The 71148-nt window shown below is 50.7% G+C and overlaps 1 protein-coding gene across 1 annotated transcript; it reads left to right on the forward strand.

The window, feature by feature from the left end:
• Positions 1–3485: 3485 nt before the first annotated feature.
• On the forward strand, positions 3486–57621 carry LY86 (lymphocyte antigen 86). The gene is made up of 5 exons (XM_058672654.1): positions 3486–3662; positions 33957–34043; positions 35325–35453; positions 52040–52092; positions 57453–57621. The coding sequence occupies exons 1-5, from the start codon at positions 3533–3535 to the stop codon at positions 57534–57536; spliced, it is 483 nt and encodes a 160-aa protein (XP_058528637.1). The 5' UTR covers positions 3486–3532; the 3' UTR covers positions 57537–57621.
• Positions 57622–71148: the final 13527 nt, after the last annotated feature.

The following is a 71148-nucleotide window of genomic DNA, read 5'->3' on the forward strand; positions in this document are numbered from 1 at the left end:
TGCAAACTGAACTTGAGCCCCATCAGAGCGATTCTTTCCCAACACCAATCCCTGAGCTGTGATGCTTCCCCCCCAATGCTTTCCTTCACAAAGCCTGTGACCCCATCCTCAATAGAATCGGTATCTGAAATGTGTTTAATGTTCCTGTTTCTTCCAAATTCATCCGTTAGCATCCTGGCCTCCAACGCAGTGGCCTTAGGGAGGTAGGCCAAGCGGGTGGAGAGGCCCTGCCTTGTCACAGCATGAGACACACACGGCACCGCCTGTGGGCCAGTGAGTGAACTCGAATCAGGCCTGGACCTGCACCCTGATCTCAGACTTCCTGACCCCCGGAACAGCGGGAACCGCCAACCCTGCCCAGACGATGGTATTTCTGCTGTGGCCACTGTGACAAGACAAACCCTGCTCTCAACCCGGACACCACTCCCTACTCTCTGCTTCAGCTGCTCCCGCTGCCACGGTGGGCACTCGTGACTTGCTCTTTTCATTTCCATTCTCTCACCAACTCCCGAAGCACCCAACTGACCCAAAGAGGAGCTCCAACTTCCACCCCTGGACTTCCCCATGGCTACAAAATCACCACTAGGGCTCTTCCCATGATGCCAGCCTCACCTCCCACCTCTAGGAGCAGCTGGCTCTCTGCTCACGCCGGGTGGGGTGTGTCGGTGCATACTCTGTGGTGACAGCAACACGTTTGAGGCTGGCTGGCCTTTCAAGAGGTGCCCTCTTGCAACAGCCCAACTGGCACATGGCATCGCAGCAGAAGTGCATGCCGGGAGTGCGGGGCACAAGGCCACACAGGAGTCCTGGGAGAAAGACCAAGGAGGGGTTGTGCGTGTTCATTGAGAACACTGCTGATTCCTGGTTCAGGCAGAGATCTCAAAAACCAAATTACCCACTAGGCTCCACCTTGTAAAAGTCCCAACATCACCCACCCAGTCCCCAGTGCATGAGTCAGTGGGGGCCAACCACAGCCAAGCCATGGCCTGGGACCACCTGGCCTTCCCTGAGAGTGAGCTGCCCACTGCTTCCTGGGGGCCTGGATGTCCGGCTGGTGCTCTTTCTGTTGCTGGTGTTCTTTTTGTTGCTGTTGTTGTTTGTTGTTTTCTTGTTTTTAAATTTAACTGATGTTTACATTGTTGGTCATGGTGGGAAGGATCAAGGGTTAGGGGAAAATAGGTGAGACTATTGTTTCCAAATTTTCCTTTTCTTCTTCCTGTATCTGGGGGAAGGAGGCAGAAAAGGGAGGAGGAGCCTCACCCAGCCCTCCAACCGCCCCAGTACCTGGGGATGGGGAATGGCCACCCGGTATCAACCCAGGGTCCCAATGTGGCACGTGCTCCAAGGGTTCCCTTAAGCAGTTTTGATAGTTCTGAAATGCTGTCAATTACACTGATCCAAGGATGCAGAAATCCTTTCAATGTCCATTGGCTGGCATAGTCCACCTTGGAGTCTCTGTTTGCCCAGATATTTTCTGTCATGGCTTGGTTGGGGTAGTTGTCCAATTTGTTCTGCCCTCCTTCCTCTGCTGTGGTACCAGATGTTCTTTGTAGGCCCCAGTGGGTTGCCATACCCTGCATGTGCATCTGGGCTTGCCATCCTCTGCTCCGTCTTTTCCGCTCAAGAGGCCCAGCTGTGATACAGGCACTCAGCAGTCAGACCATCAATCCTGGACATGAACCCTCGTGTCCCCACACACCCCTACCTGTGCCATCGCCAGACCCTCTGCAACCCCACACACCAAGCCCCCACAAGTGCATCACCGGGTGGCCAATGGACTTCCCCCTATTGATACCCAGACCACCTGACCAAGGCACCACCAGAACCCCTGTCCCCAAGGCTCACAGACCCGGCACATCCCACCCCTACCCCCACATATCTTTGGGGAAAAAGAACAGAAGAGACAAAATGACTCTGCTGGCACACTGGTATGGTTAACACAGATTTGGCATTACCCAGGCCCAGGATGCCCACCAGCCATTAGTTGCTTTTCTCCCAGCAGTGGAACACTGGCCTGGGTACAATGCAACCTAGGCCATTGCCCACGGCTGGGGTCCAGCTTGTCTCCCTACACTTGGGTTTGTATCAGAGTCCCCTGGAGGACTCACTACCACACAGAAAGCAGGGCCCCACTCCCGGAGCTTCTGACTCAACAGCCTTGGGCGTTAGCCCCTAATTTGCATTTCTAACCAAAGGCTGAAAACCTACATCACTGGACTTACTTGCACATGAATATGTGAAAAAAAAATCAGACTCATCCCTTTCCCAAACAAATATTCCCTGATATCTCCCAAGAAATCCGAATCATCCAGCGAATTCGGTGCCTGAGCTGGCTTCACCATCATTTAGCTCCTCCCACTGAAGGAAAGCTGTATTATTATTTTAAAGTTTTATTTATTTTTATTGGGAAGGAAGATCTATAGGGAGAAGGAGAGACAAAGAGAAAGATCATCCATTCGCTAGTTCATCCCCCAAGTAACCATAATGGCCAGAGGTAAGCTGATCCGAAGCCAGGAGACAAGAGCCTCTTCCGGGTCCCCCACGTGGATGCAGGATCCCAAGGCTTTGGGCCGTCCTCCACTGCTTTCCCAGGCCACAAGCAGGGAGCTGGATGGGAAGTGGAGCAGCTGGGATTTAAACTGGCGTCCACAAGGGATGATAGTGCTTAAAGATGAGGGATTAGCCTGTAGAGCCATGGGGCTGGCCCCAGAAAAAAGGCATTCTGAGGAACTTCAATTCTTGTTAGACATTCAAGCGAACATGAGCAGTGAGAGCAGGAGGGGTGCTTCTCTCCCAGGGGAGATACCTCCCAGGGACAATCTGCTGGCCTTGGCTGCCCTTGACTTTGCTTCTGGTAATCCAAGGTGGAGCCTGGAAAGGGACAGGGAGTCAAGGCTGAATAGTCCCTGAAGAGGGATGTTGAGGCCACACAGCAGGCTTTGGCCAAAAGGGGGGATGACACGTTGTCACCCAAGACCCAGGCGACTCCATCAGCCTTACTTGGAGGCCCTGCCTGCTGCCCTTCCCTTCCTCCCACCACGGCTGATGGACAGGTGGGAGAGGATCATGCCTGCAGGGCAGCGTCCAAGTGTCCATGCATGCTGCTTCCTGGCCCCGTGGGTCCCTGACGGCCCTCCTTGGAGCCTGTGCTGACGGGAATCCCAGAAAACCCGGAGTCGTAGTTTTTCTTGCGTGAGTTTTCTGCACCCTCTCGGAGGGCAGCTGTTCCAAGGGACCCTGGGTGTCAGTTGCTACGTCTCTGGCCGGCTTGCTGGCTGTCAGCCCGCAGCCACCCTCGGCTCAGAAAAACACCAGCCTGGCGCAGATGATTCAAATGCCAACAGCCCTCGGGGGACCACATCCCGACACCCCCACACTGTCTCCTTCTGCTTCTCACTGTGGCTCCCCCGAGCCTAGAATTTGAGAAGTGAAACTGAATGTTCTGCCCCTTTTCTTGAAGGCAGAGGAGGAAGCTTTCAGGCCATAGTTTCGAGCCTGTTAGTTTGCTCCGGGTCACACGCGGGCCCTCACCATGAAGGGCGTTCTCCTCTTATGCACCTTGCTGCTGGCTCCCTGCGGCGGAGGCAGTGACCCTGGGGCAGCCTGGCCCACGCACATGGCCTGCAGAAACGGAGACTTGCAAGTGTTCTACCAGAGCTGTGGTAAGGTCTTTTGCAAATTTCCTTCGGTGTGGATGGAGACCTGGGCTGCCAAAGCATTTGGTTGGGTGGGTGGAGGTGGAGGTGGTGGGGAGCGCGAGATGGGACCAGCAGCCAAACACTTTCTCCACCTGCTGTGGGAGGGGAGCAGCGAGGGCTGCTGAGTGTGCTTGGGAGGGGAGGATTTCGGAGAACAACACAGAGGACAGCATGAGACATGAAGAAGCTACAAGACAGTAACTGGCAATCGTGGAGACCCCAAAATGCAGCATGTGCAGATGCCAGTGTGTCTAAGGACAGAGAGAAGGAACCCAAGTGAGCTGTGATGTTACACGATGGACTGCTCCGAGGAGCCAATGGGAACTGCTCACCTGCAACTGGAACATAGTGAACGGCCTTAATCAGTCAACATTTGAACCCACCCCTTAGGGTGTGGCTTAACAGGCCAGTGCTGCTGTGCCCAGTTTACCCACTATGGGGCAAAATCACAGAAATTCTCCCAGGGCTGGAGGCTGGCAGCTGAGATGGACTCTTTTTTTGTAAAATAATAATAATTTATTTGAAAGGTAGAGGCAAGAGACAAAGGGGTTGTTTCTTGCTGGTTTACTCTCCAGATGCTGGCAACAGCCAGGGCTGGACCAAGCTAAAACCAAAACTAAATCCACCTGTGTGAATGGCAGAGGCCCCAGTCCCTGGGGACACAAGATCATGCCATCTGATCTCTGTGACGCTGCTTGTCCCCAGGGCGCCCAGCCACAGAAAGCTAGACTTAGAAGCAGAGCCAACATGTGATGTTGGAGCCCTAGGTGGCATCAGGACCAGTGTGGGGCTGCCTGGAGAAGCCCAGTCGGGCAGCCCAGTGTGTCATGCGGGCACCGCAAGGGGCATCAGGACCAGTGTGGGCTGCCTGGAGAGTCCAGTCAGTCAGCCCAGTGTGTGATGTGGGTACCGCAAGGGGCATCAGGGCCAGTGTGGGGCTGCCTGGAGAGTCCAGTCAGTCAGCCCAGTGTGTGATGTGGGCACCGCAAGGGGCATCAGGGCCAGTGTGGGGCTGCCTGGAGAAGTCTGGACAGCCACCCAGGCTCAGGGTTCTCCTCTGACCCGACCTCACTCTTTCAGAAAAGGAACACTGCAGTGCACAGAACACGGAAGGGCGACAGCATTGCTGCCCTTGGTGCTCTTGTGTGGCCTTGGTGATAGCTCACTGGACTCCAGGAACCCCATTCATTCCGGCTGTGGGCTGAGAAGCAGGAGTGGAGGCTCTGGGAACTGGCCATGGCTTGTCTTCCAATCCGCCTTCCCGTTGGAGGCTGCCATGGCTGGGTTGTCTCCTAGAATCCCCCTGGGCCTGCACGGAGGTCTGTTGTCTTTTCAAGTCCCTGCCACCAAGGCAGAGGACTGAGAACTTTAGGAAAAGAACAGCTCACCACCCCCCTCTTGGGGTCAAGAGCTGCTGCAGGCCCTGGGGGAGGGAGCAGAGCAGGGGCAGGAGGCCAGGCCAGTCAGACAACAGGGAGGACTGCCGCCCTCTCTGTGAGGAAGGCAGGTCTCGAGCACAGGGGGCAGACTCATCAGAAGAGGGGAGCTTGGTGTCTAAGGACAAGTCACCAAGCGTAAGGGGAGGATTTTTCCAAGTCATGTAAAACACGCATCTGTTTGAGCAGCAGAGAGATGTTCCGTTCTGATTCACTCCTCAAACACTCTCCATACTTAGGAATGGGCAAGGTCAAAGCTGAGAGCTCGGAATTGCAGGCAGGTCTCCCCACGTGGAGGGCAAGAGCCCGCTGCTGCCTCGCAGGCTGTGCGTGGGCAAGAGGGTGGAGTTAGGGTGTAGGACTCTGGCACCTGTGTATGGGACATGGATGTCTTACTGCTAGGGCATGTGTTCTCACGAAAGCTTGAAGAGTTCTGAGGACAGCGGTAGCAACGCCTCACGTTCACAGAGCCACCGTGTTCAGTACTTACCCTGCATGGCACTCATGCCACAGATGTACAAACTGCGGGACCCGGTGGCAGGTTCCTTCCAAGGTCACAGGGATGGAATTCCATCCATGACACCGAGATGAGGAGATATCTGTGGAATTCAAACGAACTGGTCCCCAGTCGGTCCTGCTGTGCAAGCCATGCCTGGACTATCCCAGCTGAGTGAACTCTGGGGGAGGGAGGCACAGAGGAAAAGAGGGGGAAGAACAGGAGAAGAGGGACTAGAATGTGCAAAGGCTCAGAGGCAGGGCCATGAGCAGGATTCCAGAAGGGTTGGGAACACAAGGGGGACGATGGGGACAGAGAGCCAGAGGGAGAGCAGCCCTTTGGCCAGGAGGAGACTGCATTTCGGAGACTGCTGGGACAGAGTGTAGGAATGTGGGTACCAGACTGTGGTCAGGAGGGACAACCCTTAAAGGAAAGAAACCACACGACCCTGGCCTGGCAGCACTCCAGCAGCTTCCTGTCGGGGCACCTCGGGGTCAGCAGGAAGGAGCCCTTGTCTTACTGTTTCTGCCGGTCAGGCGCTCTCTCGCGCTCCCAGAGGCCTGGCCCAGCGCCTCCCATGGACGGTCCAACTGCCTACTGGATGCTTGTCCAGTCTAGTGCTGACACTAAGGGTGTGTGGTCGCCAGGAGCCATGGGCTCAGGACCCCACGCTGCCACTGGCTGGGGAAGGGTCCTGGGATCACACAAGGAGCCGCTGCTTCGAGTTAGCGTTCATCTGTCTCCTGTGCTTGCGCCCCGGGACTGGAGCAGGGATGGGTGGAGATCTCACGCTGGCACCTGTTCTGAGTGACACGGATGCCCTGGGCGAGGAAGGAGGCATGAGCACATCCACTGAGCTCTGAGCAACATCTTCTAAAAAAATAAATAAGAACTATCAGCCCTATCAGGCTGCCAGGCTGCCCTACCCGCCTCACCTCCTATCCCCACCCCGCACCCCCTCACCCTGCAAGAGGAAAAATAAAAGCAGCTGGAGACCTTGCTTTTGTCAAGTCACAAGACCATGTCCAGAGCCACAAAAATTTCAGGGACACCCCCTCAACACACACCTGCTACAAATGCTCTCCCTCTAGTACACCAAGGTGGGAAGTTGGTCAGTCACACACACAGGTAGAAGAGGAAGCCAGGCAAGAGAAAGAGAGAGGCAGAGAGAGGGAACGTAGTGCGCGCACCTCCTCTGGGTCCCTCCCCATGGCTGCGCTGCAGGACACTGCAACGTGGTGCTACCGCAAGGCAAGGCTGGAGCCCTCGGAAACACACTCAGTGTCCTAACACTGCAAGGCTACTCTCTCTCTCTCACTCTCTCCCCCTCTCCCTCTCTCTGTCTGCCAAATTAATTACTCCATGTTATAAAGAAAGTAACAGAATGCCACAGGGTGTTCTCCTGCTTCTAAGAGCGGCATGTTTTGTTAGGAGCCTTCCTGCTCACAGGCCGAGGAAGGCAGTGTCGCACACCCGACGGTAGGTCGGTCCCTCTGTGGAGTAGTTGGTCATGGAGAAGGGCGAGTCCCATCTCACGCAGCCTGTCCCTTGGCCCATCGCTAGAGCATGTGGTCCAGGTTACCATGGCAGCTGGTCACCGTGCTTTTGGCTTTCCTTCAGCCACTGCCCCATCCTTGAAGGCGCTTGGCACTGTCCACCTCTGCCTAAGCAGCCTCCCTGTGCTGCTGGCATCTGCAACCTCTAAGACATCCCCTCATTACACAGTCTACACCAGGTCACCCACACTCGAATAATCCATCAAGGCAGTCAAATAGGACAATTAACCCGATTAAGAATGCAAAATCATGCTGGCCACATCGCCTCCAACACAGAGATGGACAGCAAAGGACTGGCAGCAGAGTTGAATGAACGCGGCATGTTGATAAAATGCGAAAGCTACCCCAGGGAAAAGGAAGGAAGGAGAAAAGCCAGTTTCCTGGGAGCCTCCTAAGCGTGCAGTAACCAAGCACAGGCTGAGCAGACAAAACATCAGAGATGGAAGGAGTTATTCGAATATCCCACCCTGGTCCTAGAGCCATTTCCTGCTCCTCATAGCTCACGAAATACGCACCGGCCCACCTGTCCACCATTCAGACGTAACCTGGCATTTCACCTGAGAATCCCATCCCCAATATCCCCCCCCCCCGCCCCTTGTCCAATCCCGCCCACGTACCAATCATCCTTAGGCAACCACCTGTGACAATCTCAGGCACCAATCCCCTGCGGCCTGCTGTCACTCCCTCCCAATCCCCGCCCCCCATACCTGGCAGGCTCGCCTGAATGGCATAAAAGAGCCCCCAGGTACAGCTCTGCCCTCTCCTTCCGGCCTCTGCCCCACCCCGCCCTTCCTCTCTCTCCCTTCCTCTCTCTCCCTTTCTCATCCCCCCACCACCTCCGCCCTGCTGCTGCCCCGCTGGAATAAACTTCCTAAAGCACCTCGTTGCGTCTGGTGTTTTCAGCTCACGGTAAAGAACCAGGCTGCGGGAATTAGCTGTGCGTGATAACGTAAGAACTCTAAGAACTTTAAGTGTTTGAAATAACTAACAAGAGGTCCTGTTCTCACATAGGTGAGGCTTGCAAGGATTGCACACAGAAAGCTGGCTGTTAGTTTATTGTCCAAGATTCATGAAAAAAAAATGTAGACAAACAGCCAGAAAGACACGATTCCCAAAGGAGAACTTGGGGTGTTTAGGATGGAATTGTAGCCTTTTAGCCTGAATTTTGGAGACAGGAAGTTGATACAGAAATACCAGAATGTTAGCATGCAAAATATAGATTCAGATTCGCTTGTGTGTTTGTAAGGCAGGATGCCATGGAGAGAGGTTTTCCATCAGCTGGCTCACTCCCGAAAAGGCTGTAACTGATGGAGGTGGAGCAGACCGCAGCCAGAAGCTGTGCGGATCTCCGATGCAGGTGGCCGGGGCCCAAGCCCGGGATCTTGTACTGCACTCCCGGGTGCATCAGCAGGCGGTTGGATTGGAAACAGAGGCTCTGGGACTTGAAATGGTATGCTAAATGGGATGCTGTGGTACAACTCTGGCAGAATGTAAGTCAAGAAGAAAAAGAAGAGACATGGAAGGCAGGTTGCAGGTGAACAGGCGCTGGAAAGGGAGGGACCTGTGGGTGCGGTCCCTGACACGAAGCACGGATGGTTCACGTTGCTGAGGGGGAACTGTTTTACCGCCAACCCTGCAAGGCAGTGTGGATTCTCCTACACATTTCTAAAAGCAGACACTAAGTAGCTTAGTGCTAGGGACCCAAGAAGCTGGACAATCTGAGCCTGGCTCTCAGGAGGTCTCTCCTCTGCAGGCCACCAGGCAGTGTCTTCCCAGTTGCTGGGCACCACACCCGTTGTGGTGCCCAGGGGCCATCCTGCCAGCAGCTCTGCTCCTGTTTTGGGCAGAAGCAGAAATGCAAAGGGGTTATTGGGTTTTGCAAAGGCTTCAACACAATCCACATGCCTGTCTCAAGCCCAGGCCTGCTGGACGCAGAGCACAGCTACATGCCAGAGCCTGAGGACAGCGAAGGTTGAAGAGTCTGTTCCCAGCTCCCAGTCATGCAGCAGGAGTATCTGGTGGAGGCTGGGAGCACCCAGCAGGCCAAGGTCAGTGGGATGAGAATGGTGAGACAGCACAGCAGAAACACAGGGTAGACTCAGGAAGGTGCACCCTGCTTAGCCCTGGGGCCCTCCAGGGAGCTAACCACACCAGGCTGGGTGCCCTGCTTAGCCCTGGGGCCCTCCAGGGAGCTAACCACACTAGGCTGGGTGCCCTCCTTTCCTGCCATGCCTGGAGAGCTCATATCCCTGGCCCTGAGAGGGCTGCTTTGTTCTGAGGTTCCAGAGGAAACAATAGGCCACAGAAGAAGTCACCTGTCCTCCACCCCCCCGCTACGCCCCACCAGACAAATACCACCATCCCCCACTACCTCCACCCCAATTTCACTTCCCTCAGTTTCTGTAACCTACAATGAACAGTGGTCTCGAAACATTCAATGGAAAGTTCCAGAAATAAATGATTCATGAGTTTGAAGCAACTCCCAATACAGTACGTTATTATGACTGTTGTTTGATTGGGAATGGTGGCTGCTGCTGTTACCAGACAAGGAATCCATTGCTCGGGGGGCACTACGAATAATCGGTCTCAAGTAGGAGGTATTTAGGAGAGAGCTCTGTTTATACGGGAGAAGTAGAAGGTAAAGTGGGAAGCTACAGTCCCCTGAAGACACTCCCTTCCAGGGGAGGAGCCACCTTTTGCAGCAAGGGTTAGAGCACTGTCCACAGGGCAGGAGCCTCAAGGTGGGGTGCCGTGAAGTCCCATTCTAACTGCCAGCTGAAGGCTGGTTCCTTACCTGGGCCCTGTGGAGTCCAAGGCTGCGACATGAACTCCCCCGGAACAGATTGTAAGAAACGAGCCTGATGAGAAAAGAGTGGACCTCCTGACTCGCTTTCTGTTTCCCAGTTGTGTACCCTGGGTTCCATTCTCTGCTCATGCATCTCACGTAGCAACTGTCTGTTAGCGTAGCAGGGTGTGTTTGCGTGTATTCAATCAACACTCCTATTGCCAAAGAATCTCAGAAATAAAAGGGTTCTGGAGTTGTGGCAGAGGGTAGCCGCAGGAAGCACTGAGTTCTAGGATACATTGCTAGCAGCAAGGTGGAAACAGACCCCCCAGAGCTGAAGCTGTGAGTAGTTTTATAACAAGTAGTTTGGGGGGAGCAGGCATACGTAGTCTACAATTAGCCTACACTGGTTACAGATCAAAGATGGAGGCAAATATGGAGTGAGGGGACAGGGAGAGATTTGGGACTGGTGGGTGGTCGCTGTGGGGGTGTTCTTGTTACTTCTTCATTGGCGGAATCAGTCAGCAGGAAGGATAGGGTGCTAACAGTACACATGACCCTGTACCCAGTCACTTGTGAAAAACGGAGGGACATAGGGAGAGCCAGAGGCAGAGAGAGGGAGGGAGAGAGGGAGAGAAAGCACAGCAGAGGCAGGAAGAAGGGGGCTGAGGGGGAGGGAGACAGAAGCAGGCAGAGAGAGAGTGGGGGTGCTCCTCCCTCCACCACTTGATTCCTCAAATGGCTCCAACAGCCAAGGGCTGGACCTAGTCAGGGCCAGGAGCCTGGAATTCCATCTGGGTATACTACATGGGTAATGAGGGCCGTCTTCCTCTACTGCTGCGGGTGCAAGAACACGGAGCGGGATTAGAAGTGGAGCAGCCGGGACTCAGATCAGCACCCTCAAGGGAGGGTGGCATTGCAGGCGTCAGCTTATCTCCTTGCATCACAGTGCCAGCCCTTCAACCACACTGTAAAAGTCAATATTCACCGTAATTCTAGAATGTGGAGTGGTCTTTTGCTGGTTTTGCCTGCAACTGTTAACTAAGTAAGGATCTCTTGCCGTTCCACCCTCCAGCCTTCATAACTGAATGCCAGGCATCTCAGACATTTTCGTGTATCATATGTAGAGAGAAAGAGCCCATCCCGCCCGAGGCTTAGCAGCATGCCCCAGCTGCAGGCGCTCAGGCAGGGTCTTGCAGCATACCCTCTGAGGATAGAGGAGGGGGCTGGCCGATGTGCACAGCCGTCGCTCATGCACTGTGGGCAGTGTGTAAGTCAGCATCCAAGAAGGCACCACTGCGGATCCTTCCAGGAATTCCAAACCAGAGCCCCCTCGGGTGCCTCTCTGCCCTCGAAACAGGGGTGTGTGGGAAGCAGCCCAATGGCTGGGCAGACAAAACAAAGGAGGCCCAGCCCCCAATTCCTGCCTGCCTCTGTAGTGCACTTGACTGCCTTACCGTGTGCATCAAACGCCCACTCAGAGCACTGGGAAAGAGCTGCCATGTTTGAAAGTGGCCATCTACCTTCTGGCCAGAGGGAAGCTGCACCAGGATCAGGGTGCCCATTGCCCAGTTGCCATCACAATCTGCCCCTCGAGCCAGGCTCTTTCTCAAGCAAAAGGCTTTTCAGGTGTTTTGGCACTCAAGTTAGCGTTCTTACACTGTACCTTCTTCGTACCTCTGAATAATAGACGTTGCACACACAGCTACTAGAGCAAAGCTTTGCAGTTTTGTTGATGTGCGCATGCTGGTTACGAGCACCTTTTTTTTTTTAATATTTTTTTATTTTTATGACAAAGTCAGATATACAGAGAGGAGGAGAGACAGAGAGCAAGATCTTCCGTCCAATGATTCACTCCCCAAGTGAGCGCAACGGCCGGTGCTGCGCCAATCCGAAGCTGGGAACCAGGAACCTCTTCTGGGTCTCCCACGCAGGTGCAGGGTCCCAAGGTTTTGGGCCGTCCTCGACTGCTTTCCCAGGCCACAAGCAGGGAGCTGGATGGGAAGTGGAGCAGCTGGGATTAGAACCGGCGCCCATATGGGATCCTGGCGTGTTCAAGGCGAGGACTTTAGCCACTAGGCCACACCGCTGGGCCCCAGTTACAAGCATCTTAATGGAATTATCATAGGCATTTAACCAAATCAACAAATTAGAATTACTTTAAGTTGTTCAAAAAAACAAATCGCAGTCAAAGGATCACACAATGAAAGGTAGGTTTATAGACAGAATGAGAAACAGAGGGAAAAATTTCCCATATACTGGTTCACTCCCCAAGAGGCCGCAAGGGCTGGAGCTGAGTTGATCTGAAGCCAGGAACCAGGAGATTCCTCTGGGTCCCACGTGGGTGCAGGATCTTAAGGCTTTGGGCCATCCTCCACTGCTTTCCCACACCACAGGTAGAGAGCTGGATGGGAAATGGAGCAGCCAGGGCACAAACTGACACCCGTATGGGATTCCGGCACTTGAAGGTGGAGGATTAGCAAAAACACATGGTAAAATTAAATACAGACAGTCCCACTTGACAGTAGTTCTACTTAGAATAATTCAACTTACAATGTCTTAACACTGCAGTGGTGGGAGAGTGATGCACACCCACCAGAAACCGCCTGGTACACCAGCTTGTTCTTTGCTGGTCGGATCTTCCTGGCAAAATGCTGGGCAGAATGCAGCAGGCATGGCTCAGGCAGCCCCATGGCCACCGGGACACTCCCCAGCACCTGCAGCACACTAGGAGGCCAGGCCGGGATGTGGACAGCTCAGGTGAATTCAGTGCTTTCCCCACAATTTCTTCTGGCATTGGGTTTGTCTGGGCGCACGTGTAGGGAGTGGAAATGGTTCTGATTCGCAGTAGAAAGCTGCAGGACTGTGGCGTACGCCTCCTCTCAGGAAGCAACCTGCTGCTTAGCTCTGGTCGCCGCGTGGGATTGTGGGCCCTCTACCAGCTGCCCTCCCCATTGTTTCTGAAGGAAGTCGGAGTTCCAACTTCAGAAGTGCAAACTCCTCTTGTCTAACTATGGCCACTGGTCTCACACTTTCAGTGTTGCTCAGGTCAACAAACCACAAGGAACAAACTGGGGGGTCCTGGGTCGGAAGCCTTGACTCCACAGAGCAGCTGCACCAAGCCCTCTCACCCACCTCCACCCCACCGCCCTCCCCGCCCCCTGAGAAACATGCCCAGTTCTGCTCTACCACCGTCCTCTCCTTCGCAGGCATCTCGCATGGATCCCTCACAACACCACATACACAGTAGCTTTGTTTGTGCTTGTTCAGCCTGGGCTATTCTCACCCACCTAATAGGCATTCAAACATGTCCGCCTCATGCTGGCTCCATCGCTACGTGGAATGTTCAGTGTTGGTGCTGAGGCCGACCCAAATCGGCCAAGATGCTTGAGTTCACCCCCAGGTATCACTGGACTATGTGTTTGCAAAGGGCAGGAACCCCAAGAAAACTAGCAGAGTTCATGCTGGAGATGAAGCCACAGCTGGCTGACGCTAATGCAGTGAGCACAGCCCACATTCAATGCTAATCAAAGGAATTGGTTTACACCTGGCTTAAGTTTTGGGATTCCTCCACACAGGCCGGGCCCTAGCACAAGGAATTGTCCATTTGTTTAAGACATGACCCTAGGAAACACCAGGGAGACAGTGAACAGGAAATCCATGCAGGAAGCAGTGGAGGAGCAGCCCAGCCAGTGAGGCAGTTGCGGGGTGTCCCTGTGAAGCACGGTACAAAGATGTCACAACCTACTGAAGGGAGGCACCGGGCTTGCTTGGGGCGCCCAACTGCCACGTGGTGAGTGCGGCTCCCAGAGGTCCTGACGCTCTGTGCTTCTGCCCTGTGCTGATAAGGTGTGAGTTGAGCAGAAGATGCCTTGATGGAGAATAAACGCCTTGGGTTTGGGTTGGGTACACATGTGCCACTAGAACAAAACATCTTTGGAAAACTCACAAACCACAGAAAGTGAGTGCTCATGTGCTCGGAGGCTGGAACTAGAACATACAGGGTCTGATGAGTGTCGGGTAAAATGTGGCACGAATCCGTTTAGAAAAGGTAGGACTTACAAGAAAAGAGGAAGGATTGCTGGGAACTTGAACATTTTTTCATATGCTTGTCATTTAATTCCCAGAGCCTATGAAACCGTCACATAATGCAAAATAATTAATTTAAAAAAAAAGAAAAGAGGAAGGAGTAGCAGCTAAAAACAAAGATAAAGCTTTTAAAAATAGAATGAGAAAGCAATGTGGAGCCAACAGCCTTTGGAAAGTGAATCGCTCTCTATAAATCAGAACTCAGCTTCAAAAAGCTGTGTGGAAGTTGGCAGGGATGTCCTGCAAACTCTGGATGGGAAGCCAGGTGCTCCCGGGAGCTAGGATCTTCTAAGAATTACAGCCAAAGTGGGGCGGGAGGGGGAGGATAAGAAACAAATGCACTGTTAAGCCAAACAGAAGAAAAGGGAAATTACTGACTTCTATCTGGTCTTCGGGGAAAATAAGTCTTCCATGAAAACTAATAGCTCTGCAGCCGGCCACGCAGAGCGCTGGAGTCCAGCTGCACACGTGCAGGGCTCTTGGCTCAGGAAATTTCAAGTCTAGACGTTACAGCAGTTCTGGTGTGGGAGGAAATAACCGAAGGAGAGGCAGGGACCTCCCTTTCAGGTTTTCCTCGGCTTCTGAGAAGATACCACAGTGAGCAAGCAAGGCAATGTTTACCAACAAAACCAAGGAACTCAACCACACTGAGAGATGACCAAAGAAACAAATAGAGTCATCGCCTCCAAAAGATGTTAGCATTTGCAAATGGAGGGTACAGGATATGAAAATAATAATGTATGGGAAAAATTGAAATGTGCAATTTGTTTTAAAAAAAATTGAAGCCAAAATATAAGCAAAGAAAGATAGAGGAGGGAAAGTCAGGGGAACCAGCACCTGGGCAGTGGTTAGGCAGATACGACTGCTTGGGCGGGACCCCCGCGACCTGTACCAAGATGCCTTGGGCGGGACCCCTGCAACCTGTACCAAGATGCCTTGGGTGGGACCCCTGCAGCCTATACCAAGATGCCTGGATTTTGAGTTCCGGCTCTGACGCCAAGGAGGCAGAGGCCCTGGCTGAGGCAGTCGGGTCGTTACCACCAGATGGGAGATCAGGACTGAGTCCCAGCTCCATGTCTTCAGCCTGATTCAGTCCTGATTGATCAGGGGACTTGGGGATTGAGCCAGTGAATGGGAGTGAGTCTCTCTCTCTCTCTCTCTCCCTCCCTTTCAAATAAACAGAAGCAAATACATTGGAAAGAAAATATCAGAGAGATCTCAAAAGAAGGCAAAGTCTATAAAATGTAATGTTTCTTGAAATAAGGGAATTTTCCCACTAGAACACAGATTTTAAAGTAGCTAAAGAGAGAACTAAAGAAAGGAATGGAAGGTCTGAAAATATTGCTCAAAATGTATCAGAGGAAGGAAAAAGAGAGAAGTCATGACCACCAAAGAAAATAAAGCAAAAAAACCATTTCAGACACCCCCACAAAAGAGTGAGGCATTCGCCTAGTGAGAGGACTCCGTGAGTATGCAAGTTCATTCAACATTCGCACGGAGACATACAAGGAATTCCACCATCAGACCCTTCACAGAGAAAACCACAAACTGCCAAGGAGGGAACTGCTATACCCAAGAAAGGCATTTTCTGACAAGTAATTCTGTTTGGGCTGACAACAGCTTTAGAAACAGAGAAAACAGACTCCAACCTAGAATTCCACACGTGGCTAAATGTTACTCAGGAATGACAGTGAGCTGTGGGCTCTGTAAATGATTCTCACTGGAGTGGGCTCTGAGATGCAAGCTGAAATGGTAGTGCAAACACCTGGCAGATATTACCAGGCCACGCAGGTGGTGACGGGAAGGTCTCATCTGGAGCCAGAGTGCCTGGTTTGCTACGTTGCTGCCTAACAAGTCGCTTTAAGAGGGTGTCTCTGTCACAGGTGTCCGCAGACTCTTCCTCGAGCTCTCTCCTGTGGCTCTCTTGGCAGGAACCAAGTCTCCAACTGCTGTTGGCTGAGATATTAGCTCCTTGACTCTTCAAAGGTTGCTCCCAACATAGTAGCATGCCTCCCCCAGACAGAGGGCTTGAGAAAGAGGACTCAGTGCTGGTGCAGTGGCTCAGCCGGCTAATCCTCCACTTCAAGTGCTGGCATCCCACATGGATGCTGGTTCATGTCCCAGCTGCTCCACTTCCAGCTCCCTGCTTATAGTCTGGGAAAACAGCATAGGATGACCCAAGTCCATGCGCCCCTGCACCCATGTAGGACACCCAGAAAAATCTTGTGGCTCTTGCCTGTGAATAGGTTCAGCTCCAGCTATTACAGCCATTTGGAGAATAAACCAGCTAAAGGAACGTTTGTCTGTCTGTAAACCTGCTTTACAAATACAAATGACAATTTTAGAGAGGAAGAAAGAAAAAAAGAAAGAAAGAAAAAGAAAGACAGGTGCCACAGTCCCTAGCTTCCAGGATTCATGAACCAAGAGGCGAAACACTAAGACTTTTAACAGGAAGAAGCTACAGTGAGGAGGAGGAAGATGTCACGACCAGCATAAGGCCCAGCTGGAGAAAGACACAACTTCAAACAGAGGGGTACTGCCTTACGTATCTTCCTAGCTAAGCTTTTGCATTTCTCGTCTGGGTCAGGCCTCTACCGCGATGGGGCCACTCAAAGGGAAGGGTCGCACACTAGTGTGGGTGCCAGGAGGGTGGTTTGCTGGAGGCTGCCTGAAGAGAGGGTAAAACACAGTGCCCAAGTAGATTGGAGACGCGTGCAGGTGGAGGTGGGGGCTGGGGAAGGGAAGGGAAGCCTCCCGATGTGTCATCCTTGTGTTTCTCAGGGAACAAAGAAACGATAACATGCCACAGTGCAAGACGAAAACTCTCTAGAGCTAGGTTAGCATAGCCTTTAAAACAAGATTTATTTACATATCTGTTTAATTAAAAGGCAAAGAGAGAGAGAACTGCTATATCTTCGTTCACTCCTCAGATGGTGGTAATATTCAGTGTTGAGCAAGACAAAAGCCAGGAGCCGGGAACTCCATCTGGGTGTCCCATATGGGGGAAGGGGCCCACGTGCTTGAGCTGTCCTCCACTGCCTCCCCGACTGCGTGCACGGGGATCTAGATGGGAAGTAGAGCAGACAGATTCAAACTGGTGCCCCCAGATGGAATGCCAGCATTACAGGAGGTGGCTTAACCTACGTGCCAAACCACTGGCCCAGTACTTAAACACTTCGTGGTATCCAATGGTGTGTGTGGACAGTCACAACGTTAGGCTTGAAGTCCTGCATTTGTTACCACAATAGAAACAAACACTTAGATCCACATGTACGCTTCTGTATTCGATTTTATTACCACAACGAAATCCAGGACACAAGCTGTTGATGAAAGCAAGGGTTTATTTAGCTCATAGTTTTGCAGGGCCAAGAGCCTGACGCCTACCTGACTCAGTTCTTGCGGGAAGTGGTAGGTGGTGAAGGTGGCAGCACATCTGGGCCAGCACAGCGTAGGGAGCACAGGAGGGAAAGAGTTGCTCCCTGTATTAAAACCCTCCTAGGAGGGCCTGACGCTGTGGTCTAGCAGCTAAGGTCCTAGCCTTGCATGCACCAGGATCCCATATAAGTGCTTGTTTGTGTCCTGGCTGCTCCACTTCCCATCCAGCTCCCTGCTTGTGGCCTGGGAAAGCAGTGGAGGATGTCCCAAAGCCTTGGGACCCTGCACCCACTTGGGAAATCTGGAAGAAGCTCCTGGCTTTGGATTGGCTCAGCACTGGCCACTTGCGGAATGAATCAGAGGATGGAAGATCTTTCTCTCTGTCTCTCCTCCTCTCTGTATATCTGATTTTCCAATAAAAATAAAATAAGTCTTAAAAAAAAAACCCTCTTAAGAGAACTCAAGGTGTCATGCAAGAGCTCTTGTTGAAGAACAGCCCCCACTGATCAAGGAGTCCCACTCCACTCTGAGCTCTACCTCCCAGTACCACGAGCCTGAGACCAAGCCTCCCATGACTGTTGACCCCGGGTGGCGGTGGGAGGTACACTCAGAGCTCACCCACACCACAGTAACCTCTATGGAAGTAGGCAGTTAAAAACATACCCACAAAGTTGAACTCTGAGGTTTACTGAGAAAAAATGACGTTAAAATTCAAAGATTGGGTGGGTATTTGGTCTAATGGTTAAGCTTCACTGGAACACCCGGATCCGACTTCCAGCTCTGGTTCCTAGCCGGCTTCCAGCTCTGCAGGCAGCAGGTGATGGCTCAGGGTGCTGGGTTTGTGTTTGCACAGGTGCCACCCCCTTTGGGTTGCCAGCTGCGGCTGTGGCAGGCGTTCTAGGAGTGAATCAGCAGACGGGTGCTCTCTCTGTTTCTTGGCCTTGCAGCTCAGTAAAAGTTTTAATTTTTTTAGGAAGAAATTTTAAGCCTAACTACTATCAGACAAGAAAGATAATATGTAATCTCCAGACAAGCCAAAGAAGAAAAAACATTAAAGCATTTGAATCAATCTAGAAGATTGCTGGAAAGGAGGGAGAAATGGGCATTAAAGAAAGAAAATTCAAACAAGAACTTACTACAAAGATGGCAGAGGTCCTGACAAACACAGACTAGCTTAACCTTACCAATGAACAGGATGGATGAAGATCACTGGGTTGCATTTTTAAAAACAGCTATCTGCTCTTAAAAGCAATGAGTTCCAGCACAGTCTGGGTGACCATCCTCATTTAACGGTGAGACAGAAGCACTCCCATTAAAGCCACGAGTGAGGCAGCCATACCATTATCCCCACATCCACTCAACCTGGCACTAAGAACTCCAGATAAGAAAAATGAAATGTTAAGAGTCCAAGTGAATAGGGAAACGACGTTACTATGTGCACACGATGCAACTATATAGAAACAATCTACAAAGTAGGTTTAATTTTAGAATCACTGAGAGTTGAATTAACAATGGATTTGAGGTCATTTACCGTATTATTATTATTGCAGAAGACAGGTAGAACGTAATGCTTTGTTTTCACTGTTGGAGAATATGAGTAGTCACAATTCATCCCTGCTCCTCTTGACAAACATTTACATTGTTCCAATTCCTATACAGATTTATTTATTTGAAAGGCGGAGCAACAGAGAGATGGGAAGACAGAGAGAGGCAGCTCTTCCATGCACTGGCCTGGGACAGGATGAAGCCAGGAGAGGCCAGGACCCCTCCCAGACCCCCACATGGAAAACAGCAACCTGAGTGCTAGGATCCTCCTTCCAGTGTCCCCAGGTATATTATCAGCAAGACGCCGGACTGGGAGCGGAGTGGTGTGGACTCAGCCAGCACTCCAACATGGAGTACCAGTGTCACACACAGCAGCTTAATCCACTGCACTCCAGTGCCCCCAACCCCGTCTCAATCTGTTATACTACAATGTATTATGTCAGGAAGCACTTCCCCACACAGGACTTTCCACATCCGACTTCTCCCGAGCACCAGCCACAGTGAGGGTGTCTAGAATCAGCACAGCAGTGCCATGCATTTTGTCTAGTAATATTGCCATACAGACTAGCAGTTCTGAGTTGTGTTCTGAAGAATCCACGAACAGATGGCCGAGAAAAGGCTGCACAGTCTCCGAACGGCTACAGCGGTGGTGTTCAAGAGAAGGGTGCCGGGTTGAGCCAGCCCTTCTTGCCATTGCCCTGGGAAACAAATGAATCCGCGTGTTGTATGTGAGGGGGCTGGGGGTGCAGAGCAGGGCAAGGGTGTGTGGTTGGCTGGCAGGTGCACCGTCCTCATAGCCCTCTGAAGCCCAGTGTCCTCTCCTACTGTTGGTGACAGCTTTCTATCCTTCAAGATAAAGCATTTTTCTCTGTTTTGCAAACATATAGGCTAGCCCTCTAGTCAAGAGGGGAACACTAGGGTGCATTGATTCAGGGCCAGATAATCAGTGTCTTCCTCGGTTCCAGCAGAGGCCAGGGCGGTGGCAGCTGCCTTTTCCTCCCAAAAGAGCCGCACGGAGGAGCTTGCCGTCTTGTATTATTCATGCGCACGAGTTCCTCTCCCCAGACGGCCTGTGTTACATGACTAGGAGGTGCAAATATGTGTTTCTTGAGAAGCCTCTCGTGCCTTCCAGCCAGCCAGAGTCCAAGCACCCAGCCTGGAGACTCTTCTCGTTGGGCTAAAGGGATCAAGTCTCTTCTCGTTGGGCTAAAGGGAGCTGGTTTGAGAAAGAGGAACAGAGCTTCCCTGAATTCAACCTGAGAAAGACACCCTGAGTGCTGGGCTGCACCCATCTCATCTTTCCTGCAGTGTCCCAAAGGGTCTCCAGGAACTCTGGAATCCCACACCCTGCAGGTACAGGGCGTCTTCCCTCGGAGACCTGGTGCCCCTTAAACGGGGGTCTCGTAAGTCAGGGTGGCCACAGATGAAGGCTGTCTCTCCATGCCACCGTGGCATGCCAACCTGAGGAACAGGCTCTAGCTGAGGCTGCTCTGGTAACTGCATTGCTCCCATGGAATAGTGGGCACACGCACACGTATACTTATACACTCGTGGGGCATGGCGGGGAAGACAGCATTGGGCAACTGATGATCATGTTAGAGAACAGGATAAAAAAATGAGACCTCAGATGAGAGGGCACTCAGGGAGCGGCCCTCGAGCCAGCGCTACGGCACAGGGGATTGGCAGCTTCTTGGCACTCTGGCATTCTGTAGAGGTGCCAGTTGCCCCCCCGCTGTTCCACCTCCGCTGTAACTCCTCATTGACGCACCTGAGAAGGCACCACAGGATGGAACAGGTCCCTGCCACCCACAGGGAGACCTGGTTGGTCTTCCTGGCTCCTTGGCTTCAGCCTGGCACAGATGTGGAGGTTGACTCTGTCGGGGCTGGGGAGAAGGGCCAGTCAGCGGATGGAAGATCTCACTGTTTGTGTCTCCTGGCTTCCCAGACGCCTTCTGTGGTGGCTCTGGGTCTTTGAATACATGTTTACTCATCTGCTTGCTTACCTGAAAGCGGAGGGTGATCTTCCATCCACTGGTCCACATCCCAAATGCCTATAATAACCAGGACTGGGCCGCACCGAAGCCAGGAGCCAGGAACTCCATGCATGCGGATCTCTCACAGGGAGGCAGGAATCCACACCTTGACCCATCACATGCTGTCCCCCAGGTGTGTTAGCCGGGAGTTGGATCAGAAACCGAGCAGCTGTGACCCAGCCCAGCACTTGGCACCAACACCGCCCACCAGGAGCCTTGAGTCTTTCAGTGGCAGAACCTGAGCTGTTAGTGTTCGCATAAATCAACGTGAAGACAGCAAAGGTAGAACTAACTTGATTTACAGAGAGCTTTGGTGGGAGGGCGTGACCTTCCCAGGGCCCCACGGACCATAATTAGGACTTCGGAGCTACGGTTTATGCTTTTCTGTCTGCCTGCACGGTTTAGCCCAGGTTCACTCCGCAGTCCTTCTCAACTTACTTGCCCTGACTTCTCCAACTCTAAGATGCAGAGACCAGCACCTCTGTCTCCCCACGGCTTTTGCAGGGATTTGAGCCAGCGCATGCTCAGGCACAGCGCTCACAGCAACGTGCCTGGGGTCAGAGCTGACCAGTGACGGTAGTGGTCGCACACACCTGGGGCGTCTGCGGCTTCCACGTTGGAGCGCTCCTCTGAGTGACAGCCTCTGACTCTCATGCTAGGGCTGAGTTAGACGCACTTTCCCTGCTCCTGCGAGGCACCTGCTGGCTGTGCTGTCCCCTGTGTGCCTCTTCTTCCTAAGTCAGAGGCTCTGCTTCTTGTCTCTGGGTCCACGGTCACATGAGCACACAGGAGGGGGCCCACAACCGTCTGCAGTGGGATAAATGACCACCACACGTCAGGGTCTCTGTGCAAGGCCTTCCTCCTACTCCATTTTCTCTGCAGATTCCAAAGTAGCGGCTGTGACTTCAAAAGCAATCGAATGGGAGGAAGATTCAGTCCCGTGGTCTGAGTACCACGCACTGTCAGAAGAGGAGACCAGATCAGGATGTACTCAAAGGGAACACATCTGCGGGACATAACAGACAAAAGAGCCAGCCAGCCATTTTCCACAACTCAGCTCCTTACAGGTGGCCCAAGCCTCGCTTTCCTGTGTTGGCCAGTCCCCCACGTTCACCCTCACTGCCACTACGGTCCCGTGGCCTGAACCCCACACGCTGGTGTCAGACGGGGGCATTCAGAAGCAGTAAAGGGAATTTGTTTCATTCTGGAAATCTAACGGTTATGTCATCAGAGTGTAACTCACAGCCCTTCTACTTCTCTCCCAAACAACTCGTTTCTGCCGTGTGGCCTGCCTTAGTGTCTGTCCAGGGACAGAGGCGGCCACTCTCAGGACCTTGTGTCCAGGAGGCAAGACAGATGGAAGAGTTTACCTCCATCCCCAGAAGTCACAGAGGCAGATGGGGAGGCAGGGAACCCACAAGGCGGACAGACTGCCCATGTTGGTGTACGCCAGACCCCGCAGAGAGCAACACTGGGTGTAGCATGGGAAGTGGGTCGGGCTGGTATCTTGAGAGTGTCGTCAGTGAAGGAAATACTGTTGTAGGAACACACATCCTGCTTGTTTTATTCCAGGTTCTTGCTGCCATGTGAAATAAGAACTCAGACTACATCTATGAAATGCAATAATGGGAGGATTTCTTTAAAGAGAGAATGATGCGAGCTCATCAGGTGTGACGCTGGGCAATCCTATGAGGAGAGGTGCTGAGAGCGAGAGAGAGAGGGAGAGAGAGAGGGGCCTGCGAAGAGAGAGTATGCCCCATCCAGAGGTCCCCTTCACCTGAGAGGTGATGCCCTTGCTGGATGAATGAACAGGGTGAAGCCGGGTGATGAACTTGGGGAAGGGGCACCTGGCACCTCCACGTGGGGCTCAGTGTACACATGTTGCCCACGGCAGCTTCTTCCTGGTGCTCCAGGAGGCTCTGGCGCGTGCACAGTTGGAGTGTGAGGGGCTGGAGTCAGCGTGCAAGCCTGAGACAGGAGCTGCAGGGATCTCTCAGTGACATTGGTGGGTGGTAGTGAGCAGCTGCCTTCCAACCTGCCGATGCTTCTCCAACTCCTTGGCATCACAAGCTTTCTTTTTGAGCTTTTTCCATAAATCAGTGTTCTCCCCTCGCACAGAGTTCCTGGTAGTAAGAACTTCTGAGTAGGCTCTCGCAGCCCCGTGCCGCCCTGCACTTCCCACACAAGTCGGTCCCAGCCATTCTGTTCTGCCACGTTCTTCTCTGTTTTTAAAGATTCATTTATGTTTGTTGAAAAGTCAGATATGCAGAGAGAAGGAGAGACAGAGAGAAAGATCTTCTGTCCGATGATTCACTCCCCAACTGACAGCGACGGCCGGTACTGCGCTGATCCAAAGCCAGGAGCCAGGAGTCCACGCAGGTGCAGGGTCCCAAGGCTTTGGGCCGTCCTCAACTGCTTTCCCAGGCCACAAGCAGGGAGCTGGATGGGAAGTGGAGCTGCCAGGGTTAGAACCGGCACCCATATGGGATCCCAGTGGGTTCAAGGCAAGGACTTTAGCTGCTAGGCCAATGCGGTGGGCCCGAGGCTTTTTGTTTTTAAGATGACTCTGAATCTGACCCTATACCGCCCTCCGGAAGCTCTTAGGGCTCATCTCTAACTCTGTCTGTAGGGCCTGGCTGACAGCTCAGCTTCATCTAAGAAGTATTTAGACGCACATCAGCTGATGACTGGATAAAGAAAATGTGGTATAAGAAATATGGATTGGGGCCAGGTGCCATAGCATAGTAGTTAAAGTCCTCTCCTTGAACGGTCGGCATCCCCTATGGGCACTGGTTCTAATCCCGGCCGCCTTGCTTCTCATCCCAGCGGTCCACTTCCCATCCAGCTCCCTGCCTGTGGCCTGGGAAAGCAGCAGAGGACAGCACAAAGCCTTGGGACCCTGCACCCACATGGGAGACCCGGAAGAAGCTCCTGGCTCCTGGCTTCGGATTGGCTCAGCTCCAGCCGTTGTGGTCACTTGGGGAGTGAGCCATCGGACGGAAGACTTTCCTTTCTGTCTCTCCTCCTCTGTGTATATCAGCCTTTCCAATAAAAATAAATAAATCTTTAAAAAAAGAAATATTGATTGACATGAATGAACCCATTTTAAACCTAGGGTGTTTTTTTCTTTCTTTTAATTATTACTTCATGATACAGTTCCATAGACCCTGAGATCTCCCCTATCCCACCAACACTGAGTTCTCCCATATCATTACAACAGACAGTTCCTCATCAGCAGTCACAAGTCCATCACTGCAGGCATGGACAATGGCCGAGTCTAGCAAACTATTGTCCAGACGCGGCCGACAGTTCCACTGGGAGTCCGTCCTCGATCCAGAAGCAGAGCTGCACACCACACCGTGTCCTCACATCTGGACATGTGAGTCTCCACTACACAGTCACTAGACATCCCCTCAAAGGAAAAGCCACAAAAAAATCAGTAACAGGAAGCAAAACAGAAATTTACATTGTCAGGAAGTTAAACAACATGCCAATGGATATGATAGCCTCCATTACACAGTTGCTACACATTCACAAAACAAAATCAACAAAGAAACTTATAATGCCGTGAAGTTAAATAATATGCTAATGAATGACTAATGTGTCACTGATGAAAAAGAAAATCAAGAATCTTCTTGAAGAAAATGATACTAGTGTATGATCTATGAGTCAGTGAAGAATTTAAAGAGGAAAAAAAAGGTGTTTTGAAGAAATAAAACTAAAAACAAAGACATCAAAATCCATGAAGCATAGTTTCCGCTGATCTTTGTTGGTGAGATCTGTCTCCTGTAGGCAACAAATAGATAGGTTTTGTGTTTTTAATCCAATCTAGTAATCTATGATGTTTGATTGATGAGTTTAATTCATTTACATTCAGGATTACTATAAATAGGTGGTAATTTGGTCCTGTCATTTTAGCAATGGGTTGTTCATTGATTTAGTCTTCTGTTGTTATTTTACTGGGATGTTCTTCACATTTGCCTTTTTTTTTTCCCTTTTTTTTTATTTTTAATTCATTAATTACATTGTATTCTGTGACACAGTTTCATAGGTACTTGGGTTCTCCCACCCCTCCCCAAACCCTCCCACCATGGTGGATTCCTCCACCTTGTTGCATAACCACAGTTCAAGTTCAGTTGAGATTCCCCCATGGCAAGCGTATACCAAACATAGAGTCCAGCATCTTATTGTCCAGTCAAGTTCAACGGCTTCTTAGGTATACCCTCTCTGGTCTGAAGACAGAGCCAGCAGATTCACACTTGCCTTTGGTTTTGGTGGGTACTATTCCTCTTCTGTCAAGAGAACATCTTGAAGTATTATTTGTAGGGCAGGTTTGGAAGAGGTATATTCTTTTAACTTTTCTTCACTGTGAAAGAACTTTATTTCATTTTCCAAAAGAAAGGAAAGCTTTGCTGGCTATGTTATCCTGGGCCAACAATTTTTTGCTTTTAGAGTGTGGAATATATCACTCCATTCTCTTCTGGCCTGCAGAGTTTCCTGTGAGGGATCTCCTGTGAGTTTAATTGGCATTCCTTTATATGTTAATTGATTTTTTTCATGTGCATATTTAAGGATCTTTTCCTTATGTTCGACTGAAGAGAGCTTGATTATCTAATGTGTCATGGTGAAGATTGCTTTGGGTCAACCCTGTTGAGAATTCTGTGCCCCTCCTGAATGTTGTTTCCAAATTCTTTTCTCCATATTAAGCAAGATTTTCTTTATTATTTTATTAAATACATTTTTAAACCCAACTTCTCTTTCTGTGCCTCCTGAAACTCCCATAACTCTTATATTTGGCCTTTTAATAGTGTCTCTTAGTTCTGGGCTGTGAAATCCACCCTGTCCACACACTGCCCGTCTGGGATCTGCTGCTCTGTCTCTGCTCTTGACTAATCAAACAAACCAGCAGGATGGGCAGTTCTTTGTCTGGGTTCACCTCCTGAGCTCCCAGTGAAAGTCCCTTCCCACCTGGTTGCTGGTGGAGCTGTGGCTGCTGGTGCAGTTCAGATCGCCCCTGGCTGAATGCTGCTGGGATCTGGTCCCTGCACTCCACCTCGTTTCCGCTGCTTTCCCGTGTCTGTCAGTCTCCAGGTGCCCCTCTGCCGTCGTTCTGTCCGCTCCTATTTCCTGGAATGTGTCCTCTCTGCTTCACCCCGGCTAATGTTTCTCTGTTTAAACGTGTCCTTACCCTATCCCACCATCTTGATTCAGCTGCCTGGAATGTTCTTGTATTGAAAAGGAAAAGTTGCAAAGGGGTCGGGGCTGTGGCAGCTCAGGTTTCCACCTGTGACATGGGCCTCCCATATGGGCTCCAGCTGGAGTTCCAGCTGCTCCCTGCTATTGCACTCGGAAAGGTAAATCATGATGGGTCCAGTGCTTGGGACCCTGCCACACACATGGGACATTCAGGTGGCACTTCGGCTTCCTGGCTTTGGATTGCCCCAGCTCTGGCTATTGTGGCTGTTTGGGAAGTGAACTAGCAGGTGCAAGATATCTCCCCCTTCTGATCTATCTTTCAAGTAAATTAAAAAAAAATGAATCTTAAAAAAAAATAGAAGTCAGCCTCATTTTCTGTCTTTATGCAAACAGATTATTATCTGCCATGTGCCTGTACTACCCAAGGAGACTTTGTCATACATGATTTTTCTTAATTTCTGCGAAAGTCTTCTAATGTCTGTTTGATATTTTTTCACTCTTTTTTCCTATCCCAGTATCCCTTAGATTGAGAAAAGCTGCCCCTTTGGAGAGCATGGCTTGTGAAGTTCTCACAGAAGAGGGATGCCTGATTGATCTTGTCCCTTCTTGGGAGCCACTTTGGTCCTCAAGTGAGCAGAAGCCTGGCACGTGAGTCTGGCTTTCCCAAGCCGCTGCTCCTCCTTGTACTTGCGTCACTTGCCCAGTCTCACAGGGACACCAAGTGAGAGCCGTGCAAGACGCAGGGCGCAGGCAGTGCTCAGAGCCCTGCAGGCAGAGCCAGACCTAGTGAGAATGTCACTCCGTGCCTTGGACCTCAGCTTCTTCCTCACCCAGCTGGAGAGCTAGCACATCCGGCTTGGCCATGTGCAAGACCAAGGAGAGAATCAATGGCCTCCAGTCATTTGAAAGCTTGAGGGACTATTGATTCAAATTCAGTTCTCTCTGTGAGCAAAGACGGGCCTGACACTAGCCGTTAGCTCCCAGTGGATGCCCCACTCCCTGCTGGCTCACCCCTGGTATTCCATAGCACAGAAGTCAGGCACAGCACACACCTCAGCTTCTGCTTCTGGTCCACCCCAGTCCCCAACTTCCAGAAGCAAGAGGGACTTTGTCCTCAGCCTTTTCCACCTGCACAGGGACGTCTCTGATTGCACCTGTGGAGCCACCCGTGTGCCCCCACCCTAGACGAAGTTTACCTGCTAGTAGAATTTAAATCAGCACCCTGACAGCACAGTGGAGGAGCAGGCCCTGAAGTCTACTTTTCCATGATGAAAACTACCCATCTTCGTATCTCACACACATTGATTCTGTATTAGTTATGGACAATGAAGTAATGATCAGGTCAAACCCTAGAGGGAGCTTCCCTCAACACACGGAGAGGGAGGGGCTCAGGGATTTGCTGATTATTTAACCAATAGCGGAGCTTGGAGAGGTGGGGCGTTCTTGATGATTCATTAATTACTTAATCAATAGTGGGGCTGGGGGTGACCATTCAAAAGCCTCCACACAAGTGACAGTGACAAATATGGAGGAGCCGGTGGCAGCAGCATTGTCAGTAAGCTTGTGTGCTTAACGCACAAGGGGACAAGCCGGGCAGTGAGGAAACCCAAAGGCGCGCACAAAGCGAGCTGCAGAACGCTGACTCGTGTGGGACTGTGGAGGAGCCGGCATTGGCACCTCGTGTGGGACTGTGGAGGAGCCGGCGTTGGCACAGTGGTATGTCACCATAATTAAATGATGGATGTAGACTTAGGAATCCCCTGGGGTCAGAAGTGTTTTTGGATTCTTCAGTTTTATTTTGGAATATCAGCATATGCCTGATGAGATTTCTTGAAGGAGGAATCCAAGACTAAATACAAAATTCATTCATTTTCACATATACCTTATACACATTCCCTGAGGGTCATTTCAGATCATATTCTTTAAGAAAAAAAAGATTTCTTCATTTTTATTGGAAAGGCAAATTTATAGAGACAAGGACATACAGAGAGAAAGATCATCCATGTACTTGTTCACTCCTCAGATGGCCACAAGGACTGGAGCTAAGCCGATCTGAAGCCAAGAGCCAGGAGCTTCTTCCGGGTCTCCCACGCAGGGTGCAGGGTCCCAAGGCCTTGGGCCAACCTCCACTGCTTTCCCAGGCCACAAGCAGGTTGCTGGAAGGGAAGTGGAGCAGCTGGGACACAAACTGCCACTCATATGAAATCCTGGTGCTCACAAGATGAGGATTTAGCCATTGAGCCATCACCCAGGCCAATTCCAGATCATATTCTTCGTAATTTTGTGCATGAATCCAAGTTTCATGACGTGAATTCGCCAGTAGCGGCATCCTACTAGTGCTTAAAGACTTTCAGGCTCCGGATTTTTAAATTAAGGATGCTGAGGCTATTTGAGAACAAGGATGGAACAGAGTTATTTGCGGAGTTTGCCTCCTTGTTGCCCCAAGGTCTGGGCCTCTTGCTACTGTGGTTGAGAGTCTGGGTTGCTCAGCCTCTCCCCAGCCGTTCACCTGCGGCCCTCCCCGCGGACAGGTAGGTAGCTTGCTGTAGCTTGCTGTGGTGGCCCACAGGCTAACATCCTGCGATCTGCTGTGCTGGGGAGCCGTCTCGGGAAGCGAACCATGTGCTTGGTGTCCATCGTTGACCTGCTCCTAAGGCACAGGGGATCAAGGGAACAGCCTTTAATAGACCATCCTTTGCCTGGAGGCATTCACAAGGCGCTTCAAGCAGAAGCTCATCTTCATTGTCACTTAGTCCACACAGTTCCTGATGTTTGTACAGCTGTGTCCCACGCCACTCCCTTGATGTACACAGCAATTTGAACTTGCTGGTTTTTGTCTGAAGATTTCCATTCACGTGCTTAGATTGTACTTGACGTCTCAGAACTGACAGCGTGCAAACGAAGTTCAGATGAGCAAGGATGACCACATTATGGAAGGAAGCCTGTCGACCCCGGCTGATGCAAGCCAGCTTCGGGTCATTTCAGGGCAGCGACACTCAGCCCAATGCAGCCTCCTTCCCCTTTGCTGTCAGCGCAGAGGTTAGCACATGCATATGGCAAAAAGCTCATGGGAAAATTAAATTAAAAGACAAGGTGAGGCCCGCATGGTGGCAGAGCGGGTGAAGTTGCCACCTGCAGTGCTGGCATCCCATACAGGCTCTAGTCACAGCCATGACTGCAGCTCTTCTGATCCAGCTCTGTGGATCACATGAAGCTGTTTGGACCCTGTCACAAACATGGGTGACCCAGATGAGTCTCCTGGGTCCCAGCTTCAGCCTAGCCCAGCACTGGGCAGCCCTGGCCATTGCAGTGACTGGGGAAGTGAATCAGTTTAGAGAGGATCTCCCTCTGTGTAACTTTCAGATAAGCGAATCTTTCTTTCGGTACACAACATTATCAAATATACACATCAAAGTATTATTTCCATGAACTTCTGAAGATCTTTCCTATGTGTGGATCTCAAAAGTTTTTGCTCCAAATTGAATTTATATTTTAATTTCATTTTTTGATGAATGCTTTTAATTACTCTTGTCCTTTGCATTTAAAAGCACACAATGAGCTCTAGAATCTTCAGCAGCCCAAAGAGGCTTCCACGCCATGCACATAAATAGGTAGACAGACAGATACATAGATGATAGGCAGATAAATGGATGCATTCGCCGAGGCACCAGGCAGCCTGCGCAGTGCTGGAGTTCTTACTCTTAAAATCACAGTTGATGGTCCATTGTGACATGTTAATTCCACCTTTGCTGCATTTGATAGCAAGCAGCATGTTTAACACACCCTTCACTTCCCCCAAAGAGCAAGCAGGAAGCCGTACCACACGCAGGAACTGAGTGTGCAAACCAGTTCCCAATGGCATGCTGACCAAAGAGATCTGAATGAGAGCAGAAGTACTATTATTTGCAATAAAGACCCATCAGGGGCCCTTGCTGTGCCACTCCATAGTAATTAGCTTTGACAGATGGAAAAAAGGAAAGACAGGGAAATAATAGCAAACGCAGTCAGAACACATTTACCACATGGCAAGTGATTTCTTTTTCGACCACGGCACAGTGGGAACGGGGTGGAAGCAGCACAGCACCAAGGGCAGAAAGGATGAAAGCTAATTTCGTGTTGGAGTGGCGGTGGAGTTCAGGCACTCGCCTCTCACTGAGGATTTATACACCGCGCTCTCTTAAGCGCTCTACAATGGCCTTGAATGTTTCCTGTGAGTCAGTGTGAGAAATCACAAGACCGCCTCAAGTTACAGCCGTCCTCTGGATCCACGCTCAACCAGATCTGTTTCATAAATGGAGTACGTGTTTACAAAATTGGTGAGCAGCTAAGCTAATGAAGGGAATGCAGTTCAAGCTCTGTTTGTTACTTCGGCTTATTTAGAAAAGAGCTCTGCAAGAGGCAGTGCAATACCCACTGCCACTTGGCTTTGGACTAGTTGCCAACTTCCCTCACAAACTCCCCCTGCAGTGCCAGACATGTACATTGTCATCCCGGCAAAGTTCATGTACCAGCACCTTCCCAGGGAGCACTTTCAAGTGTAGTTATGCCTCTGACACTACTGCCAGGCTTCCCAAGCATTTGCTGGCACCCTACAAAGCTGGAAATAAAATCTTAACTTCCTAACACCTTCTGTTATCATCAAATCCCCAGATTTCCTCTCCCATTCTTATATTTATTCAATCGACCTACATGATTGGGTACTGGATTAGCCTCCGGTTATCTGAATGTGACTCAATAGAGTGAAGCTCCTAATCTCTCACAGCTTACGCCCTGTGAGAAACTGTGTGCAAAGCAACAGTATAAAGCTGAGCCAATCCAAAGCCAGGAGGCAGGAACCTCCTGCAAGAATCCCATGAGAGCCCAGGGGCCCAAAGACGTGGGCCATCCTCAGCTGCTTTCCCAGACCACAAGCAGGGAGCTGTATTGGAAGCGGAGCAGCCGGGACACAAACTATAAATTAGTGGAAGAAGTTACAACACCTAGTCAAGATACAGCCATCTTTTGGATTCCATGCTCAACCAGATCTGGGTCATAAATAGAATACAAGTTTGTAAAATTGGTGAGCAGCTAAAGTAACAGAAGGGAGGGCGGGAGGGAGGGAGAAAGAGAGAGAGAGAGAGAGAGAGAGAGAGAGAGAGAGAGAGAGAGAGAGAGAAAGAGCAATGCATCCCTTTTGCACTACACCTAAGATAGCAACTTAAATTCGTATCTAGTTTGCCCTGCCCAACAGCTCAACACGGGCCTCCCATCTGAGTAGAAGGCCCAAGGGCTTGGACCGTCTTTCTCTGCTCTCCCAGGTGCATCCACAAGGAGCTTGCTCAGAAGTGGAGCAGCCAAGACTTGAATCAGTGCCCATATGGGATGCTGGCTGCACAGGCAGCAGCTGTACCCACGCTGCCACGGTGCCAGCGCCAACAGGGTTTTGATGATGTAACAATGCACCTGTGTTGGATGCCTAAGGCTGAAATGGCTTCATGACCAAGGAAGAGACGCAGATGTATCTCCCAGGCCGTCCGTGCGGATTGCAGACTGAGTCACTCTCGCTGGCAAATCGGAGCTCACAGATCAGCTGGGATGGGAACCAGTGGTCAACTGGTGCTCTCAGGAGCCTGCATGGGATATTCCAGGAGGCTTCAGAAATAAGAGTTAATACAAGTATGGGAGGCTCCACTCTGTGAATATCCCTGCACAGGACCAGGCAATCACTTGCTTGTTTTTTCCTCTGGTTCTGAACTCAGATTCTGACACTTTCTTCTGAGATCAGGGGGAAGTTTCCACAACCCCTCCGAGTCTGTGAGATGAAGAAAAGTGTGTCTGTCTCTCACAATCATTGTTAAGTCGGGGAAACAGAGAACATGCCAATTGTTTCAACTTGACGCTGGGGAACCGGCTGGAGCAGCAGTTATTGAAGAGCAAATGGCAAAGCTGGGGCAGTGAAGGTGCACCTGGCACCAGAGGCTGGCAGAGAAGAGCGCCACGGTTGTGGGTATTGGAGTCAAGATGCCAGAGAGATGGGCCTGTGGGGCCGAGCTGCGGAAGTGGTAAGAGCTCCTGAGGGGCTGTTCCCGCTGAAGCTTGGGGGCCCGCAGAGCTGAGCCTCCACTGATTCTGGGGAGCATCAAAGAGAGCGGGACAAGGAGCCCATTGCCACTGCAGGTCATACCCTTGGGAGCTCGACTCTTCAGTTCCAGTCTATGCCTCCTGTTGGTATCTCGAGTGACAGTTAACAAATAGGAAACAGGACTGCTGGGAGCCCCAGTTGCGCAAAGCAGAATCCAGAAGACTGACCTGGGAGCCGAGAAACCAACATCTTACTGAATGACCCGTCCACTTACCCATGATGGAGTGCTGACTGTGTGTTGGAGTGGGCGGGTGCTGGGGTGTCTGCAGAGTTCTAACAAAGGTGCCCATTCCTGCCAGTGCACATCCTGCAAGGCTGGGTTAACGGCTCAAGCAGGTGGCTTGCTGCCACCCAGGTGGGAAATCTTCATTGAGCTCCAGGTGCCTAGCTTCAACCTGGCCCAGCCCCAGCTGCTGTGTCTCTCAAATAAATAATAACCATAATTTTTGAAACAGCAAGACAGATGTCATTTATGGGGCCTGGCGGCGTGGCCTAGCAGCTAAAGTCCTCGCCTTGAATGTGCCAGGATCCCATATGGCCGCCGGGTCTAATCCCGGCAACTCCACTTCCCATCCAGCTCCCTGCTGGTGGCCTGGGAAAGCAGTTGAGGACGGCCCAATGCATTGGGACCCTGTACCCGCGTGGGAGACCCGGAAGAGGTTCCTGGTTCCCGGGTTCAGATCAGTGCAGAACCGGCCGTTGCGGCTCACTTGGGGAGTGAACCATCAGATGGAAGATCTTCCTCTCTGTCTCTCCTCCTCTCTGTATATCCAGCTTTCCAATAATAATAAATCTTTAAAAAAAAAAAAGAAAGATGTCATTTTAAAAATTTTTTCATGCAAAACTGTTGTAAGAATTCAACAAGCGTCAAGAGCTTGTTGGGGAGGGGAGCTGCCAGGGAGGGCTGAGCCAGACCTGAGTGCCTAGACAAAGGGCAACAAGGCCCACTGCGCGTCAAACGGGAGACTACAGGGATCAACCACACGCTGGAACTCCCTGGCTGTGAGCGTGCTAATCCTGTTCCAGTGCTAGATGGACTTGTGATGTGAGTTAAGGAAGGCAGGCCAGTGGAACATTTCTAAACTTTGTTCTGAGGTAGAGATGAGCCATTTGGACCTCTTGAATGAGTAGAAATATGGGTAATGTACATTATCTTCCTAGCCTCTCTCCTATCTGACACCCACATCGCATGTATACACACAATGGGGTGTGTAGGCGAAAGTGACCCCACTCAATAGGCTGGAGTGGAGTGGGTTGAGACAGACCGAAATAGAATTGCAAGGCTGAGGCAAATCTGGGTGGCCCCCCTCAGTGGTTTAGCTATTGTAATGAATAGCTTACAAAATGCTGTGTGCAACCACCAACATTCCAATTCCACAGACATTGCTAGAGTGAGCCTGACCTTGACCTGGCTGTGCCAGTGAACATGACAGATCTCAGCTTGGAAGAGCCTTGGAGGAGCTTGGGACAACATCACAGACTCACACCGGGAAAGTCTAGGGCAATACATTTTCAAGCACATTTCAGTCATTCATGTAAAACACAAATGTCATCGGTGCAAGCCTGGGATGCGCGTTGGCCGGGGATCGAACGCACACAACTGACGTGGGGCTTTCTTCTTGGCAGATCCCTTGCAAGACTTCGGTTTCTCCATCGACCAGTGCTCCAGACAAGTAAGGCCCAATGTCAACATCCGATTCGGGATCATTCTGAGTGAGTAGCAGCTGCCGACGTGAGACGCAGCACCGCACGACCTCTGTGCCTGCTGCCTGCCCAGCTGGCTTACATCATCTGTGCCTGCTGGCTCAACAGCCGTCCCCCACCACCGCTTGAATTGACTCTGCGTCGATATTCATCTTCAGTTCTCTCTCTGGGTCAGATCTGAGCTCTCACTGCTGGCTGAGTTTTGCACTGAAAATGCTCTGGGTGCTCGTTTGGATGACATACCTGCAATCGGTATTTCCAGAAACAAAAAGTGGTGATGTCTACTCAGGAAAGAGCTGGCTTGGGCTTCGCTGTTCCATACCAGCTCTGTCGACCACGCCAGCCACGCTCTGTCAGTCACATTGCCATTTCCCAAAGGGCTAAGGGGAGTTCCTTTTTTCCCCTTCATATATGCCTTTTTTAACTTAGCAGTTTGTTTTTTGAGATAGTGAATTTTTAATTTATATTACAATCAAAGGCTTGATGAACAAGTGCAAAGGAAAAGAACATTATCCAGCAGGAGAACGGCAATAACAGGCTGTAAACCACATCGAATGGAAAGATGTGCAGTTTCACCGAGTTCTGAAGCACTGAGCAGAGCAGAGATACTGTCTGCCCGCACCCTGGTTTCTGATTGCTTAATTTTTATTTGATGGTGCCATTACATTTCAGCCAACACATTTGTTATAGCTACTGCAGTATCCTCCTGTCCTAAATCAGCTTGATCAAAAGCCAGCACAGAGGAACCGCATAGTGCAGCAGGAGGAATAGTCCCAGAAGAATGTCTTTGTAGTTCTAGAACTTTGCACAGTATGTAGATTCTAGCAGCAGTTCAGGAAATTCCTTGGGTAGAAGGGAGGGAAGGAGGGAGGGAGGGGCAGAAGAAACACATGGGGAGGGATGGGGGAAAAGCAGAGAGGACTGGAGCTTCCGGTGTGGCCATGGAGCCAGAGCAGACCAGCGCCATGAGCAGAGGGTAGGCTCAGCCACACCCATGGCGACCAGAAGTCAGATGCACAGACGTTATCTTGTGGGAACTAGGTTCAGGCTAACAAAGCAGAGCGGAGGCGTTGTCCACGCAAAACAGGGAAGTAGAGACAGCCACTCCACACTCTGCCATCGTGATGTCCTGGTGCCTGGCCTAAATGCTGTTCACCAAGACAGCAGAAAACATCCCCCATCTGCAGCAGACAAGCAGACAAGCAGACGTCAAAGGCCGTTAGCCCACGCTGCTGTGACTGCTGATGAGCAGCGAGGCACAGGTGAGAACAGGTGTTCTCTCTCCCTCAGGGCAAGACATCAGCCACCTGTTTCTGGACGTAACTCTGGTCTCCAAGGGCGTGACTATTCTCAGCTATTCCTACCCCATCTGTGAGGAGGATCTCCCCAAGTTCTCCTTCTGTGGAAGAAGGAAAGGAGGTACGTGTCTGTATTGCTGTCAGCATGCGGAAGCCCCCAGAAGGCTGAACCAGAGGTCACCTCTCAGACCTGGACCCCCAGTCTCCACAGAACTGGGCTCACCCCACCTCCACCTTGGACAAGCTTACCCTCGCTTAACCTAACAGTCTGGTCCATCCCGTAAGACACAAGAACACGCCACGCAGAGTTAGTGTTTTCAGGCCTCTGCCCGGCCATCTCCTGGCTGGACTGTTGGCTCTGAAACAGAGCAAAGCTTCTTCCCAGCCTTCTTCCACTGGCAGGCACTCAAAGCACAGACGCAGAAATGCCTCTGCTTCCTCTCCTGCAAGCCACTGAATGCCCAGCCTCTGCCACATGGACGCAAACACAGCCCACTCCCCGCAGTCGCCCCACCTCTGCTCGCTGCCTGCGCTCATCTGCCTCTCCACCAAGACCGCAACTGAGTCCCTCAATCTCGGGTCTGCTCTGCTTCTGCCCATCCCAACAACTGTTCTCTTTGCCCTGTTCTCTTCTTTCCCATCCCCAGAGGTCAAGGAGGAGCCCCCTTGGCCCACCTCCTTCTCCACACACCCCAGAAACTCCACCCACCCCTTCTAGATGTCTCCTTTCAGAAAAGCTAGAGTGCTAAAAGGCACTGCTCCATATGACATGGCCCGGTAATTCTTCTAAACAAGGGACTTTGAAGGAATCAGAATGCTCTTCCCAAGGCCATGTGAAAAGAGTTTGTTCAAGAGAACAGTTTCCGAGAGGATGAGCAGACGGCAACCAGTGCGCTCCGTCCGCAGTCTGTGGCTGCCAGGCCAAAGCCGGACCCGTCCTGGCCTCAGCCTCTCCTGCTCACCCCAGCTGTGGTTGAGGGCACTGCTCTGTGCCTTCCCCGATGCCCTGGCATCTCTCATCCCCACCTGCTCTGGACAATGAGCTTCCTGAGAGTGCAGTAGAACCACTTCGTCCTTTCAACTCCCAGCACAGTGCTCTCAGTACCTTCGGGGGAATGGGCTCCAGGAGGCTTTGCCAGTACCCAAAGCTGCAGAGGCGCAAGCCCCAAACGTAAAACAGAACTTACAGCCTTGGTGTGGGACCTACACACGCCCTCCTGCATACTTTAAATCGTCTCTAGATGGCTTGAAACACTTCCTCCAATGCAATCGCTGGGTCAAGGGTGGCCTCGTGTCTTGCTTAGGAAATGGTAGCACGGAAGGAGGTGTGTGCATGTTTATAGTATTTCTGATGCATGGTTGTTTGTGCGGACACAGAACTTGGGCGTATAGAATCTGTGGACAGGAGGGCAGCCTGGATTTCAGAGGTGTGGCACACACAGGGAGAGGTAGATACAGTCTCTCTCTGTGTGTCTGTGTGTGTGTGTGTGTGTGTGACTTTCTCTGAGTAACTTTGTTTTTCAAAGAAATAAGTGATTTTTAAAAATAATAATGAACAAGAACTCTCTTGTCGCTCTCACCCCCACTCCCACACACAGAAAGTAGGCCAAGCAACATCATCAAAACTTGTACCAAGTCTTGCTCCATTCACTAAGCCATTTTCTTCCAGCAGTTTAAGAACCTGTACCTAGGGACCCATGACTGGAACTCCGGCAGGCTGGCTCCCCATCACCCTCACTCTGAATCAACAATGAAGAAATGAACAAATAACAAGCAGTGCAACAGGCAAATGTGGCTTTTCCTTTAAGAAATCTGGCTTTCCAGTGGTCTGCGTTTGTTTCCTTCCTTAAAAGCTCACTTCTTAAGAATCGGCAGGCAGTGCTTGGTTGCTAAGAGGTCCATGAAGACCAGTGAGGGAGTTGCCCGTTAGCCGGCCCCTCCCCAACCTTGCCTACTGCCTGGAGCTGGGCTGACCCCGCAGTCAGCCGTTCTCGCCTTCCTCCCTCCTGGAGGAACTAAGTCCTACTCGCTTTGGGTGCTTTTTGGAGCTTGAAAATGACCCAGGGATGGTTTCTGTCTTCGAGGACGTTTTGATTGGCTAGAGGAGATCCGAGAATTTCAAGCAATGGCTTGCCCAGGTGGCCGTGTGTGATGTGTGTATGAAGGCGGCATAGACAGCAGGCCAGGTCACCTTGAGAGACATAGCTCCTCCCCAGGGCTTTCAATCTGTTGGGCAGTGGACAGCGCAAGGAAATGAGTGCATGATGATTTTCCTGTTTGTCTTCAGGTTGTTGAACGTCCACAGACTCTTCAGCATTCTTTCCTTCATCATTTCTATCTAGCTGGTGGTTGGCACGCGTTCCTTATTTTACGGAATGTTTTGGAAGAGCTCAGTATCTCTTGGTTGGAGACAGGTGTCTGGCACAGCGTTTAAGAAGCTGCTGGAAATACTCACATCCCATGTCAGAGGACTCTGCTTTCCATCTGGCGCCCTGCTGGTGCTCGCCTCAGGAGGCAGCGCATGACGGTGAAATGCTTGAGATCCTACAGCCAGGTCGTGTTTCAGGCTCTAGCCTCAGCCTGACCCGGTTCCGGCGGTGGAGGGCGTTGGGGGAGTAAGTCGACAAACGCAAGTTAGCTTGTTGTCTGTCTGTCTCTCTGTCCCTGTTTCCCTTCCAAATAAATTCAGCAGTACTGTGGATTTTTAAAAAGTGTCTTCAGCCAGAAGTTAAACAATAACTGTAGGTTATCACAGACAGCTAGCATCTACAGAACTGTCTCAAACCTTCTGCTCATTTTTACAATGTTTCCCAAAATAAGTGTTCTGGAGCCCAAATGTGGAAATAGGTACACTTGGAAGCACTCCTAGCTTATCGAGAGAGAGTGCACACTGGGTGGTTTGTCCTTCTAGTCCCTAGATCAAGGCTCTGCCAGGTCTTCCACACGGGTGCAGGATCCCAAGGCTTTGGGCCATCCTCAACTGTTTTCCCAGTCACAAGCAGGGAGCTGGATGGGAAGCGGGGCCACAGGGATTAGAACTGGTGACCATATGGGATCCCAGCGCATGCAAGGCGAGCACTTTAACCACTACATTATCGCGCCGGGCCCCCAGTAAACTTCTTGAAGTAGATATGGATTGGCCCACCAACAAAAGCCAAGCCCCAGTGAATTGAAAAACATCATTAATATGTATTATTTATTAATTATAGATAATAAAACATGCTATTGACATATCATTAGAACTACTTTCTTCCTTTAAAATATAGCTACTGGGAGATCAGTTTACAACTATGATTCTCATGATATTTCTGCTGCATTGTAATCTTCCTTGAAAATTTGGAAGATACCAACAACCAACCCATAAACAAAACCAAGCCATTGTCTCTGAGCAACAGAACCAAACCGAGCGAGACAAAGGTGCAGCCGGGGCTGAGGGGCTGTCCCTAGTCCAGGCAGACTAACCCTACAAGAACGGTTGGCGTCGTCCCCACACTTGAGGTGCACCAGGTACCAAGCCAAGGACGTTCCGTGTGTTAGCTGACAGGTACTAGCCTCGCAAAAGAGGGAAACTCCTGTTGGTAACCTAGTTGACATTGTGATTTACAATAGGAGATACACGGTTGGTCCCTACCCCTGCTTCCTGGAAACTCCTAAACCATTGTAATTTTCCGAGTAATACTAGGACTTGGAGATCCCTTGTTCTGCTGTTCTTTCACTTAGTTCCTGACACTGAGCTACAAAACCCCTTAGGATCCCCTGGGTGATAAGAGCAACAATTGCCCCCAGTGAGAGGGACTTCTGCGAGAGCACTTAGACCAGAAGGGCTAACCATGATGGGAAGCTCGGAACCTTTGGACCCAGCCCCGTGCTCTGGGGGAGGGGACTGGGGCTGGAGACTGTAAGAACTCATGTTGGCATGATGCAGCCTCCATAAAAACCACGGAAGCTTGGTTCTCCATCCCGGAAGTCCCTGGAGGACAGTGCATTCAGAGAGCCACATCCCTTGGCCCCTGTCTCTCTTTAACTATTCTTCTGTCTGTTTTATAATCTCTTCTACAATAAACCAGCAAAGGTGCACCAAGATTTCCCTGGGTCCAGCGAGCCATCCTAGTAAATTTTCAAGGCCGAGAAGGCGTTTTGGGAATCCTTCAACATGGGGAGAAGAGCAGCTTGTGCGATGGACCCTTTAACCCGTGGGTGGCAGTGGCTCCAGTCAGTGTCAGATTGAGTAACTGGTGGGGAAACCCGACCAGCTGCTGCAGGACAATCGGTTCATGTGGAAGGAAGCCCCGTGCATGTGGGCCGCAAGTGTGCTGTGCGTGCCAACAGTTCGCCTTTTCCCACATCCGCCTTCGCTCATTTCTCTCTGTGGGGGTGGAGGTTCTGTCCAGTTCACCCCCAGTGATGCATAGCCTCTGTGTAGGTATAAGCTGTGCTGGACAGCTCCTCCCCGCCCTCCTCTAGGACTACAGACAGGAGTTCAAGGGCAGAACCAAGTCATCCTGGGATCCCATCGGCCATGATTTCAAGACAGTGGTTCTCAAAATACGATGCTCAGAGCAGTGACATACAGCACCTAAAAAATGACGAGAAGTGCAAATACAGAGCTCCTACTAAAAGGTACTGGTCAGGCACTTGGGCACTGGGCTCCAACGCTCAGTACGTACAACCCCTTTAGATCATCACCAACAAGATTTTGCCGGAAGGAGAGAGGTGGCAAATATCTGAGACTCTGCAAACCTTGGGACCCCTGGTGCAACCTGTGGGCTCCACCCTCTGGGCATGAGAGCCACGGTAGACAGGACAAACATGAATGGGCATGGCTGTGTTCCAGTGAGGCATCGTTACTGACACCACCAATGAAAGTTCACAAGATTTCCCGTGGGTGACAGTTTTTGAGATTGTGTGTGTGTATATGTGTGTGTGTGTGTGTGTGTGTGTGTGCCATTTAAGAAAAAAACAACAAGAACAGTAAACACACAAGCACACACTCAGCCTCTCAGCTCACTCAAAAACAGGCATGAGGCAAGATTTGTTCTGTAGGTCGTCACTTGCCAAGCAGTGGTGTTCATGACATTCTATTGAACGCTGCTGTTTGAGAACCACGCCGACAGCAGGGCAGGTCAGAATCCAGGGGGGGGGGGGTTATTATTTTTTTATTATATATATATTTTTTATTAATTATTTTGCATTATGTGACAGTTTCATAGGCTCTGGCAATCCCCCCCTCCCTCTCCCCTCCCCCCTGCTGGATTCCTCCACCTTGATGCAGTATTACAGTTCAAATTCAATCAAGATTCTTTCCTTGCAAACATATACCAAGCATAGAGTCCAGCTACTTATTGTCCAGATGGGTTGAACAGTTTCTTGGGGAGACCATTTCTGGTCCGAAGTTAGAGTTGGTGGAATATCATCCCAGTCAATTAAGAGTCCCAACATAACATCAACAGCAATTTGCAACATTATGGAATTGACGTGGTTTTGAGTAACCAGTATGTTAAAAAAAAAAAAAAAGCAAGTCCTAACCACAACCTATCATTAGCTCATTGACATTTCAATTTTAGTTTATATACAGGACCGGCTGCTATATACCTTAAAATGGCTATAAGGTACCATTCAGCTGTCTCGTGTCTATTTCATTTTAGTATTTAGCCATTTGTTGTGTTGAAGTATAATTTTGCTGATCTTGGCAGATTTTAGAATAATCTAGACTGGCTTGTAACTCTAACAAGATATACTAAGCACGAGTACCCAGGGGCCATACGTTATGGTAGATGCCTAACCTGAGCTCAGCTTGCCTTAGGATCCAGGTGCCTTTGCTTTAACCGTGTGTTGTCAGTGCCAACAGATGAGACTTGGGGCAAAGGAGATTTAGCAGGCAGACTGGTGAGAGAAAGCAGTTCAGGAAAAAACCCAGCGTGGGAATACTTGTCTCTTCCCCCCGCAGCTGCCGTGGGCACTCAGGAGGAGTGTATATTCTATGATTTTTAGCTGATTTGTTCCTGGCGGGCGGGGCAGTCGCCACACTCCTTTACCAGGCAGCAGCAGAGAGTGAATCAGAAGTGCAGTGTGCCTGAGCCATCAGGAAACATGACAGTGGTTCTCTCTGCTCTTCCTTCTTAGCCTGGGACATCAAGGCAGCGTGCAGCACCTGCAGGGCTGTCCTTACGAACCCTGAGTCTCCCTTAGGAACAGGCCAGAGGTGAGGATCCAGTGTCAGTGCAAGGCCACCAGCCCTGCTCGTCTCCAGTCTGCCTTCCTGCCCAGGATCCCCGGAGTCCGGACCAGTCCTGAAGCCTCCTCTGTGGTTCCGTCCTGCCCGTGCCTTTCTCCCTACCTCCAGCTCAGCTCAGCCTTCGCAGCTGTCATTTTCTATCCACGAAACAACTGCCGTGAGAATGTCCATTCCCTTCAGGGTAAACTGTCACCTAGCCATGGATGTAGGTGTGGCCTGATCCCATGAGTAATAGCTTGGCCCTCAAGCTCAAGCAGGACTTTAAATACTAAAGCTTTAAGTTAGTAGTGTTAAAGAGCAGAATTCACTCCAATTATGATGCTGAGAAGGTGCCTATCAGGAGGTCCTTAAGCCAATGGGGAACATGTCCCCAAAAGACAGGGCTCACAAGAGGAGTCTCTTATGAAAGCCTGAGCTGGGCCACCTTCTCTTCAGCTTCCTGGTTCAGCATGGTTTCTGTCCACCAGACCCATTCTTCCATTATTATGTCTCACCCAGGCCAGACCAACAGAGATGCCTGACTTTGAACCTGAGCCTCCAAAAATGTGAACTAATAAGGTTCTTTATGGACAGTTAGTTGACTCCCATATTTTGTTAGAGAGCCAAAAAGTCAACCCATACGTAGATCCCAAATCAGCTAACACAGGGTTTTCTTCCAAAGTCTGGCGGTGACAGTACTAGCCAAAAACACACATCGACATTCCCAGCCTGCTTAGCTGAAAGTGGAGGCAAGTTCCCCGCCGCCCTTTCCAGTGTCTCGTTTAGCAGGAATCTAACACCTCTCAGCGTCTGTGAGGTTCACTCTGTCCAGTAAGCTCCCTGGAGAATCCCCTCCAGGAACATGAAAGTAAGTTGCTAAGCTCTCTGGGCTGGGAAACTTGGATGGTAGGACCTTTTCTGAACATGAAAGAGAGGTGTCCACTGGTGAAACAGAACAAGTCCTTCCACAATATGCTCCACCCAATAAAATATGGGAAGAAATTACACAGAGGAAACCCAGTGGCTCCTGTTTGGGCTATCTACAATATTGTGTGGAGCCATGCTAAAATGAGTTATCAGCTGGAGGGGGCCTAATCCTGAGTAAGACCGTAAAACACATGCATTTTGCTCTTGTCCACTGTTAAATCTGGTTTGTTCAACTCTGAGTTTTGGCTGGCATAAATCAACTCGGGCAAATTGACCCTGGTTTCAAAGCACTGAATGAATGACAGAACTTCATAGTTTCTTTATTGTGTCATAGATTGGCTTGTAGATGTCAATCACATCCAAACTGTTGACCAACCAATTGAAACTGAAGGACATGAAAGACTGAATGGCGTGTGGGCCCATATGATACAAACCAGGGCAATCTGTGAGCCGGAGGCTCTTTTGTTAAAAATCTGATTTGGTTTTTTTAATAATTTTTTTATAATGATTACATGGTTCTGAGCCCTGGGGGTGGGGGTTCTGGCAGAGCTCTGGTCACTTAGCTCAGATCCTTCGGTCCAATCTTTTTTATTTTAAAGGCAGAGAGACAGAGAGACAGAGAGAGATCCTCCATTTACCAATTCACTGCACAAATGCTTGCTGGGCAGACCGAAACCAGAAGATGGGAGCTCCGTCCGGGTCTCCCACGCAAGCGGCAGGAGCCCAAACACTTCAATCTTCTGCTGTCTTCCTGAGCATCCACAGGAAGCCAGATGGGAAGTGGAGTAGCCAGGATTCAGACGCGCTCCCCTGGGGAGTGAGGGTGTCCCCAGGGGTGACCCAGCACCCACCCAGATTCAGTGGTGACACAGCGCCCACCCGGATTTAGACACGCTCCCCTGGGGAAATGAGGGTGCCCCCAGGGGTGACCCAGCACCCACCTCTTTTGAGCATTTTGACAGTTTTGTTGAAGGGCAGTGTAATGAGATGCGGACAGGACCAAAAGAAGCCGTCTTTATGTCAGAATCCTAGAGCCCATGCAGAAGCTAGGCAGCCCCGGGAAGGTAGGCTTTGGTTTCCGCAGTAGGGGAAGGGCTAGCAGCTTTAGCAGAAGCCTCTGCCTAGGGTATTTACCTGTTTGCTCGCTTTCGATTCACTGGACCATTTCAGACCACCTGCTATGGCAGGCGCCTTCATTCAGACTGTGCTCTGATGGTCTGTATGCTTTATTCTCAGCCTCTCCCCATCCCAGCTTCTGGTTCTACCCTCCATCTATCCCTGCCAACAGCCCAGACGACAAAGCGTCTTAGATGGGGACACGTGTCTTGGTTTCTCTTCCCGTTGACGCATCTACAGCCCTGTGGAGAGTCATGGTTCTCTCCACCTGGGAACAGTACAATTCCCTCTACCATTGTCACCCCCACTGTGAGACAGCACACTGCCCAGATCAGGTTGTGTTGTCAGGATTTGCTGCTTCATGCTTCACTGCCTGGCAGCGTTTCCACTGAAGAACAGGAGGCTTAACCCGCGCCAGTGGTTCTCAGTGCATTCGCTTGAGGCCGTGGTCATCCAAGCAGACGCTGGGCCCACTCAGCAGATGCTGGGTCCACTCCCAGAGCCGATGACTCAGTCTCTGCAGAGCAAACCTGAGAACGTGCATTTCTATTTTTTTTTTTTAAAGATTTATTTTATTTTTATTACAAAGTCAGATATACTGAGAGGAGGAGAGACAGAGAGGAAGTGGAGCTACCGGGATTAGAACCAGCAGCCATATGGGATCAAGGCGAGGACCTTAGCCACTAGGCCATGCTGCCGAGCCCGAGAACGTGCATTTCTTACGAGTCTCCGGGTGAGGTTAGTGAACCACGTTTTGAGGACCTGGTGGGTAGGACGTAGGGTTTGAGGTCGCAGCCAAATGGAGCCAGACCTTCACTCTCACACCTATGTGAACTTGGGCAAGTTGCTTAGCCTCATTGAGATTCAGTCTCCTGCTCTGTGTAGAAAGGCAGACCGTATGGAATTAGCGTAGGATGAAATGGGGTTACATATGCAGAGCCCTTAGCGTGGTGTTTGGCATGCGGGAGGCATTCAGTAAGCAGTAAGTGGTAGTAGCTCTGCAGAGCCAATGAAAGATTTCTCAAGCAAGGGTTCTGGGTCCACAAGTCATCACCAAGGTCAGGGTGGAAGTCAGCATCTTAGCAAAGCACGTGGAGAACGGTCAAGTGCCCTTGACACTTAGAAGCACAAGACTGTTTTCCTTTGCAGAGGGCTCTCGTGGGAGCCTGAGCACGCTCCTGTGGCTGGCAGGATGATGCCTCCCTGGCTCCTGGCATCCCCTGAAGAGAGCCCTGCTGGATTTCCTGGTGGAGCTGGGCATTCTGATCGCCCTCACGCTTCATTCCCTGTCTGCACACATTAGGACTTCGCACTTGCGATGACTGGACAGGTCTTGCTGCTGTTGCCAAGTTGTGGTGAATCAGCAAAATCAATGACTTACTTACCGCACTGGCAGAAACCTCCTACTCATGAGCCGCCTGCAACAGACTTGCAGTGAGTGTCCACCAGAGACAGGCCCAGCAAGGACCAAAGCAGAGGCCTGCTTCTTGCTGGACTAAACGGAAGGAGACGCACGCGCTGTTAAGAGAGCTCTTTCCTTTCATCCTCAAATTCAAGCGCCTTTGTAAATATTCCAGCAACATGTTGAAGTTGCACCTTAACGTCAGTCCATTCCTTTATTTTAGTGTCAGTACATATTTTTATTCACATTATTGCACAAATTGAAATACTTGGTAATTGTGTTGATATAATTCAACAAGTGTGATTAAATGTAATTAAAATATAAGTTTATTTTGGTGCCGCAAGAAATTGGAAGTTAATCTTCAACATGCTCCTTAAAATGAGTATTATGGAAAAAATCACATGTATTTCAAAGTGGTTGGCCCAAAAATAGACTTACTTTTTAACTCCGTTTTTGCATGAACATTTTCAAGCACCCTTATATTGACTGAGTACAATAATTCAATGCGTGCACACAGCACTTAGTAATCACATCGAGGTGGTTAGCAATTCTCATCTCTGTGTTGGAAACCTTTCAACTCCTCTCTTCCGCTTCTTTCATTCATTCCATTCTTTTTTGAGTTGAGTCCTGCTTATGAAAGACCAGTGATGATCTAGGACCACAAGCAAATTTCATTTTCAAATACAATATAAGCGTCTTTGAAAGTCCTTGGTTTGTAATGGAATTTTTTAAAACTAACGCAGGCACCTCACACATGGTCACATAATGATCTTTTAGGAAGCTAATTAATAAGATCCACTCTCAGCTCCCCCATCTCAGCTCAGTGTGACCTCAGGGTCACTGGCATTTGCATTTTAACAAACTGAACATCCCAAGGGTTCTGCTGTGTGGCCGGTCTGAAGTCTGGGCCGTGCAGCCCTCGGCAGGTTCTGTTTAGCATTTCCAATCATGCTGCTGTGTCCTGTGGCTGTCCTTGTTCTTGCAGATCAAGTCCAATGCTTCACTCCCGCTTTCCCACACCAGCTTCTGCCTTCCTGAGACTCCAATCAGTCTGTCAATTTACACGTTGCATTTTGAGGTTTCTAGTAAGTGTTTGTCCACGGGAATTCAGGAATAGCTTGGGAGAGGTTGGCAGAAAAGAAAAACTTCACTTATTACTCCCTTCCTACCAGGAGTTATTGGTTATTTTTCCTTCCTACTGGAAGTTGGGTGTGTCTCTGGCAGCAGTGGGACCGCAGTGACCAATAGGCCTTGCAGGAGGAATGCGTTTGCAGTTCCTGAACTTTCTGGGTCCACTTCTTCATCCATAGCTTCATGCCACTAGCTCCCTACTCAGCTTGGACTCCTGAGTGTTAAGAATCTAGTCTATCCAAAATGAGATGTGCTCCAGTCAGGGTCGCCAGAGGTTCACAGAAAGAGGCTACTATGGAGAAGTCACGTGTGGACTTCAAAAACGTTGGCGATAAGAAAAGGACAAATAAAATATTAAATTGAAGCATAAAAAAAGCACCAAAACAAACTTGTGTTTCTCCTTAATGAATTATACTGCGGAGGCAGGGAGAGAGTTCCCACCTGCTGGTTGGTCCATACCCTGAATGTCCACGGTAACCAGGGCTGGACCAGGCTATGCCAGGAGCTGTGAACTCCTTCAGGGTCTCCCACATGGCGGGCAGGGACACACTACTGAGCCATCGTTTGCCACCTCCCAGAGTGGAAAGTAGCACGAAGCTGGAGTTAGGAGGGAACTGTTCCCTGGAACCGAGGCATCCCCGACACAGGCCTCTCAGGCAGCGTCTGAGCCACCAGACAGGTGGCTGCCCCTGCGTGCCACACTCACACAGGATCTGGAAAGAAGTCATATAAAAGAGAAACTTAAAATGTAAATATTTCACCATTTTTGGCATTATGTCCAAACCGAGGTGGTGATGTGCTTAGTACTGAGTTACACCAGAGGCCGGGGTGGTGATGTGCTTAGTACTGAGTTACACCAGAGGCCGAGGTGGTGATGTGCTTAGTACTGAGTTATACCAGAGGCCGAGGTGGTGATGTGCTTAGTACTGAGTTATACCAGAGGCCGAGGTGGTGATGTGCTTAGTACTGAATTACACCAGAGGCCGAGGTGGTGATGTGCTTAGTACTGAGTTACACCAGAGGCCAAGGTGGTGATGTGCTTGGTACCTGAGTTAAACAAGAGGAATAATTACATTTATCTCATGCGTTTCCCTTTCCTTTTCTATATTGTAACTAGCAGAAAGTTTCAAAGTACCCTTGCCACTCACATAATACTGGTTTTACACAACACTGACCCAGAACTGTGCTATTCCATATGATAGCCTAAGGCACAAGTTGCTGTTTGAATAATTTCCCTTTAACTTAAAATTGCAGCTGTGGCATAGCACATAAAGCTGCTGCCTGTGACACCAGCATCTCACAGCGCTTGGTTCTTGTCCTGGCTGCTCCCGTTCTGATCCAACTCTCTGCTTGGGGCTTGGGAAGGCAGCAGAGAATGGCTCAAGTCCTGGGAACCTGCACTCACATGGGAGACATGGCAGAAGATCATTTATCCTGGCTGCACACTGACTCGGCTTCTGCCACTGCAGCCATCTGAGGAGTGAACCAGCAGATAGGAGAGCCTTCTTTCTGTCTCTCCCTCTTTCTGTAAACCTGCTTTTCAAGTAAATAAATAAATCTTCTTTTTAAAAAAATTTGCACTGGCCATATTTCAGGCTCTTGTGGGCAGTGGCTGCCGCCTTTGGGAACACAGGTGTGCTTCTGTCCTGTAGAGGTTTGGTTGCATGGATCTGACCTCTGAGCTGCTGGACTTCACTCTACAATATTTTACAATCTATCTTGAACTCATTTTGAGTTTGTGTTGGAAGTTTCAGACTCTGGTCCAGTCCTTAAATCTGAGTGCTCTCTCTTCCTCTCAATATCTGGGTCGTGATTGTGTCTTGGTTCTGCAGGGCCCTGGAAGGCGGAGTGGGGTGGGATGAGGGGGACAAATCCACGCCAGCCATCCATTCTGGCCCCTTCACAGGCCAACCGTCTGGCCCCTCCTCGTCTAATCCTAGTGTCGCTGCGATGCAATGCCATACACTAAGCAACTGCCAACAGCACAGACTTGTTGTCTTACGGTGCCGATGTCGAAAATCAGCGTCCGAGGGGCTGGGTTTCTTCCTTGCACCTGCTTCCGCTTCATCTCCACGCATCCACCCCCCCATCTAAAAGGACTCTTGGGCAATTGGCCTGCCCACATAATCCAGGGTAATCTCGCCATCTGAAACCCTTCCATTTAATCACAACTGCACAGCTCCTGTTAACACATAAGGTAGCACATTCACAACTTCTTTTCTTTTTAAACATTGCTCTATTTGAAAGGCAGAGTTACAGAGAGAGAGGAGAAACAGAAGGAGACATCTTCCAACCTTCAGTTCATTCCCTGGCTTGCTGCAAAAGCTAGAGCTGGGCTGATTTAAAGCCAGAAGCCAGGAGCTTCTCCTGGACCTCCCACAGGAATGGGAGACACCCGAATGCTTGGACCACCCTCTGCTGCTTCCCCAAGCTTATTAGCAGGGGGCTGGATCCGAAGTAGAGCAGCCAGGTCTCAAACTGGTGCCAGTGTGGGGTGCTGGCCCTGCAGACAGCAGCTTAACAATGCTACACCACAGCCCCAACCCCATGTCCGCAGTTTCTGAGTTAGTCATAAACGTTTTTCTCAGAGCCATTCCTGGCCCGAAGAAGCCCCAATCAGCCGACCACCACACCTCGTCTGACCTCTCTGTGCACTCCATGGGAAGTATAGAACCCAGCTTATTGTTTGTAATTCAAGTTCAAATCCCACCTGCTTTCAATTACAGTGCCTTCATTGGAACCGAACAGTTTTGTGACTGTCAGAGGAGATGCCCTTCCTTGGGTACCTGAGGCAAGAAGTCTTTCTGTTTGATCATGTCACTGCCTGGCAAGGGTTTCCCTTGCTGGGTCGCTGCCATCAGCCATTCCCAGACCCGTAAAGTGAAGGCTGTAGGGCGGGTCCCCTACCCAGAGGGGAAACTATTGGGCTACAATTCAATAATACCACTTCCATAGGAGAATTACTACTGGCAAGAACACAGGTTAGGATGGGAATGAGTCCTGTATGGGATTTTCTCAACAAGAGGTCATGAGCCGTCTCTCAGCGCTTGGTGAGGCCCATAAATGAATCATGTTAGAAGAACTCTTACATAATACTTTCTCAAAGGATGCATTACACATTCACCATGAATGTTCCCACGTTGTACATAATGCTATGTATCTCTAGGTACTGAAAGATGATAAAGAACCCCTCATAAGCCTGCTGAAACAGACAGAGATTCTGGAGCTGAGATGCCTAATGCAAAGCTCAGATCACTCAGGGGGAGGGAGAGTGACCTGAACTCGTCAGAGACTGTTATGAGCCAGAGCACAGCTGGGATTCTACAGGGTTTGAGGAACTGTTTCAAGGACATGGTGACCCCATGCACAGACATGGGAGCAGGGTCGAGGACAGCCACAGTCACCCCAAGAGCAGGGCACACCCTGATGAGAATCCCCTCTGTGACAAGTTCATCTTACTTGACTGAGGGCCCTAAGAGACAAGCTGGCGTACAACATGGTGAGAGTTTATGAGCCTGATAAACCTGAACCTTGTCGCAAAGTAGACCTCAGCTGTTCTCACCACACAGAAAACTGGTAACAATAACATAGGGATGTATGTGTGTTAGTCACATTGCACACCTAAATAGACACAACTTTCACTTGAATCATTTCTCAAAACCCTTGAGGAGAATCTGCCTCCGCACACTCCGCACCCCTTCCCTCGGCCCAAAAGCTGGGAAAGAGATTCAAAATGCTGAGCAAATGTTGATTACTTTCTTAAAATAAGTTGTTTAATTTTACTTGAAATGCTGAAAGAGAGATCTCCAGTTTGCTGGATCACTCTGCAGCTGCACAAAACAGCCAGGCGTGGCCCAGACCTGAGCCAACAGGCTGGAACTCAAACTGAGTCCCCCACGGGACGGCAGGGACCTGCGGACCTGGACCGTTACTTGCTACCCGCTAAGGCGCACATCAACAGGAAATTGGAAAGAAAGTGGAGCCAGGACTCCACCGTGCCCAATGCTGGCCTCAGGCCTCTTCGTGTGTTGTGTGTTGTGTGTGTGTATGTGTGTGTGTGTGTGCTATCCCATTGTCCTTTACATCAAGAAAAGCTGTTGCTTTGCAGAGGGCTAGTAACCTGTGGAGTCTTCCTAAAACTAGGAAGATTGGTTGAATATATGATAATTTAAAAAGAAAAATGATTTCGTTAAAGATACACTGATTGGCCTAGTCACCACAAACTATACATCGAAATGTATTGTCAAGTGTCCTAATAACTATATTAAGTATTGATGTGATTTTTACAATGAATTTGGAAGGAAATCCAGGGAGGGCCCAGCCAGGGCGAGGAGAGGGGTTGACTGCTTACACAATGACTCATGCAGCCAGCAAACTCTCCCACGCCAGCCTGGAGTCTGGTTCCTGAGAACCAAGATGGGGCAGAGCAAGACTCAAGTTTTCTATTTCTTCCTGAAAGATGCAATGAGATCACCACATAGTCTGGATCCAAAAAAAGCCAATTTTCAGAAATTACTTCATGTGTTCGAACCCGGGAGATGATTTTCTTGAACCGACTGGTACGAGTGGGCATTGGGCACAGCAGTGAAGGCCTTGCTTGGGATCCCTGCATCTCATGTGAGAGTGCGTTGGTTCAAGCTCCAGCTCTGCTTCTGGTCTCTTGTTAATGTACACCATGGAGCAGGGCAGATGCTGGCTGAAGTCCTTGGGTCTCTTGCACCTTGTGGGACACCTGAGTGGGGTCCCACACCTCTTGGCATCATCTGGTCCAGCCCTGATGGTCGCAGGCATCTGAGGAGCCAACCGCCAGATCAGAGCTCTCTGTTGCTCTGTCTCTTCTTAATCCCTGCCATGCAAATAAATAGGAATGAATAAATAAAAATCTCTAAAAACTGAAAGATTTCGACTGAAGGGAAGGAAGGAATGGGTGCAAACCCTGTTCTTTTTATAGTGCTCGAGTGTGAGGATGGTAATTAAAGGAGTCTCAGCATCAGAGCAGAACTGAGAAAGGAAGAAGCAAGAATTTAATTTGGGATGTGGCTTCATCAGGTTAAAAAAAAAAAAAAGGAAATGGCTTGCAGAGTTACTTCCCGCTGCTCTCCAGAGTTCCGTGGGCCCCTCAGAAGCTCTGGGTGGAACTGTCAAGCATGCAGGCCAGTTTCATGAGAAGCTCCCATGCAGGGTAGGACCTGCTGCAGCTGAGAACACAGCTGCAACAGCTGGAGCTGTGCCGATCCAGAGTCAGGAGCCAGGAGCTTCCTCCAGGTCTCCTGTACAGGTGCAGTGTCCCAAGGCTTTGGACCATCCTTCACTGTTTCTCCAGACCATAAGCAGGGAGCTGGATGGTAAGTGGAACAGCTGGGACACAAACCCATACAGGATGCCAGCGCTTGAAGGCGGAGGATTAGCAGTTGAGCCATCGCACGGGGCCCTTCTAATTTCTATCAAGATTGTGGGGGTGTGGGGGCACTGTTCCTGGCATTGTCATATTCCTCTCAAAAGCAGGTCAGATAATCACAAGAAGTAGGTTTAACCCTGTGTCTTCCGCTTCAGTCTGGCCTCGTAAGCAGCTCGGCACCTCTCTCATGACGCCTGTGTGTCTCTTCCTAGCACTGTTCTAGTCTAGACCTTGAATTATTCCTTGTATTATCAGCCTCCTCCTTAGACTACAAGCAAGCTGTGATCGGAGATTTTCTCTCCGTCACTGGATCCCCAGTGCAGCCACGTGCAAGTGTTCACCCAACACTGGAGAACACAAAAAAACAAGAACCATGGTGGATTTGGGGCTGGGAAACAGAGGCAGTAATACCATGGCTCCCCTGATTTTCACAACAACCTGTGTGGCCATGGGTGATATGAGCAAACCTTGTTATTTACCTGGTTGGCTAACACTGTGCATGTTTCATTTTTTTTGCAGAGCAGATTTACTATGCTGGCCCCATCGGTAATTCTGAATTTGACATTCCCCAGGTAAAGTGTGGGTTTCCTGCTTTGGTTTGCCATCTGATTGTGGTGCTGAACAGTTTGTTTCTTGGAAAGAAAAATGAAGATGGGGAGGAAGGGATGACCAGAAGGGGACGAGGAGGAAAAGGAGAAAACAGAAGTTTAAGATCAGGGAGGCTGGCCCTTGCGTGCTGGGAGGCGCTGCTGGGGGCCCACGTCTCACACCCCGTGCTTGGGTCCAAGGCCCAGCTGCGCTCCGGAGTCTGCCTTCTGACTGATGCACTTCCCTGGGAGGCAGCAGGATGGCCCAGGTCATCGCGTCCTTGTCACCTCTTTGGATGACCTGGGTGGAGCTAACTCCTGGCTCAGCCCTTGGCCAGCCCTGACAGTTAAGGGCCAGGCAAACGAAGTAGATTCTTCCTAAAGCAGCTACCCGGCAGGGGGTGTTTAGAAACACTTGGCCCAGTGGCCTGGTCCCACACAGAGGTTGCTGGTGTCTGCAAGGCTCACGGGGCTGCAGCTTCTTGGGGCCTGGGGAGAGCTCCTTGCACTCTGTGGCCACACGCTGACGAGACCAGCAACAGGTGGCCACCAAGTTCAGAAACACTCACCAATGAGATTGCAATTCCCTTACCAATTCCTCTGGACTCAAAGTTAGGCAACTTTGCTAGGTCAGTCCAGGCTGCTGGGACTTAGCAAGAACGTTGGAATGGACTGCACCTGGCAGAGCTGGAGGGAGTTACGTGAGAAGAGTCACAAAACCACGTGACATTTTTCTGTGTCCGTTTCCACTCCATCCTTTCAATGCTACCAAACCTGGCTCTGACGCAGAGACAATCTCCTGGGGTCGCTTTAGCCCAGCCTCTGGGTTCATTTTTTGTTGTTGTTTGCTTTTTATTATTTATTTAATTTCTTTTTTTTTTTTTTTGAAAGGATGAAATAGAGAAACAGAGATGCACAGAAAGAAAGAGAACTCACTATTCACTCCCTGGATGAATACTATCACAGCCAGGGCTGGGCCGAGAGGAAGCCAGTGTCCCGGACTCAATCCAGGTGTCCATGTGGATGGCAGGAACCCAAGGAGTAGAGCTATTCGTGTTGCCTCCAGGGTGTGCAGTAGCAGGAAGCTGGACCCAGGCATCCCGGTGCAGGCTCAGGCTGTCCCGAGCACTGCTGGGCCCAGGCATCCCAGTGCAGGCTCAGGCTGTCCTGAGCACTGTCCCGAGCACTGCTGGGCCCAGGCATCCCAGTGCAGGCTCAGGCTGTCCCGAGCACTGCTGGGCCCAGGCATCCCGGTGCAGGCTCAGGCTGTCCCGAGCACTGCTGGGCCCAGGCATCCCGGTGCAGGCTCAGGCTGTCCCGAGCACTGCTGGGCCCAGGCATCCCGGTGCAGGCTCAGGCTGTCCCGAGCACTGCTGGGCCCAGGCATCCCGGTGCAGGCTCAGGCTGTCCCGAGCACTGCTGGGCCCAGGCATCCCGGTGCAGGCTCAGGCTGTCCCGAGCACTGCTGGGCCCAGGCATCCCGGTGTAGGCTCAGGCTGTCCCGAGCACTGCTGGGCCCAGGCATTCCAGTGCAGGCTCTGGCTGAACCATTGTGCCCAACACCCAGCCCAGCCTCTGGGACTCTGAATCTGAGGCCGTGTCGGTAAACCATCCTGACTTTCCACGAACACTGCTCTTGCAGCCAAGCAGCTCTTAGCCTTCTCCTTCTAGAACTCTCTAGAATGTTCTTGTCAGGACTTCTGGTTCAGTGAGAAGGTGGTTCACAAAAGGTGCCTCACTTGCAGGATGCAGAACATGAACTCTCCAGGATGGGTTTTGTTCTTTCCTGTAAATGTTGCCATTTGATTTCTTTTTCTGTCAACATTTTCCATCTGGCACTACTCCCACTAAGGGCTCTTCAATTTGCTAACAAAAAATTTCCATTGTGTATTTTGTGCTTTTTAAATCAGTCAGGCTTAACAATTGCTAAGAAGTGAAGAGGAAGAATTAAGCCGCCGGTGCCCTTGACAGGCACCATTTATGATGGGATGTCTCCCAGACATCATGTAATAAAAACATCCTAAGAGAGAAGTGCATTGGCTGCACCTGACCTTGTACCCTCCTAGTCAGCAGCCCAGGTTACTGCCGAGCACCTGGGGCCTCCCTTCCTGAGCTTGCAGCTGCACAGCACCACTGGGGAAGAATGGGCCCCACACCAGCCTGGGACAAAGACCCACATCTATGTCTCAAACTCAGATGCCACAGCGTGTCCCTTGGGCGAGTGCCAAACTGAGCCATCATCAGTGGAGGATGGTCTGTATCCTAACCATTTCTCACATTTGCAGGAAGTACAGGGCCAGCTTCCTTTAGACGGCGGCAGCAGGAGAACAGACACGTAGCCAGGTCTCCTGACCCTGGGCCTGGCTGCTCAGGAGTCTGCCAATCTCTCTGCCCCTCCTGGAGCGTCAGCCTGAGAAGCAGGAGCCTGGCAAGCCTCTTAGCCCAGCTAGCTCCTGGGCAGACCCTGCTGGGAACATATTCAACCAGGGACACAACCACAACACACACATATACAATAGAGGGACTGAAATTTTTGATTCCAAGTTGTCTGTAATGCTCAATCTTTTTCCTACTATGGGACAGAGACAACTTTAGGTATTTGGCTTCAAAAGGCCTCCCCAGAAACACCCCTCAACACATCCCCCAGAGATGGGCTCTGGGTTGATGATAGTCCCCACTTGTCCAAAACATTCTCACCCAGTTCTTGGTCTCTGGTGTCTTGGTACTACTTCAACACATACAATCTCTTGACCCTCCACCTGCCTATACCTGCTGTTTTCTGAGTTAGAATTTAGAGACCCTTTGGCCTCCCAAACACAGGGACAGCAACTCCTAGGTCCTGCTCAACCAGTTGTCGCCAAAGAAACCACCTCACACTTCTAACTCCTGGGTGGATGCAATGTCCTGCCAGCGGAGTGACTGGTGCTCTCAGCCTGTTGTCTGCCCGCTGCCCACCCCCGTCCTCCTGGCACCTGCTCCCGTACCTGCCAGGGGCCACAGCCCATTGTCTGCCCGCTGGCCCCATCCTCCTAGCACCTGCTCCCATACCAGGGGCCACATATCCACCCTTCTTGCACACTTCTGGCTTGAATTCTCTTGCAGTTCATAATCTGAGACCCATCCCTGGAAATATTGTATCTGGTGTCAGATCTAGAGAGCAATATTGTTTTTAATCATTGGTTAAAACCAACTGGTTTTAATCATTTTGTAGGGTGTCTGCTTCGATGGAAACGGAGTTCAAAACAGATGATGAGGATGGAGGAGGCGGCAGAGGGAAAGGAGAGGAAGAGGGTGGAGGAGGAACACAATCAGGATAGATCTGAGCTGGCCTTTCTCTCGCTTGTAGACTGTCCTGCTTTAGTTCTTAACACTGGGCTTAAAACTACAGCTGCTTGGCGTTTGCACAGTTAGGCTCGTGGGAGCCTGTGCAACTAAGGAATCCTCAAGTTGAATGACACCTTAGGATTGCTCCAATCAATGCTCTCCCCACAGCACCTTCCAGAGCTGAGCCTGGCTCGCTCTCAGGCACAGTTTTAAGTGTTGGGGAATCTGCTCCCTGCGGAATCTCAGCTAATTGCTGGGAAGCTGGTCCCTTCGAAGCAAAGCCCTGTCTTGGGCAGGCAACTTCAGCCCCTGGGCTGATGCATCACTCCACTCTAGCGTCCCGTAGATGAACCCTCTTTCCTCTGTGGAGTGACAGGCAGTTCAAAGACAGTCCCTGTGCCCTGCCCACTGCCTCTCTCCATCCACAGGCTGATGAGTCTGTACTTGGTACCACCTCCTGGTGGCCTATGGGGTGTCAGCAACAAACACAACAGACGTCAGCTCTTGGCACAGCTCCTCATGCGAGCATGGCTTGCACACTGTGTCATTTAAGCAAATAAAATGGGGCTTCCCTAGAGTCTCCTTGCCAGAAAGGGACACTGAAAGGCCAGAACGTTGTGGTTCTGTGCTGGTGTGGTCTTGCTCCCGACTGGGGTCTTGCTGTCTCAGCCACGGACATTTCTTTCTTCCAGATATTCAGACTGGAAGCCTTGGAGGCACCTGTAACCTGCCCTACCAACATAGCTTTCCTCAGAAAATCCTACCAGCTCTCCTTTCAAAGTCTCATCCAGAATCTAACCCTTCATCCCTTTGCTACTCCCTGTCCCAAGTCATCCTCACACCCCACTGGATGCTGCCACGGCCTCCTACCTGGTCCTCTTGCACTGCCCTCTCCCTGAAGCCACTTTCCGATGGGCAGCAGAATCAGACATTAACACACTCAGCAGACAAGACCAGCCCTCTGGGGCTCAGCTCCCTTTCAAATGGAAGTCCAAGTTTGTATCACAGCTTGCAAGACCCCAAGGGTCTGACCTCATCTCTCTCCAGCCCCCATGGTCTCCTTACGGCCTTTCTTCCGAATGTGGGGCTAGAGGCACGTGTTCCCCATAGTTTCCTGCCCTCCGTTCCTCCCCACAAACACACCTCCGTCAGATCTTTGCGTCTGGGTCATCGTCTCAGAAATCCTCGACTCCTCTACTTAAGCCAGCACTCGCGCAGCCCGCCCAGTGCACTCAGCGGCCCTCTTCCTGTTTGCCATCTGATGCCCATTCAGGTCAGTTGTCACATGGATCAGCCAAGCCGGCCAGGCAGGGTGCCACTGTGCCTTGTTCAGTCCCTCTTCAAACCTTGTCCTGCTCACGGGGAGGGCTTGCTCCATGCAGTTCCCTCCCAATCCTTAGGGAATTAATTCCAGGACCCCTGTAGATACCATAACCCAAGAAGAAGGGTTGGTCTTTGCATAGATAGACTCTTTGTACATATTCCATTATGCTTTATGTCATTTCTAAAAAGCTCATCACACTGAATACAGCGTCGTGCCACTTGAGCAATCATTACACTGCATTGTTCAGAGAATAGTGACAGGAAGAAGGCTCTATATGCTTGGTACGGATGCATTCGGAAGCATTCTTCCAGGCCTTGTGCACTAGCAGAAGCAAGTTAAGCCTCTGGCTGTGGCGCAGCATCCAATACAGGTGTCAGTTCTAGTCCTGGCAGCTTCACTTCCTGCCCAGCGCTCTGCTAACGGCACAGGAGAGCAGCAGAGGAGGCCCAGAGAAGCTCCTGGTTCAGGGCTTTGGACCAGCCAGCCTTGGTTGTTGCAGCCATTTGCGGAGTGAACCAGGAGATTGAAGACTCTCTCTCTCCCCCTCCTTCCATAACCGCACCTTTCAAATAAAAATTAGTACATTTAAAAATACATGTGGATATCATCTATCACATGCTGGTGATTGAAGCCACGGGTGTGGAGGGCTGGCTGCTTGTTAAATGAGCATCCTTAACACATTCTCTGTCTCCTACAGGGAAAATACGAGATTTTGCTAGAACTGTACAATGAACATCGTTCTATTGTGGCCTGCGCCAATGCTACCGTCCTCTGCTCCTGACTGACCTGTCCTGCAAGTTCCACCTCTTTGGAACGCCCGGTTCCCTGGACTGAGCCTGCCGTGGAGGAACTGGACATCAACAGAATCTGTATAAAGAAAATGCCCCCGCACCCCTGGAAAGTGCAGCTGCAGCCTTCCGCCCAGGATTAGATGTCTGCAAACTTTCCAGGTGTCACGAAGCCCCTGAAACCGTGCGTTCCACATGAGCCCCTTGGCAGCCCGCGAGAGAGGGGGAGAGAGAAAGTGGCCCTTAATGTGGCACCCTGGCAGAGCTTGAGAACCAAAATCAGGTGTAGATTTGGAGGCCAGGGGCTAGCAGGTGTTGAACCCACAGCCCCAAGCTAAGCTCTCTCAGACCAATCATGGGGTGGGGGGTAGTTTGGGGAAGGGTGATTGCAGTAGATACTGAAAATGACCAAGCAATCTAAAATTCCAAGAACTTCATCTCTCTTGGGAAGAGACATTTCTCCTGCTCTTTCAAATAAAGAAATAAATGTTTGTTTGTTTGTTTGTTTTTAAAGGAAGAGTACAGCCTTGTGGCATCGCAAATTAAGCTGCCATTCGCAAAACTTACAAGTCAGACATCCCTTATCAAGGTCCCAACTGCACCATTCCTGATCCAGCTTCCTGTTGACATGCCTTTCCCGGGCACAGGAGAGCAGCTGAGACTTGAGCTCCTAGGGGCTGCTGGCACCACAGCCAGTGGCTTCACTGGAGCATGCACCATCACTGTGTCCTGGTGAGAGCCCCACTTCCTGACTGACCTCGCCAGACCTCCTGTGTCATCAGGAAGCCCAGCCCCGACCCCTAAGCCCACATTCCCTGCCGGTTCTGAATCAGTCCCTCGGTGCCTGGCTTGCTTCTACCCATTGCTGATTCGATTAGGCTTTGGACCAAGAATGTCCCTGAGACACCTGCTTCGGCTCTGTGAAGCACTTAAGGGACCATCCCTCGCCCCCACCCCGAGGCAGGGGCTCCCTGCAGAAGCAGCCGGATAACCAGGCCCAAAGAGCCCAGAAGAAAATGTGTATTTTTAAACTAAGCTTGTTTCCTGCAGATAAACACACACACCCAAGAAGCAGAGAATGAAATGTAACATCTGCAAATTTAACAATGATTTCCCCCTTCTGGGAAAAAGAACCCAAAATAGCTGGCGAGAGAACAGACTGGGCCCCATCCTGAGCCCCACTGGGACTTGTCAGGGAGAATTCATCAGCTCAGGAGGTCAAGTTCAGAGCTGACCTGCTGTCATTCCTGTACTCAGTCAGCAGAACAAGTTGCTGCCTGCTCTGCCCTGATCAAGTAAGCAAGGATCTTAAAGGAGGGGGAAGCACGGTCTTACATCTGCTCTGGAAATACCTTTGGGTGTTTAGTTCCAAACAGAAGCCTCCAGTCACTGTGGAGGTTTGCGCCTAGGGCCCAGCATTGTGGCTATGCCAAAATTCCCTACGGGCACTGGTTAGTGTCCGCGCTGTTCGTTTGTAATCCAGATCCCTGCCAACAGCCTAGGAAACGCAACAGAAGATGCTTCGAGTGTTGGGTCCCAGCCACGCACATGGGGTACCTGGATGACACCCCTGGCACCTGGCTTTGGCCTGCTCTAGCACTGGGTATTGTGGCCACCTGGGGAGTAAACCAGTACATAGATCTGCCCCTTCTCTCTGTAACTTTGACTTCCAAAAATAAATAAATCTCAAAACCCATTGTTGTTGTTGTTGTTGATGTTACTGTGTGGGCCTGAACTTGAGCCTCCCTGAGGCCCAGTGTGTCAGGAGTCTCACACGTGATTAGTATCAAATAGCTGAGACACACTCCTCACAAAGCAGTGAGGTTCATTTTGCCTCATGGTTCAAGAGGTTCCCAGTTTTAGAAGAAACTGCTTCCCTGAAATCTTTTTAAAAAAATTATTTTACGTATTTAAAAGGCAGACTGATTCATGCCCACCCTCAAATGGACACAATGACCGGGGCTGGGTAGGACAAAAACCAGGAGCCAGACGTTCCGTCTGCATCTCCCACGTGCTGGCACGGGCCCAAGCACCTGAGCCATCCTCTCTTGCTCTTCCAGGCACATTGACGGAGAGCTGGATGGAAAGTGGGGAGCCGGGACTTGAACCGCCACCCATACAGGATGCCAGTATTGCAGGCAATGTCTGGCCCTTCCCTCAGCATTTTTTGGAGCTCATGGTTCAGGGATCCTGGGAACATCCTTCCATCCAAGGCCTCATCAAACTAAGTTCACACAGAAGCGATCCAGGCTCAGGGTCAGGCAGCCTCTGACGTGGTCCCTGCTGGGGGCAGCAGATGGCACAGCAGGCCTTGTGCCCAGGAAGAAGAGAGGGAGGCCGGGCCTGCGTCAAGCTCTGCAGCCAACCCTCTGCCAAGATGCCCCTCCAGGGATGCACCCCAGGGCCTCTTAGTACCGTCCACAAACAATCCACAGCACACAGCTTCTGCTGAACATGCGTGACGAAGCCAGGTTCTTCCCTTCAACATCTCCACCTCCCCACTCTGCAGGAAATGAGCGTATGCACCAGGCTTCCTCCAGCCGAACGCATTGTCTTCCCCTCAGCGGAAATTCTGGGTTCCTCTGAAACACAGCCAAGGATGGGAAAACGAAAAACATCGCTGTCCTAAAAGCTTGTATCTTGTGTGAGAGACTTCCCCTCTTCTTCCTGAATGAAAAAGAGTGTGAGAAGGAGCCATAGAATATTACTTAACATTACTTAAATAATCGAAGGAACGCAGCAAGAATGCCACCTAAGCTCCGACTACAGCAAAGACAGCGTGTGAGTGCAGGCAGCGGCGTCTGAGGAAGCAGAGGGAAAACTGAGCCTGACAAGTTTTTTAAAAGCTGGATTGAGGTGGTTTTTTTTTTTTTTTTTTTTTTTTCCTGCCCTTAGGAGGCTAATTCAACCACCTGCATCATTAAAAACGCACCTGTGACCCGGCCCTAACCGAACCTGTGAACTGGGGCTCCAGGCTGCCAGGCTTTCTGTCTGACACCACCTTTGATGTTGGGTTGGGATTCATGAAGAAGGTGCGTTTTATAATTTCAGTTGTGATTCTGCAGAATATGTTGGCTCAAGCATCACACAAGGCAAAACTAAAGGAAAGCTTAGAAAGAGCTACATTGAGCCCAGCACAATGGCTCAATGGCTAAATCCTTACAATGCAAGTGCGAGGATCGCATAAGGGTGCCGGTTCTAATCCCGGCAGCTCCACTTCCCATCCAGCTCCCTGCTTGTGGCCTGGGAAAGCAGTGGAGGACAGCCCAAGGCCTGGGACCCTGCACCCGCGTTGGAGACCAAGCGGGAACTTGGTCTCCTGGCTTCAGATCGTCTCTGCTCTAACTTTTGCAGCCGTTTGGGGGAGTGAACCAGCTAAAGGAAAATCTTTCTCTGTCTCTCGCTTTCTTTGTAAATCTGATCTTCCTTTCCAATAAAAATAAATAAATCTTCAAAAAAAGAAAGGGCTGCAGCATTCCAAGGCTGACAGTGGAGTTCATGAACTGAAGTTTCCCCTATAATGGCATTTCCAGAAGCTTAAAAAAATGGAATTAAAGGATAACTTTATTTTGATGCAAAACAAAATTGGAAGTTCAAGTCTCTAAGGTGCCTTTGGAAAGTGCCTATCATTCAATATTATATAGATGAACTCTGAAATTGGCTTGTACCACAACAAAGTTCTTGCATTTCTAATTTTTCCATGAAGTTTTTAAGAGTACTCTTATACAAAATTCAACAAAACCAGTGAGTGGCCTTTGTTGAGGTTTAAATGTCCCCAAAACTAAATGTTCCCCCAAATATACTGACGGGTGACTAGATGTAATCGTGGGCTCTGGAAGATGAGCCAGGAAAGGGCGTCAGGCCCCTGGGGACGCCCCTGGGACGGTGGTCTCCTGAGAGGGTGGACCGGACAAGCATGGTTCTGACTCCTGGCTCCCTGCATACGCACACAGTGTGTCTTCATCAGACACCAGACCAAGGAGGGCTGCTCACTGCCACAACTGTGAGCCCAAACGGACCTTCTCCCTTCCTGGAAGAATCCCTACGAAAGGAGAAGTTGAGTCACCACCACACACTATCAAAGCAGCAGCCCGCTCCAGGTTTTTCCCCTTCCAGCCTGCCTCTCTTCCAGAGCCCCACATCAGAGGCACTTCCTAGAAAATGAAGATGAGTCACCGGTGCTATGATCCCTACTCCGAGCTAGCTTACACATCAGGAGAAGGGAAGCAAGGTGGCTCTCAAGCATCTCTTCAGATGGGGAAATGGGCAGGGTGGCGACAGAAGCTTTCGGGCCCAGAAGAGCCATGACTCGGTTTCCCTGTGGTGGGAGATGTGAGTTGGACCAAGAAAGTTGTGGGGGGCAGGGAGGCGGCATAGGAGGCCCTGGTGCCCATGACAGGAAGCAGTCCCAGCCGTGGTTCCCAGGCCACCCACTCTGGCCCTTCCTTTCTGCGGACTGGGGCACTTCCTGTGTCTGCTACCATTAAGCAATGGACTCAACTTTAGAGTCAAACTCATAATAGCAAACTTCTCCTGAGCCCAGGCCTGTTGAAGCTTGCAAGTGGTTGGTGATTCATGATGCTCAGCAAATCGATCGGTGTTTACTGATGTGTCCTAAGGCCACTCCACTCCCTGTCCCTGTCTGACCAGTTGTCTGTACACTGGCGAGCTGTCCTCTTCTAACGTTGCACTCCCAGGCTGATCCAGCAGACAGGGCTCCTTGGAGAGCTCCAAGAGGAAGGGATGAAGGGAGGCAGGGAGAAGGGGGGGACCCAGGATGCAACCCCAGAGCCAGCACGGTAGGGAGCAAAGATGGGCGAGTCTGGGAAGTTTTGTGGGTGATGGGCCAAGGAGAGGAGCCCCTGCCGCCTGGAACTCTGTGCTCTTCCCCTTCAGATGGCCCATTCTTCCATCCCCAGGAGCCAAGGTGATGACCTTGAGGCTACACATCCTCCTCGTTGCACTGCTTTTCTCGCCTCATTTTGGGGGAATGAAAAGAGATGTCACCTTGGAAGCTCTCCTTCCAGAAGGTCAAGTCCAATCTGTCCTGCCCCTTCCCATCAGTGAGGTCTCCCCCAGCTAGCAGGGTGGGCCAGCGTCATATCTGGAGTCTTGACGCAGGGCAAGGTGCTCAGGGTTCATGCCTCTTCCATTCAACCCCACCACAGTTGTTCACGATCATGTTGAGTTTTCCCAAGATGCCTGTTTGTTTCAGAGTTCCACCCTCTCACAGTCGCACCCCAAGAACTGGCTGTTGGGCATGGTCTGTAACCAGACACTGTCATCCAAAGCTGCTGATTCTGATTCAACAGTACAGTCACCTCCAGAAGCTTAGGCCAAGGGAAGGGCTTCAGTGTACCTGTGGCTGGTCCCCACAGACACCCCAAAGCTGCAGGAGAGCCCTCCAAAGCAAAAACCTGATCATATTGTTGGAAATAAATACGAGTGCTGAAGGACAGTGAGTCAGCATGTTGTTTAACTTCATGGCATTGTAAATTTCTATCTTTCTTCCTGTTGTTGATTTTGTATTGTGCTTTTCATTTAAGGGATGTATAGTAACTGTGTAATGGAGACTATCATATCCAGATGTGAAGATACAATGCAGTATTCATCTCTATTTCCACACAAAGATGGACTCCCAATGAAACTGTTAACTTGACAACAGGATGTTGGACTCTGCCATTGTCCATGCCCACAGTGATGGACATATGACTGTGTATGAAGAACTATACTATAGTAATGATATAGGGGAACTCAGCGGGGCGGAGGGGGATTGGGGAGGGGTAAGGGAAATTCCAGAGCCTATGGAACTATATCATAAAATGATAATAAAAAAATACTTTGATTAAAAAAAAGGTTGGGCCTGGTGCGGTGGCCTAGCAGTTAAAGTCCTCGCCTTGAGCGCGCCTGGATACTGTATGGGCGCTGATTCTAATCCTGGCGGCCCCACCTCCCATCCAGCTCCCTGCTTGTGGCCTGGGAAAGCAGTCGAGGACGGCCCAAGGCTTTGGGATCCTGCACCCACGTGGGAGACCCGGAAGAGCTCCTGGCTCCCAGCTTCGGATCGGCTCAGCTCTAGCCATTGTGGTCACTAGGGGAGTGAACCATCGGAGGATCTTTCTCTGTCTCTCCTCCTCTTTTATTGACTTTGCAGTAAACATGAATAAAATCTTTAAAAAAAAAAAAAAAAGGTCCATTCACTATGCCATCTCTTCAGGATAGATTTGGGGTGCACAACTGATGAAGGTGGCATTGTGGTGTGGGTGGGCACCTGGGCACAGTGGCAGGTGAATGGGGCAGCCTAGTGTTCCGCTTCATCCTCTGCCAGCTCCCAGGGTTTGTGGCAGAGCCTTGAGGGCAGAGGAGCCACAACCAGGAGCTAATTTCACACAGAACACAGAGAAACCCCAGGGCTGCTGTAACACCAGTGGGGAGGGGGGAGACTGTCAGGGACAGGATGGCACAAGGGTGAGAGGGTAAGACACAGCATGGTTGAATGGCTTGTTCCAAGTCCCTGAGAGGTGGAAACAGCCAAGGGAGAAGGGACGACCAGCCAGACCAGGGCATCGGGGCACAGCTCCCTGTTGTCTCCATGAACATGATGGCAGCAAAGCTCTGCTTCCAGTGACCCCAGGAGCAGAAGCTATAGAGATGCCAGGGGAAGAACTGCTCCTGAGCTCCATGGCACACCCCAAAACAGCCAGGGGAGAAGTTGGGGAGCAAGATTCCGCTCCCTCAGAGTTGTAGCCAAATGAGGCGACCCCACTGCCACACCCAGCGCTCCACCCTGGCTCCTTCTGTTTCCCCCCACGCACACCATCTGCAAGTCCACTTGGCAGCACCCACGCTGCCCGGTGCTTTCCCAGCCAGCAGGAAGGCACCGCTCCTGTGGGCTCCGCTCTCACTCTGTCACCTCCATGAGCATCAGAAGCATGACTGGAGCAGGCAAACTGGCTGGATTTTAGTGCCCACTCTGCCCTGGGCCGGGGCTCCTGGTGAGTCCCCGGTGTGCCCAACCTTGCCCAGCCGTGCAGATCAACCTTAGGAACCTTCTCTTGCCACATGGCATATGTGGAAGAAAGAGGGCTGAACAAGGGAAACATTCTGCTCCGAGACTCCGCTCAACTCCCCATCTTCCCCAGTCCCCACCCGACCACTAGTCATCAATCACTATCCAGACTTACAAAGGAAACACCCCAGCTATGAGTTATTGTGGAGGCAAGCCTGCCCAGCGCAGCACATGCTAGCTTGCCGGCTAATCTGGCCCGTGTGCCATCATTTCTGTCCACTTGCTTCATAACCCAACAGCCTTCTACTTCTTCTGACCAAAACCTTAGTTCTGTCCTTTTCCAGTTATCTCTCCATGCAAGATGCTGCCCTCTCTGAATGCCCAGGTTGTGTCCAGGTTTGTCTCTGGGGTTTCCCCTTGCCTTCCCTGTGGCCTGACACTGGAAAGATCCCACTGTCATTCCTGGCTTACTGGCCATAAACACCTGAGGGCAGAAACAGGATTTTATCACTTCTGAACAAATCCCCAGCGCTTGGCTTCAAACATGAGCTGAGGGAAATGGCCTGAGACAGAGACAGGATGCTGGCAGTGTGGTACATTGAGTTCCCAGGGTTTCTGTAACGGACTGCCGCTTGGTGCATGGCTGAGCACAACGCCAGGTGTTATCTCACAGACACTTGAAATCCAGGTGTCACCAAGGAGGTGCCCAGGGGCATGCTCCCCTTGAAGGCACTGGGGAAGGACCCACCCTTGCCTTGTGCCTAGCTCTGGCAGTCACACGTAGCCTTGGCTGGCAGCTACGTCCCTCCAGTCTTCCAGCTTTGCCGTCCACTCTCCCAGCCTATCTGCACACCAACTTCCTTCTGTGCCCGCCTCTTTCTGGTTCCTAACTCCACCCCCTTCTAATGAAGCCACCACTCACACTGGATTTATGACCATCCTGATGGCTTCATCTTGATCGTATTACCTCTCTGAAGACCTTCTGGCTACTGAACCTTAGCAACATCTCTCCTAGACAACGTAGGCACTGAACGCATGTGGGTAATTTCTCTTGAACCTTATGGCAATTTCCTGAACTGGGTAGTGTCATTCCCATTACCCATGGTTAGGACACCTGGACTCAACTAGCAATCCAAGTCAGATCTATCGTCTCCAGTCATTAGCAAGTGGTGAGGCCCAATTTAGCATTCAGTGCATCCATGAATTTAACCCTAGTCAAGCAGCCCTGGGGTGAAGCCCACCATAGACTTGGGAGCCACTCAACCCTAGAGAAGCAGCCCCAGGGTGGAGATTACCATGGACTCAGGAGCCACAGTGCCACCTAAAACTGTGTGTGACCTCTGTTTCCATGTTTGCTAAATAGGGACCAGGACAAGACCTATGTCTTCTTGACATTTGGCTATAAAATAAGACAGCACCTCAGGGGTAGCACAGGGATTTAGAAGAATGAGCAGTATCATGTTGTGAAGTCGCTCCACCTAGGTCTTCCTAAGTCGAGGTCCCAGGGATAATCCCAGAATTCACTTAGACACAAGGTCTGCATCTCAGGTTTCTCTAGACTGGCAAAGCTGACCCCAGCTTCCTTTTCTCTAGGAAGACGCCATCTGCTGCCTGTGCAACACCCCCATCTCCTGTCGCTCTCCGTCCAGACACAGAGCAGCCAGCCCAGACCCCCGCCCTCCTGTCGCTGTACTCCTGGCCCGGCTCTCCCCGTCCCCTTCCTTGTCTGTGTCCCTGTGGCAGTTCCACACAAAGCTAGTGGTTGGGCTGCTTTCCTACGACCATGAATCACATAGAGACATTTCAGGTCCTTTCAGTCCAAGGATACCTGAAGACCTGAAGCTAGGACAAGAACGGACTGCTCAGTCTCACTTCCAGGGGGCAGAAGCACTCGCCTTCCACTTCGGAAACACTCAGTGACTGGCAACAGTCCAGTTCTAAAATTCACCTCCAACCTAGATTCTTTTTCCTTGCGGCTTTTCCTTCTTTCCTTCCCTTCTTCTTTCTCTTTTCTTTCCTTCCTTCTCTCCATCCCTCTCTCATGCCTTCCGCTCTCACTGTTGTTCCTTCTGTCTTTCCTTCCATCTTTCCTTCTTTTATCCTGAACATAACCTGAACTTGAGGGCATCGTGCCATTGAAGACGGAGGGATTAAGTCTCAGCCCATTGCTTCTGGACCCTGTGAGCTAGGCAAGCTGTTTAATTACTCCAGCTCTTGGTTTCCTCCTGACAGCTCTGCCTCACAGACATTTGTGGAATCTGTAACTGTTGGGATTGGCAGGCACTCAGTCAACATCTGCATTTCCTCTCCCATGTTCTTTTTGGAGTCGTTAAAACAAGCACATGATTCTTATTTTATTGACTTATTTGACAGGGAGCGAGGGTGTGTTAGCACTCCCTCTGCTCGTCCACTCCCCAAACTCCTACCAAATGGTTCCCAGATGGATCTGAGAAAGGACCCGGGAACTCCGTGAAGGTCTCCAGCACCGACTGGCAGGAATCCAACTACCTAAGCCATCACCTGCTGCAATCAAGTCAGGAAAATGGAGAACGGCCAGCTTGGGAAGATGACAAACATGAAGGAGAGGCATCATTGTGGTGTTCACACGGTGGCACCAGCAGCTCACTGTCAGAGAACAGCAATGGCGCCTCTTATGTCCTGGATGTGCTGCCAGCGTGTGAAATACTTCACATATTTGAATGAAAACAGAACGGAGTTGGTTCTGAGTTTATTGTCCTTAACGGGCCAAGAAGAGAACAGGAATCCATGGCTGTTGACCACTGCTTGACGTACCTCTCCCAACACTTTCACACTGCCCACAAAGTGCGCACTATTGTGCAAGCCAGCTCGGACTTCCTTGTTCCTGAAATATTGGCGGCTTTTTTGCTCTCATGGAAACTTGTTCAGAGGTATTCTTCAAATTTCAAACTTTTCTCAGAATTCCTTGTTCGGTTGAAGGATCATAGTCCCTTCCACGGAGGATAGGAAAGGATTCCAGCTCTTCTAGTGGAACAGGAAAGCTTGTCTCAGAGAAACAAGAGAGGGTGGATGTTGGTCCTCTTGGGTATTACAATGTTGGGTAAGTTCTCTCTCTCTCTCTCTCTCTCTCTCTCTCTCTCTCTCTCTCTCACACACACACACACACACACACACACAAGCAGGGGATTTGGGATGTTGATGAAAACCAACACAATGGCTCCAACAGCCTAGAAAGAATGACACCCACAGCAGGACTGTTTGATGTAGCTGCAAGGCAAGTGCGACTCAAGTGTCCATCAGTGAGCAAAACACGGTGTGTGTGCGTGCAATGCTTCTTTCACTCAGCCCGAAAAGGAAGGAGATTGGGACACATGCCACCAGCAGGGTGTGTCTTGGCAGGATGCTCAGCGAAATAAGCCCCTTATTGGACACATACTGTGTGGTTCCTCTTGTACAATGTGCCCAGGGTGGTCAAATTCATAGAGATAGGAAGCAGAACGGCGATTGTCAGGGGCCTAGGGAGAGGAAAGAGGAAAGTTGTGACAAAATGGGTACAGATTTGCAAAAAGAGAAAGTTCTGCAGATGGTAGTTCTCTAACAAGGCAAATGTGCTTAATACCACTGACTCATACGTGACGGAAGCTGGCAAGTGAGATGCTGGGTCACCCCCTTGGGTTGACCATCACCCTGCTCAGAGTGCCTGGGCTCAAAACTCGGCTCTGCTACCCCATTCCTATTGCCTGCTGATACGTGTGCCGGGAGGCAGCGGCACTGGCTTCAGATGCTTGCACGATCCCAGGTGGGATATTTGGACCAAGGGCCCGGTCTTCAGCTTAGTCCAGTCCCAGCCTCTGTGGGCACTGGGGAGTGAACCAGCAGGAGGAGATTTCTACCTCTCTCTACCTGTCAGAACATCTCTACCTCTCAAATAAACAAAAAATGTAAATGGTTAAGATGACCATATTTTATATTTTATATATTTTAGCACAAGAAAAGTGTCTGAGTTTCTCTGCTTCATCCATTAAGAGGCGAAACAGAAACAGTAAAAGAGAAGCTTTTGCCCTCCTTGCGTCAATTCTGGGTCTGCTTTGACCAGCCCTCCTATTCCTAAAGTTCACCTTGGTCCCTGGGCAGAGGTGCACCAGCTTGGTCCTTGACCAGCCTGCTTTGCCCTGGGAACCCAGTACGGCATGGGTTGCTGTTCTCTCCATAACTCTCTCCCACCCTTGGTCTCCTCTTTTGGTTCCCCAAGAACTTCCGGACAGTCCAGCCCCACCAGCAGCATCCGTTGCTATCCCTCTTCCTTCCACTTCCTGGGTGCTAGGAGGTGATTACCTGCCACGAGCTCTTGTTAAGACACTCACATAGCCCCGAGTCGTAAAATCCAGACTGTAATTCTAGATTGCATACTGGCCATTCTCTGAACTAAGTGTGCATCTCCAGATGGCTGAATTTCCTTTAGACACTCCCAGCGTCTTGGCAGCGATTCTGTTCTGGCCCCTTTCCTGGTTGAAAACAAGAACACACATCTCCCTAGTCTCTCCAGAGCAGCTCACCAGACTGGCCCACACGCCAACAGCAGACACACAGATGCCTGGAAGCACCTATACTGGAGCTCAACAGAGCCAGGCTCAGCCTGAGTTCCCAAGAGTGCTCGGCTGCCTCGGAAAGTGCAGACACGTGGGGCTTCCTCCACAAAGACAGACAGGGCCACCAAGGAGGGAGAAGACCACTGTACTCGCTGGCTCTGTTACTATAGCTAAATACCTGAGGCAGGCTACTTTGTAAGATAATGGGTCATGTTAACTCATTCTGCTGTAGGTATACAGGCTAAACAGCACACACACCTTGGGTGAGTGCACCCCTGGCTGCACCTTGCTATGAAGGAGCACACATATCCGTGTCTCTAGCTGTCTCCTTGGAAACCCAACACGGTCCACCCTAATGACCTCATCAAGCAGGGTTGCTTCAGAAGGCTCTCTCCTCCAACCACCACAGCCTCTCAGTACCATGAACCTAATGGAGTGTGCAGTGTTGTGGCACAGCACGTGAAACTGCTCCTTGCAACAGCAATCGCGTATCTGAATGCTGGCTTGAGTCCACACTGCTCTGTTCCCAGCCCAGCTCTCCACTAACGCACCTGAGAAAGCAGTTGGTGACGGCCCAAGTGCATGAATCCCTGCCAGATGGAAGACCTGGATGGGGTCTGGGTTCCTGGCTTCAGTCTGCCCCAAGCTACTGCCACTACTTGGGAAATGAAATAGGAGATTGCTCTCTCTCTCTCTCTCTCTCTCTCTCGCTCTCGCTCTCGCTCTCGCTCTCAATTTCCTCCCTCACTCCTCCCCTCTTCCTCCCTACCCGCCTCCCTCTGTCTCTCCCTTCACTCTGCATTTCAAATAAACAATATATAGTAGAAAAAAAGCAGACTTTAGCAAGTGAATCCCTAGCAGAAACATAATCCATAGCAATCACATTCTGAGATGGAGATTAGTCATTCAAGCAGACAGGTTGTGAGTCTGAAAATGGAGATGGGCCCTATAGCAGGCTCTGCACAACATCTGGGCAGAGGAGAAGCCACCATCAGGACGCACTGGCAGTGTTACCAAACAGTTGGAGATATGCTCAGATCATCAACAAAACCTGATGTTGATGGCTTTCTGTTGCTATAGCAGAATCCCGTGTGTGGCTGTTTTAAAGAAAGGGTTCACTTAGCTCATATTTTTGCAGGTCTGCGGGCCTAAAGGCAGCTTTTGCCTGCCCCTGGGATGGCTCTGCAAAGGTCAGCACACAGATGACAGCATCGCGGGGTGTGACAGGAAGCCGGAGAGCAGGGAGAAGCTCAGGCTTGCTCTTCTGGTCAATCCTGTCTCCGGGACTAACCAGGCTCCCAAGAGGACGACACTAGCCCTTCGCTAGTTAGTGCCCCACTCCCTAGTGGCATTTCCCCAAGCTCTCCTCTTGAAGTTCCACACCTCGCAGCATGGGCACGAAAGAATCAGAGGGGTCAGGGCTTGGGTCTCATGCCACACGAGGCTTTCCATCTGCAGCACTAAACCCTGCTGACACTAAGGCTGCTAGACAGCCTTCCACCTGACACTGGGAGCAGGGCCATGGGTGGGATGGCATCAAATCCTACTGTCGTGACAGCAGGCAGAGGGTCAGCGCTGGAACGCTGTTTTCTACAGTGTTGCCATGGACACACTGCCAAGCCTCTGAGTGCTCTCGGCCTCCCTGTGTCCCAGTCTCCTAGGCTCAGCTGTCTGCAGGCTCTGTTTGGAGCTTTCATCCTGTCACGGTGACCATTGCCAGGCGTTGGGGACACTTCAATCGCTCACAGCAGCTAAACGAACTCAGTATTCTCATCTTAACAATTGGCCTCTCCTGGCTGTGATTTAGGGTGAGCTGATTCAGTTGATTGCAGGGAGAAATGATGGAAATTGAATTTCTAAATTTATCAGCTCAAGAGCCAGAAGCCCCAGCTGATGAGGCCACGCCCAGGCCGTCGTCAATTCCTCGGGAAGCGCAACTGCCGCCTCTTGTGCATCTGCAAGATAAAAATGAGGTCAAGCTTCAGTTTGCAGAGAAATGACTGAGTGCTAGAAAAAAGCTTCATGAAT

The sequence above is a fragment of the Ochotona princeps genome, chromosome 1 (assembly GCF_030435755.1).
Source record: "Ochotona princeps isolate mOchPri1 chromosome 1, mOchPri1.hap1, whole genome shotgun sequence".
Lineage (NCBI taxonomy): Eukaryota > Metazoa > Chordata > Mammalia > Lagomorpha > Ochotonidae > Ochotona > Ochotona princeps.

Bases quoted from the DNA above. Each gene is read 5' to 3' on its own strand.
- LY86 (XM_058672654.1), top strand. From the start codon at position 3,533: ATGAAGGGCGTTCTCCTCTTATGCACCTTGCTGCTGGCTCCCTGCGGC. The intron at 34,044-35,324 runs GTGAGTAGCAGC...TCTCTCCCTCAG, and splicing joins CCGATTCGGGATCATTCTGA to GGCAAGACATCAGCCACCTG. The intron at 52,093-57,452 runs GTAAAGTGTGGG...TGTCTCCTACAG, and splicing joins CTGAATTTGACATTCCCCAG to GGAAAATACGAGATTTTGCT.